Source organism: Leptopilina heterotoma, unplaced genomic scaffold, assembly GCF_015476425.1.
Source record: "Leptopilina heterotoma isolate Lh14 unplaced genomic scaffold, ASM1547642v1 Lhet_1051, whole genome shotgun sequence".
NCBI classification, from domain to species: Eukaryota; Metazoa; Arthropoda; class Insecta; order Hymenoptera; family Figitidae; genus Leptopilina; species Leptopilina heterotoma.
In genome coordinates this window covers 221,001-293,089 of record NW_025110820.1, presented here as the reverse complement: position 1 = coordinate 293,089, position 72,089 = coordinate 221,001, and the positions used below count along the sequence as shown (strand labels likewise).

The 72,089-nt window shown below is 28.5% G+C and overlaps 2 protein-coding genes across 4 annotated transcripts; both read right to left on the bottom strand.

Annotated features, from left to right (window-relative positions):
• Positions 1–34,372: 34,372 nt before the first annotated feature.
• Positions 34,373–50,362, bottom strand: LOC122501876 (protein ALP1-like). Of its 3 annotated transcripts, none has more exons than XM_043611654.1 (5): positions 46,369–47,611; positions 45,924–46,273; positions 45,401–45,620; positions 34,905–34,999; positions 34,373–34,674 (listed from the first exon to the last, which is right to left on the bottom strand). In XM_043611654.1, the coding sequence occupies exons 1-5, from the start codon at positions 46,689–46,691 to the stop codon at positions 34,466–34,468; spliced, it is 1,197 nt and encodes a 398-aa protein (XP_043467589.1). In that variant the 5' UTR covers positions 46,692–47,611; the 3' UTR covers positions 34,373–34,465. The 3 variants fall into 3 exon arrangements, with proteins under 3 accessions (XP_043467589.1, XP_043467580.1, XP_043467573.1); XM_043611645.1 differs by lacking the exons at positions 34,373–34,674; positions 34,905–34,999 and adding exons at positions 41,447–43,001; positions 49,841–50,362 and having other exon boundaries at positions 46,369–46,693; XM_043611638.1 differs by lacking the exons at positions 34,373–34,674; positions 34,905–34,999 and adding an exon at positions 41,447–43,001.
• Positions 50,363–58,655: 8,293 nt separating this feature from the next.
• LOC122501966 lies at positions 58,656–59,735 on the bottom strand. The gene is made up of 3 exons (XM_043611780.1): positions 59,486–59,735; positions 59,238–59,397; positions 58,656–59,151 (listed from the first exon to the last, which is right to left on the bottom strand). Exons 1-3 carry the CDS (start codon positions 59,733–59,735, stop codon positions 58,656–58,658), a joined length of 906 nt encoding a protein of 301 aa, XP_043467715.1.
• Positions 59,736–72,089: the final 12,354 nt, after the last annotated feature.

Sequence of the window (72,089 nt, the reverse complement as noted above, 5' to 3'; positions counted from 1 at the left end):
AAAAAATTATTTTTTTATTCTAATTTATTTTGTTGAATTATGATGATCAAGAGAAAACATATATTGCTAAAGAAATTATATTTATTTTTATATTATAATTTGAAACACAAAATAACGTGTGTTCGGTGTGTTGGTTGCAAAAAGTGAGGTTATGACGCATCTTTGACGTTTCCTGCAAAATTAGTCTGTTTTCACTACATCGAGATATTTCGAGTTCGAGTATGACGTCAGATAGCTGGAGGGAAAACAAACAGACGACACAATGCAATTCTTAGGGAGCGTTCAGATCTCCGCTTGCAAAACTTATGCATGCAGGTTGCCATATATAGCAAGGTTGCCATATGTAGCGTTCAAGAGTGAGAGAGATAGAATAATTTCCTATCTCTCTCACTCTTGAACGCTACCATGGTAACCTGCATGCATAAGTTGAACATTGAAAAGAAAATGTCAAATTTGTTTCTCCCATAAGGGTCAGGTCAGACCTCCTCATGCAAAACTTATGCATGCAGGTTACCATGGTAGCGTTAAAGAGTGAGAGAGATAGGAAATTATTCTATCTCTCTCACTCTTGTACGCTACTATGGCAACCTGCATGCATAAGTTTTGCAAGCGGAGATCTGAACGCATTGCGTCGTCTGTTTGTTTTCCCTCCAGCGAAATGTATGGTAAAACTACGTCACATCCGGCAAAGAGAACAGCATAGTGCAGGTTAGGTGTTAAAGTGTAAGAAGTGCAGGCAACGAGAACATACCTACTAGCGCAGTCGACGGCCGCAAGCAGCCGTCTCCTTTGCCGTTCTCTGCCATTTCTTAATTCAGTTTCCTGCCTAATTTTTAATTACACTGAATCCCCACTTATTTAAAGTCTCGTTTACTTAAAGTCGCGTTTATTTGAACCCGTTTTTGCTATATTTCGTCACCAACGTAGGATATGTCGACCAAAATACAAATAAACGCGACACTTCGTGTCGAATTGCGTGGGCCATGTTCAAATAAGTGGGGTTTCAGTGTAATTACAATTTTTATTTTTCCTTTGTGTATTTTATATACAATTAAACTTACACAAACATATAAACGTAAGATATACGAAACTGGCAAATGCTAAGCATTAAATAGAAAATTGTCTTTAACTGTTCTACGCCATTTCTAAATTTACTTTGCTACCAAATTTTGAATTAATTCTAATAAGGGAGCGTTCACATTGATGTCACGCAATTTTTCGGGATTTTAGACCCCCCTCCCCCCTGTCACGCAATTTCATGCAATTTCACATGTAAAAATACATTGCGTCACAGGTAGGGGATTCCCCCCCCCTTCCCCCAAAAACGTGACATCATTTGTAAACGCTCCCTAACTTTAATTTCTTTACATTTAAATTAGATTTAAACTTCTGCTATATTATAATTATACTCTTTGTTATTATTATTATTAATAATTACTTATTATTTTTAATAATATTGGTTTCTAAATTTATTTATTCTAATTGATTTTTTAATAAACATAAATTCAAATTAAATGTTTTTTCTCTCTCACTCTCATTGCGCCTGCCTGCGCAGGCAGGAAGTAGAGGTGAGAGTGTACCTTTATAAGTATGCCTTTAGGCCAACGCAGAATATTAGACGTCACGTGAGTCGGAGAAAATATTCTTATTTCCGAAGCGTCCTGTTTGAAATATTTTGTGTTCGCGGTTTCCATTTTCAGCCAATAGAATTCACTTTCTTATGTAACGACAAATCAGGTAAGATCTTCATTCTCCCTCCTTTTTCTTTTCCTGTCAAACTATATTAAAAGTTGTGTGGCAGTCAAGTGTATTACCTCGTGGTGCTTTCCAGCTTTACCTTTTGGACCTTTTGGATTACATTCAAGATTTAACATCTTTTACTAAACTGTGTAAGTGAGTTCTATTAAAATATTGAAATATTTAATTGCAAATTTTGTTTTATATATATATTCTAAGTGGTACTATTTTTAAAAAGGTTAGAAGTAATCTAAAATGTTTAAGTTTAATAATACTGTGAATTGTTTTGCTTTATTATTTTTCAACGTTTCTTTACTAAGGTATTGTTTGCTCATTTATCTTCCAATGAACATTACTTTTTTATTTTATGCATGTTGCCTTAAAATTAAAAATTTTAAGATTTCTCTTAGGTAAAAGTCCTCCTTTCCTATTGTATGTACCGCATCTTGTGCATTTTTTTTAATATTTTATAATTTTTTTGTATTAAATTCTAGCTGTCGTATTTCCTTTCGACTTGTATATTATTAAGATTTTTTATATTCTTCGAAATTTATATCTGCATCTAACTATACGTGTTTTTGCGAATTAAATTATTCTCTGATAAATTTATATTTATTACATTGCCAATTTCAATAAAATGTGTAAAATCCTACTTCTCTAATTCTATGAGGAATTGTTAATTTACAAAAATATTGCTAGTAAATTTGTTTACAGATTTATCTGCTTCTTTATAACCTTAAAATATAGTTTGATTCTTTATTTAACAATTAAAAATGTTAAACGTCTTAATAAGCTTATTAGATTACAAAGCTAACTTGAAGAAATTAAATCTGTAAGCGAATTAATTTGTCTACAATGAGAAAAATATCCTCGTTTGACAGTCTTAATTGAATTTTTTTGCTCTAAGTTTTTGACTTATTTTAAATGTAATTTTACGTCTAATTAGATACTAATTTAATCTAAGAAATTTGATAAATTCTCGTGATTAGTTTTAAATACTTAATTTTTTCCTTGCAACAATTTAAACATCTGTTACGCATTTAAAAACTAATCAAATTTTTTAACAAATAACATATTTTTCCTGTACAAATTGATATTTCTTTGAGTAGAGTGAAAGAAGAACATTACTTGGATTATTTTAAAAACTATATTAATTTTAGCCAGAAAAGTTAACAGTGAAAAGTAAAAAAAACATAAATATGATTGTTATATTTTTATATTTAAACAATATTTAACAGAAAAATAAATTTTTAATTTTTAAAAAATAAAAAATATGGTTTTGGCTTAAAAATTTAGGTTTATTATTTATTTATAAATTGTATTGTGTTTATCGGTTGCGTATTTATCTCAATAAGTTGGCTATGCGTCAATCTGTAAAAAAGTAAAAAAAATTGAATTTTAAAAAATTTGTGAAACCATATCTTTTGTACAGCTGAATATTTTTTAAATTAAATATGGCAATCATTTTAAATTGTAATACCTAAAGGTATGTCAAGTTTCGTTTACAGTCCTTCAATTTTAATCGATTTTTAGTAATTTTTATGAAATAATGATAATTTAGTTTAGAAGTAATTTGTTAAGTAAATTTAAAATAAAAAATTTCAATAATTTTTTAAAATTGTATACAAAATTGTTTCAATTTTTTTAAGAAATTATAAACAATTTCCTAGCTCGTAATGGAAATTTCATCTGTTTTCTTTTTTTCAGAAAATATAATCCCAAAAAAATTTTTTAATTAAAAAAGCGTTCACTACACAGAACTCTGATAAAAAGTGATACATTAATTTATTTTTACAGACAATGGCATTTTTTTATTATAAAGGATATCGATACAAAAAAGATATCAGATGCACAAAAACTGAGATATACAGGTTAATTAATAAGTTATCTTTTGCATGTCTTACTTTTAAAACTGTCGCTTTATAAAGAAAAATATAAATCTCTATAAAATATTTTTACTTGCTTAGCTCCCAAACGTGAATTTCACAGGGCGAGCGATTGAAGTACTACGATTGAAGTTAACTACGCTTGACATATCCATCTTTAAAACGATATATTGTCGAAAGTAATTGATATTTTTAACTTCTGACTTTTGCATTTAAAAAAGCAACATAGAATCTGTCGATTACCATAAAAACTCAAATTGATTTTTTGACCTAAGCCGTGTTTTATCGTGGACAGTCAACGATTGAGGTTAACTACGCTTAACATACCCATCTTTAAAACGATATATTGTCGAAAGTAATTGATATTTTTAACTTTTGACTTTTGCATTTGAAAAAGCAACATAAAATCTGTCGATTACCATAAAAAAATCAAAATTGATTTTTTGGACCTAAGCCTTGTTTTCTCGTGGACAGTCACAAATGTAATTTTCAAAGACGTTCGTCGATCGTAAGTTTTATATATATATATTACAAGTTATGAAAACAAATTCTACCGCAATGTATAAAAATAACTTTGTCATTGTCATAATATTTTTTATATAGTAAGTTTTTAAAATCTATTAATTAATGAAATTTGTTACATTCTTTTTTAATTTTTGGGCAGTTTCATTTTGACCTAAATTTAAAAATTTCGAATGTTTATTGTTCTAATAGCTAAAAATTTAACTATTGGAACTTATAGAAATCAAAGAAATACAGGGTTGCCACAAAAATTTAATTTTGTTTTTCCCTGACTTTTCGCTAATTTTTAGACAAAATTTTTACTTTTTACCTTACCCTGAAGAATATTCTGATTCACTCCAAAAATGATTAGATACTCAAAAAAAATGTTCTATTATATTTATTTACGAATTTCTTTAATTGTAAAATTATTCGAAAACATTAATAACTTCTTTTTTAAGTAAATAATTAATCATTATTATTTTTCTATGGAAATTAAGATATTCAAATTCAAACCTTTTGAAATTCAATAACTTATAATAAATTTAATATGAGAAAAAAGTTGAATTCTTGCAACAAATTCTATTAAAAACTTTTTTAAAGAATTGGATTTTTCAGAATTTTTTAAAAACTTTTTGAAAATAATTAAATAGAATTGAGAATTTTCATTAAAAAAATAAAAATAATTGAAATCTGACAAAGAATTAAAAAAATTTTTTTTATTAATTGAACTCCTTTTAAAATGTTTATTTTTAAAAAGAATTGAATTCTTGGAAAGAATTTGATTAATATTTCTTAAATAATTAATTTGGTTCGCAGAATTTTATTTTTTACGAAAATAATTAAATTGTTTCGAAGATTTTTATAAACATTTCTGACAATAATTGTATTCCTAGGAAGAATGTTATATTTTACGATAATAATTTTATTCTATTATCACTTTTATTTTAATTTTTCAAATTTATATAAAACATTTTATCAAAACTTTTAAAAATACATGATTTCTTGAGAAAAATTTTATTATTTATGAAAATAATTGATTTCTTGCAAAGAACTTGTATTTCAATTTTTTAAAATAATTAAATTCTTAAGAAGAGTTGTATTACAAATAATTGAATTGTATTGGAAAATCATATTAAAATTGCAATTTTATTAACTAAATCTTTTCAAGAATTTTGTTACCATTTCTTTGAATGATAGTATTTTTAAAAGAATTTTCATTAAATTTGTCGAAATAATTGAATTTCTCTGAACTATTTTTCTCAATTCTCTGAATAGGTATATTTGAATTATTTTGAGAAACTTTATTAAAAACTCAAAAATAATTGAATTGGTTCGAAGAAATTTATAAAAAATTAGAAAGTATGTAATTAAATTCCTGTGAAATTTTTATTAAAATTTTGTTAAAATAATTGAATTCTTTTGGAAAATTATATTAAAATAATAGATATTAAAAATAATTAAAATGAGGAATCTTTTTGAAAATAATTGAAACTTTAACAAGAATTTTATTAAATTTTGTGAAAATAATTGAATTTTGCAGAAGAATTTTATCATTTATAAAGATAATTGATATTTTGACTAGAATTTTTTTAAAATTTTTTAACATAATTGAATTTATGCGAAGAAGTTTATTACTTTTGAAAATAATTAAATTTCTGGAATCAGTTGTTCTTAAAATTTCAAATTGAAACCTTTAAAGTTCAGTTATTTATGAAGATTGTAAACATAACTCTTTTGAAATCCAATTAATTTTGAAATTTTTAAGTACAATTATTTATTAAATAATTTATGAATAATAATTTTATGATATTTTTTCAGGAATTAAGTTATTTAATATTTAATTAAGTTATTTAAAAAGAAATTATTATAGAAATAGAAAAAAAATTGAAGTTTTTATATTGTGATTCTTGGTAATTTCATAGTTTGCGAAGCAAACAAAAAAAATCCAAAATTCAGAATTTTCTTATAAATTCTATAAGTTTAATTTTTTCCAGTACTTTTAATATAAATCCATGACTTTTCCTGAATTCCCTGCCCTGTAGCAACCCTGAAATAATTATTCAAATTTTTAAAATTTAAGCCACAATCAGGAAATATTAGTTTTTGAAATTTATTCCTCAAAATCGAAAATTGATTTTATCGAGGAAAAAGTAATTTTGTTTTTAAAGTAAAAAAATATGTGATTAAAAGTTTTTTTTATAAAAATTTACTTTTATGTCAATTATAAAATTTTTTGCTAACAAATTGATATTTTCAAATTAAATATTAAAATATTGTTTATTAATATTGTATTATAGATTTTTTAAAAAAGGGAGGCCTATAAATTTAACATGGAATTCTATGAAACAAGTTATGCATAGAGAGCGGTTAAAAAATGGTTACAAGTAACCTTCAAATTTAAAGAAATTAATGAAATTAATAAAAAAGAATAAAAATTTGAAACATTTAGTGCAAGGATATGTTGAAATAAAAGGAGATAGCGCATTAATTTTAGGGAGCACATCCCTAATAGATCAATTAAATTTTTAAAAAGAACTTTATATGGATGGCACTTTTAAAGTAAATACGAAAATAATTAATTTTAAGGGTTCATACCACTTTACACGCTTGAAAATGAAGCTATTTTCTAGAATTTTTTTACGATTCCTATGGATTATATTAATCTGCATTTTTTTAGTTCAATAAATACACTCTTTAACTTTATAAAAAACCTTATTTTATTAAAAAAATATTATTTGTTTATTTAAAATTTAACAATAATTTTAGACTTGCTAAAAATACCGATGCCAGCTGCGGGATTGATTTCTCAGGTTAGGCAAATCTAAAACTCAAAATTCAAGCTGATTTATCTTCAGTAGGACTGTGCTTATCGCCCAAACTAGAATTTTTCATTTTTATGCAAAAATAACAAAATGGCGACAATTTAAAAAAAAATTTCGAAAATCAAGGTTTTTTTTGTCAGTTTTTCGGTTTCAAAAAATAGTAAAAATTAATATTTTTAAACAATTCTACCGGCGATACCCATACATGTGACGACGATGTTCGTAAAAAAAATTTGAGAATCGGTCCAGTAGTTTCCGAAAAAAACATCCCGCAGCATGGAAAAATGTCGTTTCGAGAAAAATGCGTTTAAAGTTTGTGTTGTATACTTACATTGCCGTTTACGCGTTCAAATAGCACTGAAAAAAATATATTTTGAGTAGTGGGATCTTTCTAAAAATTTTACACCACATTTTTGACATATTTTACTTTCGAAATCCGTAATAAAAATTTTATTGCTTTTTTGAAAATGACAAAGTGTTATGAACCCTTAATGCTATATGCTTTAATATACAAAGATTATATGTAATGTCTAAAGTGTATTTTTTTATTTAAAATTTTTTTGCTTTCACTGTGATATATAAATAAAAATATTTAATTTGTTCCTTAGGTTCCCCCGAAAGTAGCAAAAGTTGCACAGTTGTATACAGTTCTTATGCGTATTGGTGATAAAGTATATAAAATTTATAAATTTATCTTTTTCTTTAATATATACATATATAATGTAAATAATATATTATTATTATTATACAATATATATTCATATCATATTCAATTTAATTGTTTTAAATTGTAGAGTATTACAGCTGCATTTGTCTTAATGACAAGACGTACTCAAAAATTGTACACTGCAGTTTTCCTTAAATTACAAGAACTTTGTCCCAGATTGAAGTATATACTAAAGCAAGTAATGATGGACTTTGAGACCGCAGTGCAAAATAGCATTTTGAATTTATTTCCATATTGTAAAATCTATGCCTGTTGGTTCCATTTTATTAAGGTAAAAAAAAATAATATTTTCAATAGGGTAAGTGTGCTATTTACTGCGATAAGTAACTTTCGTTCTGGAAAAATTAAATTAATAATAGTTTAAATCTGTTTATTTACGTACAATTTTATATTCAGTAAGGTCGAAAATAATTTTTTCAAAAATTTTTCAAATATATTATTCTATAGTAGTTAATAATAGTATTTTTCGAAGAATCACAGTAATTGGAGAAATTGTAGTAATTGGTGCATTTGCTCTAGATTTTATTTGGAGTTTTTGGATTGCAAAAATAAAAAAATATTTTATAGTGTCTCCAAAAACATTGGGAAAATTTACATCTAAAAATGGCCGATAATGCTCTTCTGAAAATGGCATTTTCCCTTGCATTGGCACCTCCAGAGCGTTTCAATGAAGGTTTAAAAATTCTGAAGAAAAAAGTATTAGAATATCCGAATCATTGGCATCCAAGTTTAAATAAATTTGTACAATATTTACGATACTGGGGAAATAAAACTAGTATTATTTGTGTTGGTCATTTGCCACATCGCACAAATAATTTTTGTGAGTCATTCAACAGCAAATTATATCGTACAATGGGGAAGAATCCTGGAGTTTGGAAGTTTTTGTGTATGTATATATTATACACATAACAAATTTAATTAAGGGATATGTAAAGTCAAATAACTGCAAAAAATTAATTGTTGGACGCCTTTTTGTGAACCGTAGCATTTTTATCACTATTTTATTAGTTTGTGAATAATATGAACAAAGTTGTCAGAAACAAATGTGTCACGCTCCGAAGAAAGGTACCTAAGAAGCAAAAAATTGGAGGTTATGTTTTTAATTTTTTGAGTAAAAATACAGAAAGAAAATCAATTATTAATTAGAAATTATTTATCTTCAAGTCTTCATTATATTCAAACAGGGTGGCCACATGTCAGTACAGTCAGGGAAATGTCAGGGAAACAAATTTTTTGTCAGTCAGGAAAATGTTAGGAAAAAAAATTTTGTCAGGGAAATTAAGAAAATTGAGAATCTTCTCGACTTATTTTAAAAAATTCCGACTTTTTCGACTTTTCTTCCAAACATTGCAATAATATACAACAATTTTTAGTATTTATGAAAGTGCAACTTATTTTGATTTTTATAATGCGAAAAATAACTATAAACAAATCTTTCAAAAATTGTTTGTCAATCATTTTTTAATATAATTAAATTTTTCAAATATTTCTATAATAAAAACCTTTTTGAGTAGTTGAAATTTTGTAAAATGTAATTTATTTCAAATATTTATTTACATTTTTGAAGAATTTTAATTGCAAATTTTGAAAAAAATAAGTAATTGAAATATAAAAAATTTTAATGAAAAATCTTTGAAGGTAAATTTAAAAGTGAAAATTATTGAAAATTAGCTAGGCCGGTCTGACAGACCGCTAAAAAATTTTCTTTGCTTATTACTTTTTTTCAAAGTATAATAAGAACTTGAGCTTTTCAGTAGCTTCATATTTTATGAAAATCTGTTAGTTGACAAGTTTTTCAAATTTTTTTTTAAATCGTTAAATTTTGTATTGTAACATATGTAAAAATAAAAGAAATTGAATCAAAATAATATAAAAATGACTTTTTTTATGTTAAAAAGTAAAAAATATTTACGTTAGTTGTCTTAAGAAAATAATAAATTACTAAAAAATCGTAAAAAGATAATAACGGTCTGACAGATCGGGGGTAGCACTGAGCGTGATTTTTCAGCACGTAGCAGTATAAAGGTTATGATAGAAATGTCATGATTTTCAAACAGGATGTGCAAACCGGAAAAAAAGTATTTAAGCAGTCACCTGTGTATAAAGTTAAATAATTTTTCCATTTCAATATGTTTAGATGCTGCAATAAATGTCTTTAGCATTTAAAATTTAATATTTTATTAACTTATTTTAAACTAGAAATGACAAAAGCTTAAAAATTAATTTTTAATTACGAACATTTTATTTTTTTAATATAATAATTTTCAAATAATGTCTTTTTTTATTTAAAAAATAAGAACAATTTTTCAAATATTTTTGTCTGAATTTGATTTAAAAATATTTGCTGTAACAGTTTTGCTAAAAGATGTCATTATTGACGAGAAAATTAACTGCGCTGAAATTCAAAAAGGAAAACTTATAGGTGAAAGAATGCGTTTACGAGATAAGAAGCGATATGTTATAATTCACAACGCTTTGGAGGAACTTCGACATGGAGGGTAAAAAATTCATTTTTATAAAATGTTAAAACCATTTAATAATAATTTAATCTTAAACCTGGAATTTCAGAATAAAATCAGTACACACTGATTTTGTAACTTGAACATTTCTCTTACATTTTCTACAGTTGTGGAAATTCTGCTTCACTGTGAATATTGGTATTTTTAGTTTGATTTTAATTATTAATTGTCGTGATAGCATCTAGATATTCAGAATATCCTATAGCGGTCCATATAATTTCTGGATACTATGATATCTAAAGGATGTCATAGGGACGTTAAAATATATTTTGAAAGTATCCTACGGATATCCTAATTTCCTGACAAGCTTTGGACGTCTATAAGATATCCTGAGATATGATTTGTTAGAATAATTATCATGTTATTAAATTTGAAATTTTTGAAAATTTCATTTTGAGAAAAAATTTATTATATATATGAAATATATTTATAATAACAAATCAATTTCATTTATATTTAATCTAAAAATTAAATTTTGAACCTCTGCTTACTCAGTTAACTATAAATGTCCGTATGCATTATGAGACAGTTTTTATTGAATCTTTTAATTCTTCCTTTTCCCAGGTAAATACTGTTGCGGATATTAGCGTTATTTTTTCTGCTTATCGTAAGAAACTGCTAAATTCCCTCAACTCTGAAAAGTCTTAAACCGTTTGTATACAGTTTCTTACTTTAGGCTTCATCTAGAAATTACGTAACACATTTTAAGGGGAGGGGGTTTAATAAATTGTTACTAATTGTGACATAGGGGGGAAGGGGGCAGTGTCTTATCCAGGGGGAGGGTCATAGTGGTCATAACCCTCACTGGGGCGAAAAATTTACATAATTATTTAATTAATAAAAAGAAGCATTAAAATCTATTAATGTTTGTGTATTTAGGTACATATAAAAATACATATCTTAAAGTCTGTAAAAAAATATTTAAATGTAATGAAAAAATGTTTTAATATATTTTTAAATACTTTCAGATATGTATTTTTATATGTAAATACCCAAACATTAATAAATTATTTATATCTTTTCTCACAAAAAATGACAGAAAATTTACTTCATACATGGTAGTATTACCCCTTAATTACTTAAGTTACTTTATTTATGTAAGATTAAAGCTATTAAAACAAAAATTATTTTGCAAAAAATAATTAGGGGGTATGCAAATTGTTACGTAATTTAAAATGAGGGGGTTTATTATTCTATTGATACTTCCTGTTAGAAGGGGGAGGGAGGAAGTCCAAATTGGGCTAAAAACCTGTTACGTAATTTGTTGACGAAACCTTATCGTAGGCAGTGTATAGTAATTAAAATTGAATTAAATACATATAATTAAATACATATAAATTAAAATAAAATACATATAAAATATAATATAATAATAATAATATAATATAATATTAAATACATATAATTAAATATATATATATATATATATATATATATATATATATATATATATATATATATATATATATATATATATTCCACTAAGTATGATTATTGATTTTGCTGAAGACTATCGAAAGATTGTTGTAAATGCAAAACATGGACTTATTTTAACAAGATCTCGTACTGATCTTAATGCTGTAGTAAACATTGGAGCAGCTGAGCGTGAAGAATTTAAAATTTTAATTAATAAAGTTGAATGGTTGATTCCATATTTAATGGTAAATGATCGCCAAAAAATTGAATTATTGAAATTCATTAAAAAAGACTCACTTACAACAATGAGTTTTAGATCATGGGATTTGTATGAGTATCCTATGACTCCTGCCACTTAAAAGCACGTGTGGACTGTAAAAACTTCAACACAAGTTGAAAAACCTCGATAAAAAAAAAACCTTGGTTTTCAAACAAATCGAAAAGGAGATCAAGGAAGGTATGCAAATTTATTTGATACCTGTAATCTTCTCAATGTTAAACTTTTCTTAAACTCACAGTACTATCCTTATGGAGATTTAAATTTTACTCAAAACAAATTTTCCATACTATATGAAATGTATTGTAATTTTCAACCATCCTACTATGGAAAAGAATCTGAACCTTTATTAACTAGAAATAACTTTAAAGATTATGCACCATTGGCTGTTATTGACTGCTCAAAACAAAATGAATTTCTGAAGCAAGCATCTGTAGATGTGCGATTGGAATTTGAAGCAAGTGTAAATTTTCCAGCCAATACAGCTGCATATTGCCTTATAATTCACGACCGCATTATACAGTATACACCAATCAGCGGCGTTGTTAAAAAAAGTAACGTGATTGGTGGAAATAATGACCAATCATAGACGACATTGGTAGTGGGGGTATTTGGAGTGGTGGGGGAAAGGCTATAAAGAGAGCGTCTCTCTAAGGCTTGAGTCATTATTCTATTTCAGATACCATGGCGTACGTCGTAGATATTCAGTGCTTCAAGAGACCATACAACGAGTTTGTCATTAAAGAGTTGGCGATTCTACCACTTCAACAAGATGCTCATCAATATGCCATATGCCTGGAGTCGATTGCCTGCAAGATACAAATGTGAGAATCGATGGCTTAAAAATAATTATCATGGTATCGATTGGGCTGCTGGTGACGTATCTTATGAAGAATTACAACCTATAATAAAAAAAGTACTAATAGGTACACCTACCGTTTATGTAAAAGGTTTAGAAAAACAAAAATGGTTAGAAAAATCTTATCTTATATTCTTATATTATATTAAAATGCTTCCTTCGTCCACCAAAAATTTTTCGTTCAACGTTTTCAGCAATATATGAATACTAAAAAAAAAAATATATTATATATATATATATATATATATTATATATATTATATATATTATATATATATATATTGTAATAATATGTGAATTTTTATATTTTTTCAGAAAGGCAAAGACAGTTTATTAAATGAAGATGAAGCATCTGCTTTAGACTCGCTTTTGAAAAGAATGTAATTAAAAATATAGCGAGTATACCGGATAGAGAGTGTTTATTTAATGTTATTTTAAATATACTTTATTATTATTATTATAAAAAAGATTTTATAAATATAAAAAGAAACCATTTTTTAAATAAAAAAATATTATTTTGAAAGTAAAATTAATTGTTATTTTTATTTCTTTTCAATTCACAGGCATCACAGTTGGTCCCAAAAATTGAAATAAATTAAAAAATAATAATATTTTAGAATTATTTTTTACATTTTTGGAGAAAACAATCATGTTCAAAATATTTAATTGAAATTTATCAAAAAAAATTAATTAGTTTTTGTAAATTATACAAAAATTCTTTTTAGAAATTAAATTATTTTCGAAAAATTAAATTAAAATATTTTTAAAAACTTATTATTACAATTGTTTTATAATAATTTTTTAATATTCACTTATTTTCAAACAATGTAAATAAAAATTTATGAAAATTTACTTTTTGGACTTATTAAAATTTTATAGAAATCATGGTCCTGATTTTAATAAAAATTCTTCAAAAATTTGACGATTTTTATCAATATTTTTTAAAAATTCAATTATTTTTAAAAGATTTTACCAAATTTTAATTCTTTGGAAATTTTGCAAAATTGAAAAACTATTATCTTTTAAAAATTATTTAAAAATGTTTTTTAAAAAATTAATTGTAAGAATTTCTTTATGATTTTTTGAAAACATTATATTCTTAAGAAAAAATTATGGAGAGTTACATTTTATTATAAAAAAATTGAGTTTTTGTATTTAAATAATTGAATTCTAGAAGAACTTGTGGAAAATTATTTAAATTATTTGATTCATAGATGAAATTTAGTTGAAAAAATTGTAGAAAATAATTGAATTCAGGAAGGATTATAATTGTAATTTTTAGAAATTATTCAAATTCGAATAAATTTTACTCATTTTCCGTAAACATTCATATTTTCCTGTAAAAATAATTTCGATAGGGAAAATAATGTTAATGTCAGTAAATTGTCAGGGAAATTGATAAACTAAAACTTGTGACCACCTTGTATATTATATTAAAATTAAATCATTTTTAAAAAAAACTATTCAAGCGATATGATAAAAAATTTGAATTATATGTGCAAATTGTACAAACAAATAAATTTTTGTAGGTTTTAAATATTTTTTCTTGAAAATTAATTTTTTTTAAAAGAAACTGAATAAAAGTAAATAATTATTTTGATTATGATTATTAATATTTTTTCTTTTTAAATTTAATCATTATAATTTTTATAATTATTTTAATTAAAATATTATATACTTATTAACGTAATTAACGTAATTAAAAATAAAAAATTATATACTAAATTAACGAAAATACATGCAATGTACAAATAAGTAAAATAAGTAATTAGTATGTAGCCACTTTAAAGTCTTTTTATTAAATAAAATTAATATAATCATTTTGTTTCTTTATTATCACCGCTGAGGTCACCAAGGCGGTTGGAAGCATGGGTAAGGTGCAGTCATTGGATCGAAGAGTTACACTCGAGATCCGTGATTTGGATTGCCTTACCCAAGAAGCTGAGGTGCAACAAGTGTTGTCTGAAGCAATGGGTAAGCCAGTAAACAGGAGAGTGACGGTCTTAGGACCCAACCGCCGAGGGATGAAGCTCGCGGTTGTAGTCACCAACCTGGAAGAGGCGAACAGGATGGAGAAATTGGGACACGTAAAAATTGGTTTTATGTGTTGCCCAATCAAAAGAAGAGTAATGGTCGTCCGGTGTCATCGATGCCTGGGATACGGCCATATTGGAGCCAAATGCCAGAAGGAGTACAGATCGGCTGCGTGCTTTAAATGCGGTGAGGCCGGTCACAGGTTCTCCAACTGTAAAAACAACTCAAGTTGCTTTTTGTGCAAGGAAAAGATTGGCAATAAGGTGTTAACCACCCATATTGCAGGAAGTGGAGGATGCGGAGTCTTCAGGACGGCCCTTGAGGAGGCGAAGAAGACTCTCGCAAGAACTAAAAGCAAATAAGAAGTATTAAAAGGAGCCAAAAAGCGTGATTTAAACAGCTTTTAATTTGTTTGTTTGTTTTTTATTAATTTATTTTGTGATTTATTTGTCCTTATACATTTTTTTGTTTAATTTGTTTTGTGTTTTTTATTCGTCTTTAAACAGTTTTATCTTTTCAACATTATATACGTGTTTACTTTTTTTTTCTTTTCTTTTTTATATCCGTTTACAATTTTATCTTTTGACTTTTTACACTTCTTAAAATATTTGTTTTTTTAAAATTATTTTTGTGCTGTGAATTCCGCTTGGACTTTGTAATAGTTTTAATCATTTTTTTAACTACGGACGCAGGAGGACCGCAGAGAAAGGGAAAAGGTCGCATTAGCGACAGAGTTGGAGCGCCACCCTCGAAGGCTAAAGTCTTACGACAGTTCCGAGGGAGGGTAAAGGGCTCCAGAAGAAGGGTTACGGGTTTTAGTGGGTCGGGCTGGTAGTAGGTCGCCAGTTTATTAAATTTATTATAACATTTATGTATTTATCTTTTTTTTAATATTTTCTTTTGTTTCATTGTACCAACCCCACATAACCTTGGAGTGCGGAATCCAAGGTATCTGTAGGCAGATTTCCCAAAAGTCCCTAAGCAAAAAAAAAAAAAAATAAATAAATAAGATATATTTATTATTTATATATTATTAATATTAATATCTAATTAATTATATGTGACCTGGAATGTTAAAAGGGACCTTACGTCCAAAATTAAGTTTTCGAGAAAAACGTTCTTATAGTTGAGGGGCTCAAAGTAAAAGTGGTATAAAATAACAGTGCAAGCAAAAGTGAGTCAAGTTTTCGTAAGCGCGGAAGAACGAAACAAATGTTACGCTACGAGGAAAAACGAATTACTTTTGGCTGCGAGCAAAAGCGGGATAAGATTTCACTGCGCGCAAGAAAGGGATACAGATATATTCCCTTTTTGCCCGCACTCATTTTAAGATTCATTTTTGCCCGTTTCACTCTTCCCATATATTTTATATTATTACTACTTTAATACTTATAATGATATTATTTCAAAATTAATTAACAAATTCAATTTTTTAAAATTTTAATTTAAGAATAATATAATTATTTCAAGTTTTAGGTATTTAAATTTAGATTCAATTACTTTACAATCAGACAAGAAGATTTAATTACTTTAAATTTTAAACAAATTAAAATTAATTTTTTTTAAATAAATATATTGTATATTAAATAAAAAAATTCAATTCTTTCAAATTTTAATAAGTCTAAAATTTATGTGCCTGAAGTTGCCATCGATGCTCAGCATCGAAAATTTTTTTTCAGCAGACCATCAATTTTTTTGCATTTTCTTACTCAAGTAGGTACCCAATAAATACCTAATAAGTTTCGTCCTCACTGCAAAAAGAAGTATCTTATTTAAGATGTTTTGGTAGTCATTTCTAAGATGTTATTGTAGTCACTTTTTAGTCATTTAAAATATCTTAATTTAAGATACTAAAAGCATCTTCGTACATATTTTCAGCATATTTTTCGGGAAAAAAGTTTTGAGGTTAACTATGAGCTTATATGTAAGACATTTTATGTATCTTAGTTTTTAGTAACTTAAAATTTTTTCGCATCTTACAATTCACAAGTATCTTATCGCTAAACATCTTATTGAGACAGAAACATCTTAATTTAAGATACTTTAAAAAACTTACAGAAGTATCTTACTTTTTTAAGATAGAAGAAATATCTAAGACGTATAAAACATCTTAAAAATCAGTAAGATACTTTAGAAAACATCTTATTTTAAGATGTAAGATACCATTTTTCCATCTTACATCTTATTTTAAGATATTAAATAAGACACTTATTTTTGCAGTGCTATTATCGATAGGGGAAAGTTGTTAAATCAACCCCTAAATTTAAAAAAATAAAAAAAAAATAGGAAAAAATTGTTATTTAAAAACTAATAACGAGACCATAAATTTTATTGCATAAAATTCATTCACTCGATGCCCAATGAATACAAAAAAATTTTGACCCCCAAATCGATAGGGGAAAGTTGTCATTTTCAACCCTTAATATTTAAAAAATCGAAAAAAAATTACAAAAAACTTTATTAAAATTGCAGTTATTCTTTGACCAGCGATTTTCTTTTTGTTTATTGCTTCTACATACTCCACTAATAAGCAAAAATAATTTCAGAAAAATCGCCGCCCGGAAAACTTGATTTTTCTGCCCGAAAAATTGAAAAAAAAATTAGAAAAAAATTTGTTAAAATTACAGTTATCTTTTGACCAGGGATTTACGGGCAGAAAAATCAAGTTTTCCGGGCGGCAATTTTTCTGAAATTATTTTTACTTATTAGTGGAGTATGTAGAAGCAATAAACAAAAAGAAAATCCCTGCACGGAAAAGTTTTGGGGCGACTTTCAGCGCAGCTCGTCCAACACTGGGTGAGCAGCGTTCCCAGTAGAGAGAGAAGCTCACCCATTTACAAGGCGATATGCCTTCTCTCTTTTAGGAAACCTTCTCTACGCGCGGAGAACGCAGCTCGCCCGAAAACTTTTCCGTGTGGTCAAAAGATAATTGTAATTTTAATAAATTTTTTTGTAATTTTTTTTCGATTTTTTAAATATTAAGGGTTGAAAATGTCAACTTTCCCCTATCGACTTGCGGGTCAAAATTTTTTTGTATTCATTGGGCATCGAGTGAATGCATTTTATGCAATAAAATTTATGGTCTCGTTATTAGTTTTTAAATAACAATTTTTTCCTATTTTTTTTATTTTTTTAAATTTAGGGGTTGATTTGACAACTTTCCCCTACCGATAATAGGACGAAACTTATTAGGTATTTATTGGGTACCTACTTGAGTACGAAAATGCAAAAAAATTGATGGTCTGATGAAAAAAAAATTTCGATGCTGAGCATCGATGGCAACTTCAGGCACATTAAAATTTAATTATTTAAAATTTCAATCTAAATTCTAATGTATATTTAATAAAAATTGAATTTTAGAAAAATTAAACTACGAATATTTGTAAATTTTAATTGCTAAAAATTTGCCTTAAATTTCATACTATAATTTTTTGAAAATAATTAATTTGAAATATAATTTTTGTTAAAAAGTTTGTAAATAATAGAAATGTAGGAAATTTGAAATACAAATTTTTGTATATTTGAAATACTTACTTTTTTTACAAATTTAGGTCAGTAATTACATTTTAAGGAATTTTTAATGCGATTTTTTAAACATAATTGAATTTCTAAAAAATTGTATTACAATAATTGAAATTGACTTATGAAACTAAACTTTTATTAAAAAAATTTTAATAATTGAACTTTGGAAGAAATAGAGTTATAATGTTTAGGAATTTTGACTTGAAATTTTTTGTTAATTTCAATTATTAAAATTTGTTATTTAACAACCTTTTGAAAATAATTTTTCGAGAAAAATGTTCGAGAAAAATGAAAAAGTTTTTCAGTAAAAATTAGCATGTTAAAAACTTGAAAAATATTAGGAAATTATTTACCTACATATAAATAAATAAATAAATAAATAACATGATCATATTTTTAATGTAACTAACAAATTTTTCAACAACAACAAAATATTAAAAATAAGTTTTGGAAGAAATATTCTGTTCACTTTAAAGGAATATTCTATCAATATTCACACATTATTATTATTATTTTTATTATTTATTCTTATTTTATTATTCACACATTGAAACAATTAAATAAAAGTAAAATAAACGAAATGGAATCAAACGTAATATTAACAAAATAATAATTTATAATTATTAAATAAAAATAATATAATAAAAATATTATATATATATATATATATATATATATATATATATATATGTATAGGCTGTGCGCTGTCACCTCCGTGTAGTGTGTCCTACGTTCTCGCCTCCACTATTTCCCATGGAAATATCAAAATTTTTCTTGTATATATGTGTTAAGGGGGACCCATTAAACACGTTTTTCAAGAGAGGGGTAATGATTTTTTATTTTTTTTTTTTATACATTTTGTAAGTATAACATGAACGTTGAGACCTCCGTTGTATATTTGGAAGCGCGTTAATTTCAATACGTACTCACCTCTAGCGTTGTTGCCACAGGTATTAGGGAGGTGTGACGTATTTCTTATGCTTTATGTTGAGTTTAACACTGAGGCTATAAGATCTAGGTACTTTAGAATCACTAAGAATCTCAATTTATTTAACTTTTAAAATTTATAACTTTTTTATTTAAGATTTAATAATTTAAATTTTTTGTATTTAATTGTTAATCATTTAGGTTTTTTGATAAATTATTTTAAATTCAGTTATTTATTTAAAGAATGTTGATAAATTATTTAATTTTTTTGGTAGTTAATTAAAATTTGCTAAGAAGTTTTTGTGTTTATCAGTATTCATTTTTATAAAATATTCTGAATTGCTTTATATTATTAAATGTTTGAAAAATATATTTGATTGGAAAAGTATTTTTTATTTACTGATAAAAAATTCAAGAATTATTTTTAAAGTTTTTATTTCACTAAATACATTAATTATAATTTTTTACAAAATCGAACCTTTTGTAAATCATTTAGCATAATTTCCATTTAACGTAATAATACAATTGACTTGAATTTTATTTCATATAAAAATCACTTGACATATATTTCAATTGACATAAGTGTTATTTGACAGAAAATTAATTTGAGGTAAAATTTGTTTAACATCATACGTCATTTGACATAATATACATTTAATGAATTTTATTTTGTCCTAAAATTCATTTGCAGGCCTCGGATCGACTTTTATAGTTTTTGAAAAAAGTCGATTATAATCTTTAAAAAAGTCAAAAAAGTCGATTTTAACAGCATGTGATTGTTAGGCTTTCAATGGTAATTTTTTCGATCACTTTTCTCTTAAAATATTTAATAAATTGATCTGAAATTTTGTACAAAAGTCTAAAATACAATAAAGAAGGGCAGTGATGTGCAAAAGTTTAAATATTTTTAAAATCAATTATTACAAATTACTTTAAAATTATCAGTTGTCACAGTCACTTCTAATCAATTTCTCGTCTTTACCGATTTCAAATGTTTTATTATAATTTATTTTTTAATTATTAAAACTGTTGCACATTACTGCCCTTCTTTATTATATTTTAGACTTTCTTACAAAATTTCAGCTCAATTTATTAAATATTTAAAGAGAAATGTGGTTTAAATATTTCCAAATAAAATAACAGAACAATGTACACTACGAACATAGGGTTTATTATTGCAATTGAATAACAAAATTTTGACATAAAAAGTTATCTAATATATTATCAAAAATTTTAGAAAATAAAATGATATATATCAATTTTACGCATAAAAGTTTACAAACGAAATACATTATTATGATAATAATGTTAGAATAACAGTAATTAATAAAATCAATAATAATTTTCTTATTTAAGAAACGGTTTTTCAACAAATATTAATAATGGGTCAGAATTTCTCAAACGGATCACCTAAATCTAAAAAATTTTATTTTTGAACCAAAATATTTTTTTTACTCTTAATATGGTTAAGAAGAATCCCTGAAAATATTAAGCCAAAAAATTGAGAAAAAATTTGTTAATTTAGCAGTATTAAAAATTTTAATTGTTAAGAACTTTTACAAAGACAATTTTTTGGCTTAATATTTTCAGGGATTCTTCTTAACCATATTAAGAGTAAAAAAGAATATTTTCGTTAAAAAAGAAAATTTTTTAGTTTTAGGTGATCTGTTTGAGAAATTCTGACCCAAATATTTTTTTAAGACAAGAAAAAAAGTTGAAAAAGTCGCATTTTTTTAGAAAAAGTCGAAAAAATCGCATTTTTTAGTAAAAGTCGAAAAAAGTAATATTTTTCAAGATATTCTCATTTAACATAAATTTCATTTTACATAAAGTTTATTTGACATAAAAGACATTTAACATAATATGAAGCATTGGGTGCAAGAAGGGCGTTAGCTAAATAAACTGTTTTTGAAAAACATTATTATTTATTATTTAATTACAATTTTCCCCTTATTTTACACTTGAATTTGATAGTTCAATAGACTAATTAATTAAAAAAAAGTATATTTAATTTGCATGTACAGTTTTTGAGCTATTAAAGTTTGAAAACTTAAGGTTTTTTGTGATACGCCCTTCTTGCACCCAATGCTTCCATTCTCATTTGTTATAAAAGTCATTTGACATAAATTAAATTTGACATAAAAATCATTTATAAAATTCTCATTTGACATAAAATCATTTTACACAAATTACATTTTACATAAAAATATCGGCGCGAATTTTAAAAGTAACCAATTAGATATTATCAACAACATTGTGATTCGACAATTTTGAAATTCGCTCCTTCACTTTCATGTCAAGTGATCTTTGTAAAATGGAATCTATGACAACTGAATTTTATGTTAAATGAGAATTATGTGTAATGACTTATCCGCCAAATTGTATTTGTCACGATAAAACAATTTTGTTGATTTAAATAAAAATTTTGTTTATTTTAATAAATACGTATAATTTGTTTGGTAATTGGAAAGAAATTTTTTATTAAAAGTTGTTTGTTTTATTTAACCAAATTTGTGTTTTGAATAGAGAATATTGTTTAGTTAAATACAATTTGTTCGACACAACACACAAATTTTTTTTGATTTAACCAAATCATTTTATTTGAGTCAAACAAAAATATTTGCTTGTATCAAAAAGTACGTGTGTGAATTAAAAAATGGCGATCTCACTTGTCTACAGTCCGCGTTTGCGTCAAATTTATTAGTTAAATCGGTAAAACAAAGAAACAAAATTATAAGTGTCGGTTAAATAAATTATACATTGTGTTCATTTTAGACTTACTGCATATTTAATTTGTACCAGTGAGAAGAATATTTACAAAAATGTTTTGTGAAGTTTTCAGTTGGTTGTTTCGAATAAACTTTTCTCTGAGAACATGTATAAAAATCATATAATATGTTTAATGTAATATTTTAAATGTTTTTTTTATTATTAAGTAATTTTGCTTTTATGAAGAAATATATAATATTTTACTTAATTGTTATTTATTTTCCTCTAATACTGTTTGAGTTTCCTAATTTAATATTTTCGAGTATACATATTATTGGTTAATTTATGATTTATTATAGGTTTAATTTTAAAATATCAATGATTATATAATAAATTATAAATTAACCAATAATATGTACTAGAAAATATTAAATTAGGAAATTCAAATATTATTAGAGGAAAATAAATAACAAAATTAAGTAAACAAAAATATTTATTTAAATAAACCAAATACGTTTACTAAAAGTATTTATTTGAATCAAACAAATCTTTTCTCTTAAAATAAACAAATTTTTTAGTTATATTAAATAAAAATTTTTTGTTAAGTGTAATAACCATTTGGTTAATACAAATAAACGTATTGGAAGAAATTATTTGGTTGAATCTTACAAACGTTTGGTTGACTGTATAGCAATGCATTTATTAAGTTTTGAAACAAATTCATTTTTAATCCCTAATTAATTAAAATAAAAATTTTTATTAGAAACAGTAGTAAAATAAAGGTTAACAAGTAATTATATATAACCTATAACTGATTTATTTAAAAATAAATCAAAGTAATAATTGTTTTAAATTGATATTTCAAAATGTTAATTCATTTTTTAAATAAACCTAAACATATATTTTATATTTTAATTATATTTTATATTTATTTTTTATATTTATCTTCAAAACAACAAAGAACTTAAAGTAATTGATTTCAAATACTTCCCTAAAATCAAATATGAATTTATTCCATAGCAAGATATTCGACTTTAATTTTCATATTTTTAAATTTTTCGATTTTATACAAAAAGCATCTCAGCGTTCATAGTCTATATTCACAATAAATTAAAGAACTCTCTGAATATGAATAATTCAAAACGTAAAAACTTAAGTGTATTTACACTTGAAACAAGTGGAATTTCACTTATTTTAAGTATACATGCACTTATTTCTTATGTAGAAGAGTTTTGAAACATGAATAAGTGCATATTTACTTATTCTTTAGAGAGAATGATCAATTTTTAAGTTGATAATATAAGTACTATAATTTAAATATTTTTTTAATCAATTATTTTCAAAATACCTAAATAAATTATTTAAAATAATGAAATTTATGGAACTCAGAATTATTTTTCAAATTCTTATTGATTAAATAATAACAAAAAAATGCTGACTCCAAGATAAAAATATTAAAATTATATTATTCGAGTTTAAATAAAACTTTACTGTGCAAAGTAAAAAATAATAGGGTAGAGTGGGGTAAAGAAGCCATTTGAGTTTTATTTAAAAACTATTAAGCCGATTTATCAGCTGTTTAGAATATAAATACTATTAGGTAATACGCAACTTTTGAATCTAATTTGAATGTTGTACCTATATTAATATTGTTTTTATTGTAATTTTAATTTTTTGTTGCTTTTTTGAAAACATTTTGGTGAACTTTGCAAACATATTACAATTTGATTAAGTGAACGAATAATAAAAGTAAATGTTTATACATAAGGAGAAAAGTATACCGAAAACGTATACAATGTTAATTTTTGGAAATTGAACTGAATTAACAATTTATTTTTGCTTTTTTTAATAACTGGTCTTGGGTGTAAAAAAGCCAGGGCAAAAAATCCATTGAATATTTTGTGAAATTCACTTGTTTTCTATTTAAACTAACCTTCTTATTTTACAAAATGTCTCGTGTTTATTTAATAAAATAAATTAAACACGACGAAAAAGTAGTTCAAAGTGCATTTAAAAAATAAACAATGAATAAACGGTTGCAACGAAATATGTTATCTGAGGTAAAACTTAAAGAGAACTTCTAAAAAAGGTACGAAAAATTGGCAGTGCAAATGGAAAACAGGTAAACTTAATATAATTTTCAATTTTGCTTGCTAAAAACTCTTTCATAATTATTAGAATATTTTTCAAATAAGACTATTTGTCATATAAATAAAGGGAAACTATAAAAATACCTAAATTGATAACATGTTTTGCTAAAATCGTAGGGTGGCTTTTTCACCCCACCAGGTGGTGCAAAAAAGCCACTTACAGTGCTTTCGTAAAACTCTTATAACTTAGTCCTTTCATGAGATAAAAAATATTTCCGTCAAGAATTTTCAAGCTTGATAACTAAACTTTCAATAACAATTGGAAATTTGAGAAAAAAATTTTTAATACAGATTTTACAACATCAAAAGTAAAAATGTGGCTTTTTTACCCCACTCTACCCTAATTTTCTATATATATATAACACAAAAGTATTTAGTGTTCAGTAGTAAAATTACCTATATGATTTAAAAACTGTAATATATATATATGCAGTAGTAATAAAATTATTTTAAATTTAATAATAATGAAATTATATTATAAATTATTATAATATAAATATTATTATTACTAACCAAACAGTATAACAAATTTTGTAATATAAGTGACAGGTAAGATATTGAAAAATGGATTTATTATCCACAAGTGCATGCTTTACATTAATTTCCAAAATTCAGTTAGTGAACAGAAACTTCTAGACATGGTTAAAAGTCTTGTACAGTGTTGCCAGATTTCAGAGGCGAGAACGATACGGCTATATCAGTGTTTAATGAAATATATAACAGAGGTGACAACGTCGCGTACGTACCGCAAGGTATAGCGATACTAGCGCCGGTGATATATACTCAAACTAGGATGCCGTCACTGCAGATAAATAATTAACTTTGTCACCTCCATACGTATTTTCGGCAAATGTTTTAAAACGCTCTTATACGTCGATCTGCATTGAAAATACAGCAAAACGTTGTCACCTCCGATTTCGGAGGTGACAACGTTATATATGAGGCGACTTCGTCTATTGTATATTTATTTCGGAGGCAGCAACGTACAGTCTATACATATATATATATATATATATATATATATATATATATATATATATATATATTATTATATATATATATATATATTATTAATATATAATATATATAATTAATATATAATATATAATAAAAAAATAAAATAATAATTTATAATTATTATTACCTATTATTCACGCATTAAAACAATTAAATATAAGTAAATTAAACGAAAAGGAATAAAACGTCAAATTGTCAAAATGTAGCGACGGCTCGTATCTCGACATTACTATAGACTTCACGGTGCGAGCAAAAGCGGATCAACTTTTGACTAAGAGCAAAAATGGGATAGCCATTTAGCCCGCTTTTGCTCGCGCTCGAAAGAAATTCTGTTTTTCCTCGCAGCATTCATCTGGCCCATTCTTACCCGTCAGAAAAGTTAACTCACTTTTGCTCGCACTGTTATTTTATACCACTTTTTCTTTGAGCCCCACAGTTAACAAACCGATATTCATACTTCTGCATATGAAGTATTCGTTACTCGGTGGTTTTTGAGGTCGCTGATTACGAATCTGCTATCAGAATTCCAAAATTCAAAATAACGGATCCAATATGGCGCCAAAAAAATGTAAGAAGCAAATAGATTCGCTTGAAACAGTTTGCAAACTTATCAGATTTACTCGGTACATGTTGCTAGGAGGTTTTTGGGGTTGCTGATTACGAATGTGACATCATATTTTCAAAATTCAAAATGGCGGATCTAATATGGCGAACAAAAATTTAGAAATTTATATCTAAATTTGCCTGAAATTCATTACGTGGGGATTTTTGGGGTTGCTGATTACGAATCTGACATCAGATTTTCAAAATTCCAAATGGCGGATATAAAACGCAGATAACATAAACTTTTTTTTAAAGAATTCTTAAGGACATAATGGAAATAATTAATAGAGAATTTTTATTGAATTAATACTTCAACGTTTTTACTTTATCATGGCATTCCACCTCAATGATAAGTTGATATTCTAATTTTTTACTTTCTTTAAATCAGAAAAATATAATTTTTTAAATTTTGACTGTATGCACTTTATCTAATTTTAAGACTCGAATATCCATATATTCTTTTAAAAAGTATAATTGTTAATTCAACTTTAAACGCATCGAATAAGACTTAAAAACTCAATATTACTTTAGATATTTTTAACTAGGCAAAACAATGAATTCTTAACAAAATTTGTTAAAAGAATTTACTGAAATCAAATGTAACTTTAACTTTTAAGTATAAAAGCTTTTCATGTTAGTCTTAATGTTTTTTAAAACAAACTTTTTTAAAAATCTTTAAAAGAAATTGTTTTTTTTCAAAAAACAAAAATAATAAAACAATATTCTTCAGGTGAATTCCAATTAAAGTGAAATGTTCCTCAAGCACTAATTTCAAACGAACATTTAACTAATTTATTCACTTGTTTCTCTTTTCATCTTTCTTGACTCTTCCCTTCTTTGATTGTCGATCCATGCCTTCAATTGTTGAGGAGTGCGGTCTTTTAACACATCATAGTTATCAATAATTAGCTTTTGACATTGTGAAAGTGATGGTAGCTTTTGCAAACTTTCCAATTCTCCCATGTTTTCAATGACAACTTCCTTTTCTTCTATAGTCCAAGGAATTCTCTTAATTTTACAAACTGTCAATTCTGTAATTAAAGGAATAAAGAAATTAAATGGTAAAATATATTGAGTTTTTCCACAGATTACAGTTAATCAGAATTGAATATATTTTCGTCATTTCAGTAAGGGATCCGGGCAGCGTACATGAGATATATTCAGTCAATTTTATTTAGAAATTTAAGTTATTAAAAAACTAAAGACATAAGTAAATAAATATTGGTAAAATCATCAATAAATAAGAAAAATAATATATTATGGGATTTTAGCGCGGCGTTTTATAAAAAAAATGTGGTTAAGCCCCATAATGTACTGTCCCGCGTGGCAGGGTGCATGGAGGTCTTATTAGGAACTTATGTACCTGATTTTGTCAAATGTTTAAATCGGTCTAAAGGTAAGAAAATCAACTTAATAATTGTTTTTCAACTAGTTTTTTTGTGCAAGTTAACCAACCTTGACAATAATGCACACTTATAAAAATATATTTAGAAATCCTAAGAATAATACATTAAGGTACAATTGCATAATTATGTAACTCAGGCATATTATGGTCACTCTATGCTACCTGTTCTGGTGCATGCTAAATTCTTCCAAATAACCCAGTCAATAAAGTGTCCATTATTGCCCTAGGATAATAAGGAGTTCCTTATTGACCAGCTCACAGGTCAATAAAATACACTTTATTGTAGTCCTAGGGCAATAATGGGTACTTTATTGACTTCTGGGTTATAAGGAGAAAATTAGTATACGCCTGTACAAATTTCTTCATGTTTGAAATTGAAGTAGTTGTAAACTATTTGTTAAATAGAAACTAAGTTAAGTTAGAGTGTGAGAAAAAATGTATAATTTTCTGATTTTTTAAAATTCCATTATCCAGCTTCAAGTTTTGGCTTTCCTACGAGGTTTAAAAAATTAAAATTCACACATAATAATATTTAAAATCTTTTTTTTAAATGTGAACTAAGACGTTAAAAAAATATTAGGCGGTTTAAATGATACTGGAAATGTAAAAAAGATTTTAGAAAATAAAAAAGGCACGTTCGACTAGCGAACCATCATTCAAGCAAAACAGTCGCATTGTTAAAAGACGGGCCCGATTATTAGATTATCGAGATTCTTCATATAAGATTAAATAAATAAATACAAATAAGAATTTTGGTAAATTAAAAATAACACATTTAAAAAACATAACTCCTTAAAAATAAATATTTAAATAATATGAAAGGAATTTTTAATTAATGACTGATTTAAGGATGATACAGTAGTTTTTATTCTTTTTGATTCTACTCTAGTTTAAAAAAATCAGGCTAGTTTTTTATGAAGCGCCTATTAGGTCCTGGGTACGAGGCGTAATGCGACTTTTTTCTTAAATAATGGTTTGCTAGTCAAACGTGCAGACCTTCTTAAAATCTCCAATAACTTTCGAAATGTTTAATATTTTTTAAGCTGCTTAGTCTCCATTTAAAGAGGAGATTTTAATCTTTATCATATGTGACCTGGAAAGTAAAATGGGACCTTACGTGAGAAAACAAGTTTTCGAGAAAACAGCAGTTAAATTTTAACTTAGAAAAACCCTTGTAACTTTTTTAAATATTAATATGTTTAAATCCAGTTAGGCTTATTTTCTTCACCATGGATCACAGTATCAAAATAAAAAACATACAAGTAATAAATTTTTTTAAAATAATTGTTTATATAAATTAATAACAAACGCCCCAAACATAGGAAAAATAACACAGCACCACAAAAAAAAGTGTCGTGCGCGGCAGACCAGACTAGTCATTTCCTATGTATTTTGACGCGCTGAACACGAATCCGAAGTCCGTTTTGCTCCATCACGTCAGGATTTTTTTCTAACCTCAAAAAATCTGTCGGATTTTGAGAGGTAGGCTATTTTTTCTTAAATTAATGGATTTACTTCAAACTTGGTAACTAGGGGTTTTTTGGGTCGCTGATGACGAATTTAAAGTTAGATTTTCAAAATTCAAAATGGCGGATCCAATATGGCGGACGAATATTTTAAAAGTTAATGGATTTACTTCAAACTTGGTAACTAGGGGTTTTTTTGGGCGCTGATTACGAATCTGAAGTTAGATTTTCAAAACTCGAAATGGAAATTCTTATATACATAAGTAAGGTATTCACGTCCTTTTATGGTAGCGCATTCTTTTGTCCTCAAAGGATCTGTGTAATGGTTTTCGTTTCAAATTGGTGCCTCCAGGTACAATATCCCTTTTCAGCATCCAACAGTAGTCGGACATCATATTTACATTCCATCTTCCTTGATAACGACGCTCAAATTCTTTAAGATCTTGATGGAATCGTTCTCCTTGTTCTTCATTGTAATCTCCCAAATTTTCAGGGAATCGATCCCGATGCGAGTCTAAGTAATGCATCTTTATGCTCATTAAGCATCCCAACTTACCAAAATTTTTAATCATATCACTAACTATTTGCTCCCAATTTTCACTCTTGTGATTACCCATAAAATTTTCGACAACTGCTTTAAAACTTAGCCATGCGGCTTTCTCCTTTTTATTCATCTTGGTGATAAATTGCTCATCTTTTAACAATTTGCGAATTTGTGGTCCGTCAAAAACCCCTTCTTTTAGTTTCGCATCAGATTTTTCTGGAAACTTTTGTTCCAGGTATTTAAAACAGTTTCTTTCTTTATCTAAGGCTTTGACAAATTGTTTCATTCCTCCTAGTTTCGTGTGCAAGGATGGAATTATCACCTTTGAAGGGTCGATTAGGGGATTTTCTATAATATTTTTTGAACCTGGTTCGAAAGAATTTCTTCTTGGCCATTGTTTTTTAATGTAGTGATTTGCTCGATCTCTACTGTCTCACAAACACAGGAAACATGGTGTTTTTGTAAAACCTGATTGTTGTCCAAGTAGTATGCTTGAAATCTTAAAATCTCCACAAATTTGCCAGTTGTGTTCTCGGTATCTAATTTTATCCAAAACTAGTTTCATATATTCATAATTTTTTTTTATTTCCGTTGAATGCGCTATTGGAATTGGAGCATAAATATTAGTATTATGTAGTAGTACTACTTTTAAACTTCTTTTCGAAGAGTCAATAAATAGTCTCCAATTTTCATCTTTGTATATATTTGTTTTTAATTTATTCATGAGTCCGACAACATCTGAGCAATATACCAACGACGGATTTTCATCTTTTGTAAAATATTGTCGGAATTCTTTTTCTCTGTCTCGATAAAAGCTAGCTGTTGTGCCTTTTGATAACAAGTTTTTCTTCTTCAACACTGATGCTAGGTGTTCTGCACAATCCTTCGGCAATTTTAAATCTCTAATGAGATTGCTAAGTTCTTCTTGGTTAAACGTTTGTCGAATCTTTATCTTCTGTTCATCATACGGAAGGTAATAGTCGTCCTCATCATCGGTTCTCATGTCTTTATTTTCAAAATCTAGAACATCTTCAGTTGAACTGTCAATTTCCAAGGTTTTGGGAGAAGAAGGTGAATTGCATGAAATTTCTGGTTTTTTTACAGTGGGGACATTAGCATACAATATGTTCTTTTTATTTTTGTTATTATATCCTTGCACATTGGTGTTGCAAAAATAACAATCTTTTTGATTTAATGGTTTTTCCCACAAAATTGGCTTTATAAACTTTAGTTTATCCTCTTTTTTATGATTCCAACGAGTTAACATTGTGTAACAGGAACTGCAAATTTTGTGTGGAACACAATTTTTATCCTGATTGGTTATCTCAAGATCAAAATAATCTTTGTAGATCTGTTTGATATTTTCATTTATTGATTTACGATTTTTGGGGAAATCGAATTGTCCACATATGTAACAAAATGCATCTGCATTGCTGTCGCATAAGTGTTCCGACGTTTTTACTGCAAAATTAATTTTTGAAGCCTTTGGAGTTTTATTATTGTTTTGATTTTGAGAAGCCATGATTTATGTGAAAACCTGCACGTTAGGGATCCTGTCCCGATCGCAGGTGAGTCCGCCGTCCTAGGGGTGATAACCCTCATACCTCCCCAGGCCTAAGTATGAGAGCTTTCCGAATTTGACGAGGGCAAAGTCAACTCGTCGTCGGACACACTAAGGCATCATCCTCACACCCTAACGTCCCCCTGCAGGGCAGCGCGCCTACGCTGGCTTCGTTACTTCGATAAACAGGAAGCGAATCATTCTACACATCCCCTTTCGGGGCAGTTGTCATCGCCTACTACATTTATCGAAGCAGCAGGATTAGTATTGTGATGAAACACAATAAAAGTGCAAAGCGTACAAGGCAAACAATGTATTTTTAAGGAATAAGATAGTGAAGGATAGAGGATATTAAAGTTCCTTTTTATCTCGTTGCTTAAAAATTTATTATTTAACTTTTACATCTTATTGTCACATTATTACCTCAATGAAAAAAGTTTTGTGCATTTGCCGAATTGATCTCTATGATGTAATGAGACCCAACTGTCAGTTCTTGAGAGTAGTTCATTACAAAACAAAAAATTACAGTTCCCGCTACACAACACTCTACCAAAAAATCTTTCGGAGCAGCCACACGGAAAAAATTTCTGTGCACTGTTTATCTCTATATATGTGCACCAATGGTCCTTAATTACAGTACAAATCTTACACTTTGAAAAGGGATCATATACGGCCCTTTTTAGAGACAGCAAACGCACTTCCATCGGACAACCTCTGCATCAACTGCACTGGAAGTGAGACAAGCGGTGCACGAACATTTTTTCCGTGCAGGGGGTTCAAAATGTGAAAGTCTGACTATAGATTCGTAATCAGTGACCCAAAAAACCCCTAGATATCAACTTCGAAGTAAATCCATCAATAGTTAAAAAATTCGTCCCCCATATTGAAGCCAACATTTTAAATTTTGAAAATCTAACTTCAAATTTGTAATCAGCGACCCAAAAAACCCCTAGATACCAAGTTTGAAGCAAATCTATCAATTTTTAAAAAATTCGTCCGCCATATTGGATTTGCCATTTTGAATTTTGAAAATCTAACTTCAAATTCGTCATGAGCGACCCAAAAAACCCCTAGTTACCAAGTTTGAAGTAAATCCATTAATTTAAGAAAAAATAGCCTACCTCTCAAAATCCGACATATTTTTTGACGTTAGAAAAAAATCCTGACGTGATGGAGCAAAACGGACATCGGATTCGTGTTCAGCGCGTCAAGCTGAATCCAGATGCATGCCTAAAAGCGAAACTATCCGTTAAACGGACCCCCCACCACTACTTCTTGACGGAGGGGAAATGTCAGTGGTTCTCATCACACTCTGAAGTTTATTTACATTTAGAGTTTATGATACACAATAATGAAAAAGACAGGTTACATTTGATAAAATAAGAAAAATACACAAGTGAAATTAATTAAGTGTTTTTTCATCAGTATAAAATTGAAGATGGGAAAATATATTAATATAATCAAAGTTTTTCAGTAAAAGAGTGCTCCAGCAGTGATAGTCTGCAGATAATAACAAAGACACTCATTTTCAAGAGAGTAAATAAGATAAGTCAAATTTTTTCTATTTTAATGGTAGCTTTGTTTTTTATTGTAATATTAGTGAATTAAATTAAAAATTTACATATTATTTTCAATAAATTAGGATTTTAAACAAATTTTCAAAAGTAGATTTATCTGAGTTTATCAGCTTTCCTTTTAATTTTTAAAACGCTTTTCTTTTCCAGGGTGTCTAACAAGGATTGAGAAAAAAATTCCCTGACTTTTCCATGACTTTTCCCTGACTTTTTCCCTGACCTTTTACTAATTTTATTTTTGCTTTCTTGAGACAAAAATATGATAACTGACATATTTAACAATAAATTAATATCTAATGATAGAAAAAAACGGTAATAAAAATCTTCTAATTTTTGTTAGATTAAAAAAAATTTTTATTCACAAAAAATTTTAATTTTTGTATGCATTTTTAGAAATTTCCCTGACTTTCAATGAAATTCTCTAACATTCCCTGACTTTTCCATGACTTTTCCCTGACCAAAGAAATTCCCTGACTTTTCCCTGACTTCCCTGACCGTTAGACACCCTGTTTTCTAAAGCATGGCTGCTGCACACCATCTATTAATAAGAGAACATTTTTTCATTTTTTGTTATAGTATAAATCAATCAAAAGAATATGTCTTTTTAAGGTTAACATTTTTATACTCTAATCATCTGTGGATAATAATTTCTCTGACATGTTTAAAGAGTTGTCAGCATTTATCATTATACAACAATTTTTATGTGTTTTTTAGTGTTATGTATTTTTTATTTTTCTTCTATTGCATTTGTTCATCCTCTTATTGACTATCAACTAACGAATCTACCAACTTTTTCGATTTCTTTGAATATAAAAATTAATTGTGCTCTTTTTTAGGTAACTCTGAACCCATGAATCACGTAAATTACTTTGTCAAAGAGAGGATTTCATACTTAATTTAAAAAGGACCTAAGTAAAAGGTTTGGAGGCGCTCTCAGAAATAGAGACCTCTCGACTGAAAAAAGTGTCTCGGAATATAGACACCTTTACCTTAATGAGTATTTTTTTCATTATTCCTTATTTTATTGGATAAAATAGAAATATTTAAATAAAGTAGAAAATTTTAATGTCTTTGTTATTATAATTTTGCTTTTTTTCTTTAAATATTTAATAAATTATTATTTATTTTTTATTAATTAATTTTAATATTTACTTTCAGGGATGGTAAAGTGGATAAATTAAAAGAATAGTCTAGTATAGGAGGGAAGAAATCAGAAGATTCAAATAATATTCCAAGATGTTCCACATATATTATCTTGTAGGAAATATTTTAAATTCTAGAAGCCTGCGAGCATTGTAGGCTATATACATTACAAGGGTTGCCACAGTTCAGAAAAGATTTTGGTGTCTTTTGTTTTCCTCATAAATTATGAAACTACCATACGAATTTTAATAAAAAACATTCAAAATTTTTTTCTTTTCTGACAAGAATAAATTTTTTAATATTATTCAATTATTTTAAAAGTTTTAATGCAATTATTTTAATAAATAACAAAATTATTTTGAGGAATTTTAATAAAATTCTTTTTAAAATTCAATTATTTTCATAAACAACAATATTCATCACAAGAATTCAATTATTTTTAAAAATAATAAAATTCTTTGAAGAAATTCAATTATTTAAAAAAATTGTAACGAATATTTCGTCAAGAATTCAATCTTTATGGTCATGGAAAAAGGTCAATATTCTGCCTGGAAATCAGGAAAATACAATGTCCAATTTTTGTGGCAACCCTGATTAAAATATTTTCAATTTTTTAATGACATATTCTTCAAAGAACATTTAAATACTACTTCTTGGTTTGAATACTGCTTAGATAATTTTTTAATAATTTTAACTTTAATAATTATTTATTAGTTTTATAGCCAAGTATTTAATTATACGTTAAAAATATTATTAAAGCATTAACATAAAAAAATTGTTTACCCTACAAGTTGAATATATTGTTACAAAGAAGTTTAGGTTACATAAAAATAAAACATTATTCTTTGGTCAATTACTTTATCATTTATTTCCTGTTTACGTACACAATTTTTTTTAATTGAGCAATTATAATTTAATTTTTTATATAATAACTTTTTAAATAAACTCATTCGCAGTAAATGCAACAAAAATATAATCTAAGGTTATCGAATCGATAATAATTAAATAATTAATAAATAATTAAATATTGAACAAATCGCGATTCCTATAGTAGTGATGCGACGTTATATCTCCTCGTCCTCTTCCAACAAGTTCATCATTTTTTCAAACATATTTCGAATATTTTCTGGGCGAATTTTTCGAAATGCACTAATTATTATTTTCTCGTAGCCATTTAAAGCATATTCTCCATTATTGGACAAACGCTGTACGCATTCAGGCAATTCATCACAATTTGGTGACTCTGGGCATATTTTTTGTTCTCTTAGCAGTCCTGAAATATAAAATTGTTCATAAACATTTATGTAATATATTATTTTAAAAGGCTTATAAATATGTGTTTTGATAATATTTGTCGGGGTTACCAATAAAAAAATAATTTTTAAATTTCATATGACTTATCCAGATTTTCCAAATAAAACATATTTTAAATTTACAGAGAGTTTAAAAAATCATTTAATAATTTTAAAGTCTACTATTTTAGAAATAATTTTAAATTTTCACCGTTATTTTCATTATCTGTTTCCTCTTCTCCATTATTGACATCATCAGGATGTGCAAAAGCATTTGACGATGCAAAATTGAAATTGCTTACCGTCCTGTTACAATAGAAATTTTATTAGAAATAAACTGAATATAAGGTTCGGTATATTTTTCCATTATGAAATAGACATATATTATATAATGAGACAAGAAAATGTATTTATATTACTTTCTGTGTCTAACATGACCGTCTAGGAACATCATATCAGTATAATACTCCCAGATATTTGTTTCTTCTTGGGCCTCAGAGCCACTGGGTATATATTTATTAATTTTTTTGTGCTGCTCCATATACAATTTTCTCAAGGAAGTCCATCTGGACTTTATGCTTTCAACTTAAAATTTTTTTTTATTTATAATCATTTAAAATAAATACATTTATAACAAATTTACTTCCATAATAATAAAGAAAGGAAAGAGAGTCATTTAAAAACATTATTTTTCTAACCAATGAACTCACCACTTAGACTTTCATTACAAGTGTCTTCATAAATTTCTGCAATTTTTGACCAGGCACGACTTTTTTTAAGATTATCTTTGTAATCGCCACAGTGCTTATTGTATATACAGGGATACTTCTCTACACTACGAATAATAATTAGATTTCTGTCCATTTTCCAATTTTTATTATTATATTAATATTATTTTTTAAATCAGATAGAAAAGGGTACAATTAGCAATGAAGAAATAAAATTTGACTCTCAAAAATTTGTCAAAGATAGAACCACTTGAAGTTACTCTTTTTTATATTTTGTTTCTTCTAAAAAATTGAAACAGAATAAATGAGGAGCAATTTTCGATAAATCCGTATATTCTTATTTCGATAAATTAAAATAAAAATTAATTTTTTCATTTAATCACTACAGTTAATTTTAAAATAAAAACTTTAGAATAATTTATTTCTATAATAATTATTTTATTTCGAAAAGTTTCCAAATTAAAAATTCATAGTTAATCATTTTTTTTAATTTAACTGTTATAGGTCGATTTTTTATGTCTTTTAAAATATTAAATTTATGTTTACAGTAGAGACCTCATATTATCCGGATTTTCGATTATCTGGACAAAATTCAAATATTTTTGTTTTGTTTTTATTTTAAAGTTTATAAGCATTTGATATACCATAATTTTAGAAATTTCTAAGTAAACATTTTTTAATGTTGACTTTAAGAGTTTTATTTCGTTTCAGTCTTATTTAAATACATATATGCGAATAAATACTGATTGACGAACGATTTTTTCAAAAAATTATCGATTTGTTTGTATCAGTGAGCGGTTCAAGGCTTGTCACTGCTATACCCTTTGGGACCACAGTTGGTCTGATGGTTTGTCAAACTCTGCATGTCATGGTTGGCTTTCAAAATCAGGCCGACTTAGGGTACTGGTACTTGCCAAAAATATAAGCAAATTTTGGCAACCGAAACTTTCCATGCCAAAGTTAAGTCAACTTTCAAGCACTGGTGGCAACTTGAATTTGCACACCTGTGTCGTAAATCATAAAAGAGTAATAATGATTACTATTATTATTATTAGAAATATAATGTCTGCTGGAATTTTTTCTTTTAATTTTCTACCACTTTTTCGTATGAATTTTGTACGAATCATTTTACCTGGAAAGTAAATAAATAAAATAATAATAATGATTAGTGATGTTATTCTCGATATTATAATAAGTTAGGTAGTTCAAGTTTGGGTAAAAAAATCTAATATGGCTGTTTTGCTGGAGGACAATCAATGCATTAATCAATGGAACGAAATCAGTTATTCTACAATAACTTTTTAAAAACACATTTTTTAACCAAAGTGTAATGGCAAATAATTTTTCTTTAATTATCGAAAGCTATTTTTTAAATTAATAAAATAAAAAAAATTAATTTTTATTGTTTTAAAAAATAGCTTTCGATAAGTTAAGAATAATTTGCCATTACACTTTGGTTAAAAAATGTGTTTTTAAAAAGTTATTGTAGAATAACTGATTTCGTTCCATTGATTAATGCATTGATTGTCGTAAAACATATTTATCTCATCTAACTTGAAGTGCCTAATAGATTCTCTAGTGTATTCATATCCAATCTGCGAAATGTCAAAACATTCAAAATCATAACCAACTTCAGTAGTTACTGAAAATTTTTCACTAAACTTTAATTGCAATATTTTTTTATTTAACTAAAATGGGAAGACATAATAACGAAAGAAATGACAAGGATTTAACGCTAATAATAGCTGTGAAAAGTCATCCATGTTTATATAGAAGAAATGATAAAAATAATCAAGAAAGAAATTCATCCTGGAAAAGTATCGTTAAGATGATGCATCAGAAAGGATATGGAGACAATCGTAAGACTTTAAAACATATTTTTCAGTTGCTTTAAATTAATTTTGGTTTTATTAAAGGTATAGGTTAATTTTTCAAGATAATTTTTTTCAATTTAGAAGATAATACCCATGTAGAATTTTCCCTACGTGTCCCTACCAAATCTTGAATTCTGATTAGAATCGCGCTAGAAAATCTAGTTTGGAAAAATCTGACTAGAACCTGTTTAGATTCTTGAGAGGAAATTCGGACTAGAAATATCTAGCTAGATTACGCATAAAATGATAAAATAAAAAAAATGATTAAACTCTCTTTCTTTATTGTGAAAAGTTCTGAACAAAACTAAATTTTCAAATTCCTATCATTTTTCATTATATATAATTTTTCGAATGAAATAACACAAAAACAACTATTGTAAGTATTACTAAAATCTTCACTACAACTAAAATAATTAAGAAAAATTAAATTAAGTTTAACAAAATTAAACCTTTCTTTGGAGTGCATCACAAAATTTCTGATCTGTCTATATGAAGTTCATCTGTAAAAAAGGAAATTTTTATAAAATATATATTTAAATTAATTCTTAGATTTCTTTAATAAATTTTCACATTTAGTTAAAACTATTTATTAATTTATTTGTTCCATATTCTATGTGAGGGTTAAAAATAAATTAATTATTAGCAAAATCGTGGTGGCTTTTTTGCTCCAGCAATTAGAAAAAAATAAAAAATTAATAATTATTAGTAAATAAATAATAACTAAAAAAATAGTCAAATTTTACTAATTAAATAAGTAACAAAAAATTTCAATTATTTTAACTTGACCTAAAAGTAAATTTAACTAATATATTTATTATTAAATAGCTCATTTGTAAAATATTCCTATTTGAATCAATGACTGCGGCTTCTTACTATCAAATTATTTATTTATAACTATTCAAATTTGGGGTCGTCATGTCATCATAGGTTTAATATAATAAAGCGTTAGGTTTGACGAAGTTTTAAATAGGGCTCCCCTGTGAGAAAAGTTGACCTGAAGGAGTCTTGATTATATGATTTCTGGATCTAATGATATAGGCTAACAAGAGGTTCAACTAGTATCAAATGAGTCTATAGTAGGTCTTAAATTATGACTCCGTACGCTTCAAGTACTTAATTTTTGTAGAAAACACATTTTTGAAGCGATGGACGTATTTGAGAGACTCTTTTGTCAGATTCCATAAGAAGAAACTGAAAGAACCACAGAAGAAGATAACTTTTAAATACTATGACGACTTATTATTCCTTTCGGATAATATTGTTCACTCTAATGAACAAAATGAAAGTGAGGTGCCCCAATTGGCAGAAATAAATTCTCTTACTGGTAATAACAATGATATGGAAGAAACAAATAACGGTATAATTTTTTGACAATAAAATGAAACGCGTTACAAAAATTAAGTACAATCAAAAAATTTGTATAATGTATTCTCTTTTTAGGAGTCGATTCTGTTACCTTTGATGGCATCGAAGAAACGAGTGATGGTATAATTTTTTTGTTAATAATATTAAAATGTTAAAAAATTAAATTTAAGTAAAAAGAGTATAATAATAATAAAGTAAAATAAAAAATTAATATAAGCAGGTCCTGTTACTAATCATCATTTACCAGCAGTTGTAGAAAGTGAGATAAATGACAGTAACATTTCAACAAATTTAGAAAACATTGAAATCGTCTTCGTCAAAAATGATTTCTTCAAGAATTTGAAAGATTCGAAGAATATTGATAAAGGCAATAATTTCATAAATTTTCATAGTCAAATAATAAATATATAATTTCTCAAAATTATTTTTATTTGAATTTTAGATATTGTAAATGAAATGTCATTCAATACTATGGGATCATTAACTCAAGTTATCGGACATGAAGCAAAAGAGAATATTTCTACGGATCATTTACTTGAAGAATGTGTGAATAGTAAAACTTCGAGAATGCTGGAAAATAATACTTTTAATAATTTACATGATTTGAAGAAAATTGGTGAAGGTAATAATCACAAAAATTGACTTATAGGTATAGAGAAAAGAAGTATCCAATCTTGATACCCTCACAGCAATGGATATAATGACGATATCCACTGACATCCTGGATACATTCTGTAAATATCGTTATTTCCGTTAGCCAACAGATATTCCTAAGACGTCTGTTGGATATCCTAAAATATCACGAGACTGTGATGGTGCATATATTTCTTAAAAATTATTTATATACAATTAATTAAGGTGTGGATACTGCATTCAATTTCAATAATGTGCGTTTAATCACCCAAGTTGCTGAAAATCAAGCCAATAAGAAAGCTTTTGAAGATAACTTAATTAAGGAATGTTTCATTGATGACAATTTGTTACAACTTGGGAATGATATTGAGAAGCGTAATCAAGGTAATAATTAAAAAATATTTCACAAGTAATAAAATAGTGTAATCTTATTAATGATCTGACATGAAAGGTTGACGCAAGCTTTGCTGTGAATTTCTAATTCGCGCAGATTATCAATTTCCACGCATAATATTTGTATAGTAAGCTAGTCAAAATCATGAGTATTTGTTAATGACAAAAAAATGACCGTTACTTTGCAGATTTTTCTGCACAGAAAAATACAGAAGGAAAGTTAAAATTGCACGAACGCGAAGATGAGTTACCATGTACATCAGCAACATCAACTAAGAGAATAGCAGACAATTACATGGTCAAATATTGGAGGGATAAAATGCAAGAAAGGGAAACATTAAATCAAAACTATAAATGGCGACTATGTTTCTTAAAAAAGATAAATAAACCGAAGGAACTTGAAGTAAAAGCACAATTTGATAAACTTGAAACAATTTTAAACGAAGAAGTTGATTTCTCTGAAAATGATGTTAGAACAAGCGAGGATATAAGTACTAATAATCAAGACAAAAATCAATTTAAATTCAACTTTAGAATTGAAAATGACGAAATAAATAATCAAAGTATGTGTGAAAAGATTTATGATGAAAATGAAGAAAATAGAAATTATAATGAAAATGAATATGACGAAATTGAATATGATGAAATTGGAAATAATAGAAATAGATATAATGGCGAAATAAGTAATCTCCATACAAATAAAAAATTGCGTATAGTGAGTGATGTAAAATTGAACAATAAGATTATATATAATAGAATTCCTTCATCTCTTGCGAATGTTCCTATAAAGAAAGTAAATAATCGAGATAATTCAGAAGAGTTTACACAGAAAGTAATACAGAATTCACAAAAGAGAAAGCAATTCTCTGCAAATAAAGGTAAGAAGTTCACATAGAAAATTGGATATTCAAAATTAAATTCAAGAAAAAACTTAATGGGTCATCTTGTATGATAGGTTATCGCATTCCTTCACTTTTATCTTTACTCAATTTTGCCAATTCATCCATTTATCCTTCAAGATACATCTCATTTTCCACCATTTATTCCTTCCTTTTAAATGCACATATCCTACACTTTACTCGCAATGTATTTTTTAAAAATGGATCTTCCAACATTCTTTCGTCACTTTACTACATTTTCCATGTTCCAGCTTTTCCTTCATCCCCTATTGTAAAAAAATTGTTAGTCTACTGTTTATTTATTGCCTTTTTGAAATTAATGAACGTGCTTAACAATATTTAATAGTGGATTTGATGTAAATTCTTTAAGTATAAAAAGTGTGGTGCAAGACGCCCCACCTGTGGGTCGTCTTGCATCAATAGCGACTTTTTTCAATGTTGTTGCCATGATCGAATCATTTTATAACGAGACATATATATACTTTTAAATCATAAATGAGTGATTGCTCTTTTAATTTATCATATATAACCTATTAAATAATTGATATTATAAAAGTCATTACATAAAAAAGTGGTGCAACTAGCCCCACTCTCCCCTACATAACGAGCAAAATTAATTTTTTCATGAAGCGACTTTCTAATGTATATTTATTTAAATTTATAGAAATTGTTCCGCCATTCGATAACTACACAAAAAGATATAAAAATGATTTGGAAGCAACCGAAAAATCGTTTGAAGAGACATTATCCTTATTCAAAAATTTTACGGAAGTTGCATCTCAATATTATTTGACAAAAACTAATTTCTATTCACAAAATAAAAATACAGTAAGAGCGAAAAATACTGTACACAACGTGGATTTAACAGAAATTGAAGACAATTATTTTCAAGCAAATGATCCATACGAAGAAATTTTACTCGAGACATTTAGGAAAGTTTCTCCAAATGAGAAGAGAAGAACATTTCATTTGATAATGGACACAATTGAAAATAATTATCTGGGAAATAAAGATTGAAACTTTAACCGTGCTTAGCAGTTACTCCAGATATTGGATTACAGTATCTACTTAACAGAGAAAATATGGAATTTTTTACTTTAATCGTACATTTTCAATAAAATAAATGTGTGTCGGGGTAGGCACCATATTATTCACTGCTCTCACAAATTCTTCATTTGAATAAGATTTTTGCATATGACGCATGTTGACATGATTATTATTAGTTTCATTAGTATTATTTTAACTATTATTATTAATGTATTTAAGAGTGTAATCCGTTAAATTAAAATAAATTAAAATTATTGTTATTTATTCTCGATGTGCATAAGTTGAACAGTTGTTGAATCTGTCTATCTTCTGTATTATGTACTCGCTTGCTGGGAAAAATCAATAGATTCTACACATTAACGTAGAAACAAATAAAAAATTTACGTTTATTTTGAATATCTCACTTTATATAAAAAATAGATTTAAAAAATTGGCAATATATCATCTTTGATGTATTGTTCTTTGAGATTTTGTAGTAAAAATTTGTTTATCAAAATTAATACTATTTTCCAAGACAAAAATTTCTTCTCATCCATTTTATAGGTTTTCTCTATAAAAAATTGTCTGATTTGTTATTGTAAAATTAGTAATTAAAAAAAATTCCCAGGGATGCATAAAGAATTATGTGGAGTAATGTACCAAATTTCAGAACGATTGGTCCAGTAAAATTATGGCGTACATGGACTTCAAAAACAATTTGCAGAAAAACGCTTCAACAATTGAGGATCAGATGCACAATACTTGAAGTTTTGCATTATTTTTAAACGTTAAATTGCAATTTAAAAAATTTAGCAGTAGATATTTGTAACCTTAGTTAAGCTTCTATAAAATAATCTTAAAATTGATTTGCAGCTATTGAACTATTGATAATAGATATTAAAAAGATAGTTTTATTTCAAACTTTATTCTAAATAACAAAAACAATAATATTTGATATTAAGGAATTTAAAAATACAAGTTCAATAACTTTTTTAATAAAAAGCAAAACATGACTAGTTTTTGAAACGTTTCGAGACATTGACGAAAAAATGTACATTATTTTTTTCTATTCTCTAAGTATGATGTTAAAATATCTCTGATTTTCCATCCATCTGAATCACAAGTTTCATTTTCTTTATTTTCCTCATTTCTCGAATCTTCCATATTTCGATTTTTTGAAATATTTTTCAAAATCTCTTTGTTTAAATACTTTTTTCTTTCTTCTGCGTCATTTAACTCGCTTGTTATTAAACAATTGTGTAAGCACACTGCAGCTTTGACAATATTGACAGATGTTGATAAATTAAAACCTAAAGCTTTATGAAATACACGCCACTTTCCAACAAGAACTCCAAGTGAGTCTTCAATTCTCATCCGTGTACTTGAGAGACTATAAAAATAATTGTATTACGTAAGGTAAAGATACTATAATACTTGGACACTTAAAATAGTAGCAAATTTGGCAACGATTTTTACAGGATATTATATACTGGTTTACTTGACGATATTTTTATACTTCGTTCGAATTATGATTAAAGGATTCAAATTAATTCGAAATTAATCAAAATTTTTATTTTAGTTAGATTTAAATGTGGAAATAAATAATTGCTTCTTGACCGTAATAGTTGGACATGCCATTTTTGCGGGTCCAGTAGTTGGACATGATAAGGACCAAAAGTTGGAATTAATGTTGGCTTAATGCCTGTAAAGTTTTTGTCCAACTACTGGTGCTCAATGTTAAAAAGCAGAAGAAACACTCGATTTCGATAGAAAGATAAAGGACGTAAAATTATATTCACAAACAACAGATTATATTAATTGTAATTTTAAACACCATTCATTAACATATGTGGACGTCCACATGAAAAGAGCCCATTTTGGCACTATTGGAGTTATTTATATGGGCGTATTCCTGGCAAAATTTGGAAAATTTTGAGTGGTCTTAGAACTTTTTTGGTTAAAAATTCGCTGATTTACGAAATTTCAAAGTTTAAAACGCCAAAAACCTCATTTCGAGAAAAACTGAATTAAAGATTGCGATACCAACTAATTGTTTTATCTCTGGTTCTTGTTGGAAGTTATTCAGATAAGAATTGTTTCTAGTTCAAGGCACCTTAAAGATAAAAAACTAACAGGTTTTAAATTTTTTAAATCATCCCCCCCTCTTAATTTTGAAAATACGAAAAATCGACAATGTGGGCCCTTTTCTAAAAAGGACAGTTTTTCTATTAAAAAACCATTGTTTACAAGATTTATGATGAGGTACAATTTTATTGTGTCGTTTGAAGAAAAAGAATAGATATTAAACTTTTTTAAAAATTGTTGACAGTCTCTATTATGAAAAAATTGACGCAATATCCAAATTTTCATTTCGACAGTTACGAAAAAAATACTCTAACATCAATATCTCTGGTTCTTCTGAGAAGTTATTCCAGGGTGGCCACAAGTTTCAGTTTATCAATTTCCCTGACAATTTACTGACATTAAAATTACTTTCCCTGACAAAATTCTTTTTACAGGAAAATATGAATGTTTACGAAAAATGGGTAAAATTTATTAATTTGAATAATTTCTAAAAATTACAATTATAACCCTTCCTGAATTCAATTATTTTTTACAATTTTCAACTAAACTTCATCTCTGAATCAATTAATTCAAATAATTTCCCAAAAGTTCTTCTAGAATTAAATTATTTAAATAAAAAAATTTCATTTTTTATAATAATTGTAATTATATAAATATAATAGTTTTTCAATTTTGAATAATTTACATACAATTAAAATTTGGTAAAATCTTTTAAAAATAATTGAATTTTTGAAAAATATAAATAAAAATCATCAAATTTTTTAAGAATTTTAATTTTAAACAGGACCATGATTTCTCAAAAATTTTAATAACTCCAAAAAGTAAATTTTCAGAAACTTTCATTCACATTGTTCGAAGATAATTAAATCTTAAAAAATTATTTTAAAACAATTTTAATAATTAGTTTTTAAAAATATTTTAATGTAATTTTTCGAAAATAATTGAATTTCTTAAAAAAACTTTGGTATAATTTAAAAAACTAATTAATTTTTCTTTAAATTTTAATGAAAAATTTTGAGCTTGATTGTATTCTTCAAAGTGTTAAAAATAATTCTAAAATATTATTATTTTTATATTTATTTGAATTTTTGGAAATATGTAATTGAAAATACTGATGACATTGAATTTTTAACAATTAGAAGCTAATATTTCAATTATTTTCAAAATTTGCAATTAAAAATCTTCAAAAATTGATTTTTAAAAATTGTAAATAAATACTTGAAATGTTTGGAAGAAAAGTCGAAAAAGTCGCAATTTTTTTAAATAAGTCGAAAAAATTCTCAATTTTCTTAATTTCCCTGACAAAAATTTTTTTCCTGACATTTCCCTGACTTTACTGACATGTGGTATTTTTTTTTATTCTTATCTGAATAATTCAGATAAGAATTATTTACAGTCCAGGACACCTTCAAGATGAAAAATCAAGAGGTTTTAAATTTTTTCATATCTCCATTTTTAAAATACGGATTACTTTTGCGAATGACAGACAAAATGGGGCTTTTTCATTTTTTTAAAGAACCAATGAAATCAAACAGTTGAATTATCGATAAATTAATGAAAACCGCATGATTCGACTTGTCAAAACATGTAGATTGATAATAAAAAATAAAAAAAAAGATTTTGCCCCAATTGCGATTATCTTGAAAACTAGAACCGACAATATGGGCCCTTTTCATGTGGACGTCCTCATATAAACAAGTTTACCAATAATTAAACAGTTCTTCTCTAGATGTTGTGACCAATCTTCTCGGGTATGGACGCATCATGTAAGGACGTAATTTAAATGCCTCATCTCCAATCAGAAAGTATGGAATTGATGATTGGGTCCCTGGCAAACATTCAGGTTCAGGAAGAGGAAGCCTTTTCTCTTCTAATTCTTGTGCCAATCCAGTAGCACCAAAAACACTGGCATCGTTCAAGGAGCCTAAGCAATATTATAAATAAAATTTTTTATAAGTGCTAGATTAAAACCCTATTAAAAATAATCAGAAGTTTTTATATTTGGTCATGTAAATATGAGGAAAGAATATTACAAGTGTACAAACTTTTCCTCGTGTATCTAAAAAATACACTTTTCCTCGTGAAAATATCTGGATGCTATAAAGTGTTACGCGCCATGTTAAGTAAATGTCGCGTAACACCTTATAGCATCCAGGCCCTTATTATGGTTTCGAGAAGGACAAATGATTCTCTACAATAATTGTAATAATGTCTTTAACTAACTTACCATAATCGCCAACATCAATCCACGTAAAGCGATAATGGGCATCACATATGGCCATGAGTACGAAACTGTAGTACTTTTTGTAATTGAAAAAGGCACTTCCTGAATTTGGAGGCTTGGTAATTCTGATGTGTTTACCATCTATTGATCCTAAGCAATGAGGAAAATTACACTTTTTCTCATAATCGATCGCAATTTCTTTCCAATCATCAACACTTTTTTCCGGAAGATATACAGGAGAAAGTATGTCCCAAATATCTTGGCAAACATCGCTTAAAATACCATAGACGGTTGACTTTCCGATGTAATAAAGTTTACACAAAGTTTCGATGCTATCGCCGTGTGCCAGAAAGCTGTAAATGAGATATGTTTATATTTTCTAGTGGAAATAAAAATACGATAATTACAATATTAGTCAAGTAAGCGAAATCATGAAGCTGAAACTTACTGTAAAGTTATTGCAAATCTCAATTGTGGTGGTAAAGGCTCTCTAACTGCAGAAGATCTTTCTAGTTTGGTTTTCAAAATTTCATATAGTTTATCAAATTGGGGGACACTCATCCTATACAATTTGTAAAACTCTTCATGGTCATGCATTTTAAAATAACAGAATAGAGTCGAAAATGCTCCGTAATCGTTTCTAATACATGTCTGAATGTGCGGTTTTACCCACCACCTTCGAAAATGCTTTTTTTTGTAGTTTATGTCATGCCGCAGTTTCAAAAGTCTTAAAAAAGACAATCCCACTTCAAAAAATGCTACGGCATCCATGCCTGAAAAATCTTTTTGTGATGTCACGAAAAACAAGATAATCAAACGCGCACTCAAAAATTACAAAACAATGTAAAAAAATACGAAATGGAACACAAAATACGAAAAAGAAAAGAATGAAAACAATTTCTGTTCTTGCGTAATGAGTTAAAATTTTCGGTTTCACATACTAAACAATCTCAAATTAATATATGCATATAAACAATCATTATAATTGTTTAGAGTGAATGTTACTCTTCTTTTGAAAGCATATCATTTGTTTTTTATATAATTTAAAACTGATGATTAAAACTGCCTATTAAAAAATAAGTAAATTAGAAGCGGAATTTAGTAATAAGCTTTAAAATTATTACTTCAGAACTACTTTTACTTAGTTTGGTTTTAAAAAAATAAATAATTTACTTTTCAAACTGTATCAAAATTTTCAACCCCCTCCCCATTGTGTACATTTTCAAATAAAATTTGCCCCCACACAATTACTATTACAACCCCGATCAAAAGCTCATCCTATTCTAGCAAAATGATCACATAGACAGACATGAAAAGATATCATCTTCGAAACACATTCTTTTGTGCACAAGTTTTTTAAAAAGTTTAGATGGAAATGACCTTAAAAAATTAGTCTGCAACTATTTCACTTTGGGTTTAAAAATTCTCAAAATTCAATTTTTAACAACTATGAGAGTAGCTTATGCTAAGCAAATCATACTGTTAACACTATCCATTTACTTTTTACTTAAAAATTTATAGAAATTTATATCACTTTACTATTCTTAAACAACAATTTTAAATTTATCTCTAAAGGGCTATTCAATCTTTCCTTGTTGTCCTCCTTCATAATTAATAGCATCAATACATTCCTGATTCCACCAAAAAGGTTCTATAATACGAATATTGTTTACAAAAGTCATCTAATGTTATATAGGAAAATGTATAGTGTTTTTAGGATATAATCAATGAATAATTTTTTATTAACATTAGAATATCAAGAAATAAATTAAGAATTCATTAACCCTCCGTCACACACCTAGGGAGGGATTCCCTCCGCGGTTTCAGTATTTTTTAAATAACTTTTGTCTTCCTTATTGCAAAATAAAATCAGTTTCTATACCTTTCGACGGTTCCCTCCTCAACACATTTCTAAAAAAACAATTAGTTTAAACATAATTAATCTTCATTTATGAGACTTCAAAGCTAATAAATCTCGAAAAAGTGAGGAAATTTTAAGTAAAATTCAAATTTTCAAAACATTTTTTGCTTTACTGTTGGTCGATGAAAAAATTAGATTATAAATACAATTAAAATGAATTATTTGATGATTTTTTTGCTTATTTGTTAATGTTACATTATTTTTACATGTAAAGTGGAATTCCTTCGAAGATGTGCTTCGTGTAATTAATTTTTATTTTTGAGACCGAAAATTAATTTCATTAATTTTATGATTTTGGAATAATTTACTACATATTTGTAAGTTTGTATGAAATCAAAAAAGAAAATTGTTTACTCAGGGGTTTTTTGAGGTACTTAAATACAATTTCGATGACAGATTTTCAAAAGTTTTCAAGTTTAAATTATATATTCAGGGTGTCTACCAGTCCTAGAATTTTTAGAAATGTCCTGGATCTTCAACTTTGGTTCTTGAATTTTCCATATTCTGCTTTTAAAAATTCAATAATTCAAAAGTTTGCTCAAACTTAAAAAAATGTTTTTGATCTATCGAACAATAATTATAATTTGTCAGCAAATATTTAAAAAAATGTTATTGGATTAAATGATGCATAAACTATCGAAGAATATGTATATACTATTTTGTCAGAGAAAACAATAAACTACTTTTAACAAGATAATTTCAAATTTTAAACGTATTATAGTTTATTGATAATTATTGGGGATCGAATTTTGATTGTCAGATTCAAGACAGATATTTTTGACTGTGGTAACCCCTTCTATGTGAGCGCTTCCAAACCTTTCAGATCCTTTTTGATTTGAGTCTAAGATCCTCTCTTCTACAAAGTAATTATTCTATTTTCAGATTTACCTAAAAAAAGAGCACAATTAATTCTTATATTAAAAAAATCGAAAAAGATCGAAATACGTTGGTTGACAAATCAATAGGAGGATGAATGAATGCAATAGAAGAAATTTTATTACAATAGTAGATATTGAAAATAATTGAAATTAAAAAAAATGTTGAAAATAATTAAAATTAGGACAAGAATTTTTTTACATAAAATAATTGAACTTTGGAGAAAAATTTTGTTATTTATAAAGATAATTGGGATTTTTACGAGAATTTTTTACAAATTTTGAACATAGTTGAATTTTATTTTTTTTAAATAATTGAATTTCTGCAATTATTTGTAATTTCTCTAAAATTGTATTTTTTAAGTGTTTTCAAAAAAATTTAAATTAGAAATTTTTAAATTCTATTATTTTTAAAATTGTTAATTTTATTTAAAAAAGGCAGTAAGAAGTTAGTTGCCCGCTTTAGCGCGCGACTTGTTGGTAGTTTAATTAAAATAATTGAAATTTTGCAATAAGATTTATCATTTATGAAAATAATTGAAATTCCTGAAAATAATTTTATTATTTATGAAAATAACTGGAATTCTTATAAAGAATTTTATTATTTATAAAAATATTTGAAATTCCTGAAAATAATTTTATTATTTATGAAAATAACTTGAATTCTTATAAACATTTTTATTATTTATGAAAATAATTGAAATTTTTGAAAATAATTTTATTATTTATGAAAACAACTGGAATTCTCATAAAGAATTTTACTATTTATGAAAATAATTTAAATTTTATGAAGAAATTTAAAATTTTTGTATAAAAATTGAAATAACCTCAAAAAGACATATTCTAAAAGAGTTGAAAATAAATTAAATTTAGCTCATTTTATTTAATAATTAATAATTTTTAAAATTTTGAAATAAAAAAATAAATAATATTTACTACATCAAAAAATTTCAACAACTGAACAGAAGTGAAAATAAAGATGAAAAAATAACCAAAATAGGTGTAGCAAGTGTCAAATTTAGAATTATATAATACTAAGAAAATATTAAAAGTGTAAGAATAAAAAGTTATTATTGGAAATATAGAACATAAAAGAAACGAGATAGTTTAAGTAAAATTCTCACCTTCTTCTATTGTATCTTATATATATCCAACTATATTTTTGGTTATGGCCAACGTCAATCTTTTACATCTTTTACACCTTTTACACTCTGTAATTTAATTCACTAATATAATATTACAATAATAAACAAAATTGCCATTATAATAGAAAAACACTTAACTTAACTTATTTAGTCTCTTGAAAATGAGTGTCACCATTCCTTTTTAATAATATACATATAATATGATGAAACTATCACTGGAGCACTCTTTCATTTGAAACATTGGATTATGTTAATATATTTTCACATTTTCAATTTTGTACTAATGAAAAAGACACTTAATTAATTTCACTTGTGTATTTTTCTTATTCTATCAAATGTAACCTGTCTTTTTCATTATTGTGTATCATAAACTCTAAATGTAAATAAACTTCAGAGTGTGATGAGAACCAGACATTTCCCCTCCGTCAAGAAGTAGTGGTGGGGGGTCCGTTTAACGGATAGTTTCGCTTTTAGGCATGCATCTGGATTCAGCTTCAAAATACATAGGAAATGACTAGTCTGGTCTGCCGCGCACGACACTTTTTTTTGTGGGGCTGTGTAATCTAAGTTTTCTAAATAGCAACAATAAGTATAAATAAGTGACACATGTTTGTAAGGGTTTTCGAGGCCACTGCTTACGAATATGATGTTAAATTGACAACTTGACAGTTGACAGCTGTCAACTTCTCTAAAAAGTGACCGTTTTTTATAAAAAAATTATATTTCTTATATAATATTTCTTTTGACTTTAAAAATTTTTATGAAATTTCTATTCAACTTATGACTTTTTGGTTTTCACCATCTTAAAGAGCGTTTCAAACTCTATCCGAATCAACAAAAAAGTAAAAAATGATTTTATGACACGTAATGTCCCTTTTCATAGACCAGCTCACATATGTAAATTTGGATTTTTTTCTAACCTCATTTAAAGTAAGCCAGAACTTGAAGTTGGAATATGGGGTTTTCAAAAATCAGAAAATTAGACGTTTTTCTCACATTCTAACTCAGTTACTATTTAACGAATATTTTTGAACTGTAGCTCACTTTGCGCTGAATTTATTGAGCGATTTTGACCAAAAGATTAACTGTGAAAAGCTAATTTATACTTAAGAAAATATTAAAAAGAAATTTACGATTTTAGTGAGACATTCTATGAAGTTCAGGAAGAAAATATTGTTAAGATCCGTAATGTACTGCCCAGCATGGCAGGATGCACGGAGGTCTATTTAGGAACATGTACTATTCTGTTTTTTTCAGGTTTTTAAATCTTGTGAAATAAAGTTTGTGTTACTTACTTACTTTACTTTTTAGATTAAGTTGTATATTTATGTAATTTTTAATTATTAATGCAAATCGAAATCTACTTACTGGTGGAATTATACATTCTCTCTTCATTTTCGCTGAGACCTGGTTCATACTCGGTGTCGCTTCGTTCTTTTGCCAAATATGACACACCTGGCTGTGTTTCGGAATTTGATGTGTCGTAGCTTGTGTTAATCCCAATTGCAGCCTCTAACAATTGGGAGACTTCTGTGACTTCTCTCAAAGGCATTGGAACTCTGTAAACTTCTTTATGGATTTTTTGGTCGTGACCCATGAAGTTTGCCAGGTCTTGTGTTTCATTGTCGTTGATTCCGATCATTGCACTATATGTTGCTAGATGCTTTCGAAGGAAAGTACCTCGTAGAGATTCCGGTAATTCAGCTCCGCACTCTTCGGAGAATTTCCTCATAAGAGAACAAGCTCTTAAATAGTTATTAAAGTCCTCGATTAAATTTCTCTCTATCTCTCCTGCTCTTTTCCGATTAAATATTTAAAGAAGAATCAAACAGCATTCCGATAGTTGTTTCCAGGCTTCAAATCCAAAGGATTTATTTAATGTTTCTAAGGCTTCCCTACAATTGTTCTGGAGATGAGAGTATAGTGCACCCAGTGGCGGATTAAGACAATTCGCCGCCCTAGGCAGTTATAAAATTGCCGCCCTTTTCTCACTTACTTTAAATAATTTAGGTTTTAACTTATATAGATATAATATACATGCAAAATTAAGAAGTAAGATAACATTAATCGAATCAATAAAATTTATTATATAAAACAATATCATTTATAATTTAAATCTTTTTTGGCGTTGTTTTCATACTAGATTGATAGTTCCTTATGAAGATGCTATTACACAATAGTTGAGAAAATAACTTTTAAATGTGCTTGCTCCGTGATTTTTGAAGTGCAAAAGTCTGGATTATTTTATCACAATCTATTGAACGTAAAATGTCTGCTTCTATAGTCAACATTGACAAAGAATTCAAACGAGTCTGTCCAATGGTCGATCTCAAATAATTTTTAACGCGCTTTAAACAAGAAAACGATCTCTCACTACTACAATTGGTAACAGCCATACAGAGAAATATTCTATATGCAATGTCAACATTAGGAAATACTTGATCAAGATCATTTTGTTTTAAGCATTTGAGAATTTCAATTGGCGTCAAGCGTTTCGAATTTTGTTGATCACATTCAAGGTAAGCTTTGAAATGGATCAGTTCATCATCCAATGAATTTTCTAAGTCTTTATCAAAAGCCTCCCTTAAAATCTTTGCTTTTTCCCGAAAATCAGCATTATTCAAGTTTTCAAAGTCAATGAGAATCGAGAACTTTTCATAGATTATTTCATATTTTTGACATCTTTCTTGCAAATCAGTCAACAAATTATCAAAAATGACATTGAATGTGTTTATTCTAAAGTTCTCCTTCCCGATTAACGTCACTTCTTCTGCTCTTGTTTCATCGTCATAGATTTTCCTATGTCTTACTCTGCGCACGAGTGTTTTGTACTCTTGGTTGACTGACAAATCCAGTGCTTTTTTTCAAAATAATCAAAATCTTCGCGAGCATCACCCACAGTTTTAATGAGACTTTTAAACAATTGAACCACTTCATTCAGATTAGTTTGCGTTGATTGCACTTTTTTGCTAACTGCATTGAATCTTGAAAGTAAAAAACTCCATAAACACTGCATAAAAGATGTTTCTAGTAATTCGAAACGACATCGAATCCCTTTTGCTTGACATCGTGTTACAGCTTTTTGCGAATTATCGTTTTCTATCTCGTACAAAGCTTTAAGTATCTTAGTATAATATTGCTCAAGTGTGCGAACAGCGTCATTACGAGCTGACCAACGTGTTACCGAAAGGGACTTCAAAGATATTCTCTTAGAATTTTCACAGCGAGATTGAAGAACATCCCAACGACTCGTAGATGTATATTAGCAACAACATAAAATTACATCAATGAAATTATTTAAGTAAATTATATAAAAATGCAATATAGGTGTATGTATTGTGGAGAAAAAGTTAATTCAAATCGATTTTTAATAAAGTAAGTATACAAAAGCAATAAAATTATTAAATTGCGTATATTTTTATATACTATTTACATGTTTTTTAATTTGAAGGTTATGTGGTGTTTTTTTAAATTCTTAACTAATTCTTGTTGAAGTTTACTATTAATTAAATTTACTAAATTTTGTGAAATTATTTTCAGTTTTAAATTTACGTTTTTTCTTTTTATCATTGCAGGTTTCCTTTAACTAATGACACTCTATTAAAGTCATGGTATAAAAATTTAGGTTTAGATTGTGACTATCCACCACATAAATCTTGGAGACTATGTTCTGACCATTTTACAAAAGATGGTATTAAATTGGATAACAAAAAATTAATTTCAGAAAGCATTCCAAATTTATTCAACAAAAGAATATGGAAATATTGCGCTTGTTGTGGCGTACATCAGTATCAAGCAAACTGTCCATCATTTAACACGTAAGTTTCAAAATTAAAACTCTTTTTTATTTTCAGCAATATTCGTTTATAATAAATAATATTTATCTTTCAATTATCGGAATAAAAATTTTATCTTATTACAATACTGAAAGAAAATATTATTAAATAAATAAAATATATAGGTTTCCTGAAAACGATGCGGTTCTTTTGAAAATGTGGTTAAAATCAACACGATCGAAAGAGATAATCCCATCGCAGACAAGCTTGATTTGTTCGAATCATTTTGAAAATGATTGTTATCGGAATCACGAGCGTCGAAAGGGATATTTAAAAAAAAGTGCAGTACCAACAGTTTTTGGAGAAATATCATCAAACGGTAAATAAAAGTAATTAAATTATTTTTAGAATAAGTTTCTTATTAACAAAAAAATTAATTTTTATGAGGCTCAAGTCAGCAGAGTTTTTAAAAACGAAAAAAGTAATGCAACGATTTACTTTACTTTTAATTCAAATTCATATTATTTTTGAGAAATTTTTTTTTAATAATTTTAATATAGTCTATTTATATTATATTATTGTATCATATTGTAACAATTATTATATTCTTATACAATTTCATTAATATTTGTTCACATGAAAATTAGAAATGAATGTAACATACAAAAATTTTTTTTTTTTATTTTTTGTTTTAAAGTAAAAATTAAATTATGAAAATTTATTTTAACACAATTGTAAATTTATTTTCCGGAAAATAAAAAAATGGTAAAACTGTAGGAGGGTTAAAAACGTTGCCGACTTTAGCCTCATATACTTTTTTCAGACTTACACCAAGAGAGTGAAAGACTGACACCTGACTTAGAGAATCCAATTGTGCCCGAGACGATACCTATTGCTTATGACGATGAACAGACATCTGTTCAAGAAGAAATGATGGTTGTTGAAGATGCACCTTCAATAGACTGCAATGATAATAATAATTCAAGTTGCAGAGAAGAACAGATAACAGTACAATCTACTTCTGCAGATCATAATTATGCCACTTCACCAGGGAAATTAAAAAGAAAGTTATTAGAGGTACAAGAAAGCAACAAGAGATTGAAAACTGCTCTTCGAAATAATAATCAAAAAATTGTTCGAATGAAAAAAAAAATATCCAGCTTAAAAGACATAGTAAGTGAATTAAAAAAAACTAAACCAATGTGTGAAACTGGCTTTGCATGCTTAGAATCAATAGCTAATAATGACAGTAGCAATGATGTGAGTCAATTTTTAGAACGTTATTGTAAAAATGCACCTAAAAACAGTAACAGTAGTCGTAAAACTTCCTTTAAAAGTCGACAGGGTTTGAATTCTAAAATTAAAATTTCTCGTGAGCAGTATCCTCCTTCACTTCGTTCATTCGCAATGACGCTTCATTTTTATTCCCCAAAAGCGTATAGTTTTATTCGTCGAAAATTCTGTTTTGCTTTGCCTCATCCTAGTTCTTTAAGAGCATGGTACTCAACAATCAATGGTGAACCAGGGTTCACTGTGGAAAGTTTCGATGCTCTTAAGCATAAGGTTGAGCAAGCTAGAAGTCAAGGAAAAGAAGTTTTAGTATCTCTGATGTCAGATGAAATGGGTATTAAAAAAAGTCTTCAATATTTACCAAATGGATCTGTAAGAGGTTACGTTAATGTAGGTACTGACATTCAATCAGATGACACTCTTCCTTTGGCGAAAAATGCTCTTGTGCTTCTGGTAGTTTGTCTTCATGAATCGTGGAAAATACCAATAGGGTATTTTCTAGTTAATGGAGTAACTTCTAAAACTCATTCTTCGTTAATCACTGAGGCCCTTATTAAATTACATGAAATTGGTGTTAAAGTAACTTCTATAACTTTAGACGGCCCTCAGGAACATTTTTCTACTATGAAATTACTTGGTGCTAATTTTAATATGCCTGATCCAAAACCTTTCTTTAATCATCCCATCTCTGGAGAAAAAGTGCACGTTATTTTAGATCCATGCCACATGCTGAAACTCATGAGAAATTGTTTAGGTGACATGAAAGTTTTAAAAGATAAGGACGGAAATTTAATTTGTTGGAAGTTTATAGAAGAATTAGCTAAACTACAAGAAGATGAAGGCTTAAGGGCTGCAAATAAAGTTAGAATGGCGCATATTTTGTACTTTAAAAGTAAAATGAAAGTGAATCTTGCTGCCCAAACACTTAGTAGTAGCACTGCAGATGCTATAGATTTTTGTTTTCGTGTTTTAGAAATTAAATCATTTGAAGGATCAGAAGCAACTGTAAAATTCATCAGGGTTGTTGATAGATTGTTCGATTTTTTAAACTCTCGCAGTCCTTACGGGCGTGGATTTAAAGCTCCTTTGCGGAAAAGCAATGAAACATTTTGGCGTCAATCGATTCTCGAAGACATAGAGTATCTAAAGGGTATTACGAATTTGGAAGGTACACCAATGTATAAAACCCGTAGGTACGTACCATTTGTTGGTTTCATAACAGCTGTTGAATCTGTGATATCTCTTTTTGATACTCTTGTTTCACAACCTCAATCTCAGTTATCATATTTACTCACATATAAATTCAGTCAGGACCACTTGGAGCTCTTTTTTTGTGCAATACGAAAATGTGGCGGTTGGTGCCCAAATCCAACTGCCTCGCAATTTGTGTCTGCGTATAAGAGACTCTTAGTACGCCAAGAAATTGAAGCAACCAATGGAAATGTGATCGCAATGGATTCCACAAAAGTACTTTCTGTATCTTCTAGTCGCGCTAATAAAAATGTTGACCGTTTCGATCCTGACATTTATGATGCTATGCAAAATATGAGGGTATGTAGAAAGTACGGTTTGCAGGCTATGGAAAGCCTTGATGATGACAACTTTATGAATGAGTTTGAATACAGTATTCCTACAACTTTATCAAGTTTTTCAGAAACTACGATAGGTTATATTGCTGGATGGGTGATAAGAAAACTTATTTATCAGAAACAATCAGTGATATGGTGTGAGTCTTGTCGTCAAGCTCTTCTTCAATCAGAATCTCAAAGATTGTCTGATAATAGGTTGATCGAAGCAAAAAGTAAGGGAGGGTTAATATTTCCAAGTCAGTCGGTGGTCAAAATTTGTAAGGTTACGGAAATATTTTTTCGAAATTCCCTTGCAAAATTCGATGGAATGATTGCTTCAGAAAAAAACTTTCCGGCATTGCTTTGCTCTTCTGTTTTGCAAAATGTTTTACAAACTCCATGCACATTATTTACCTCATTAAATGATCACATGTTCGACAACTCTATAGAAGAGGTCAATCATATTTATTTGCTATCGAAACAAGTTTGTAAAACGTACATTTAGTTACGTATGTTTGCAGCTACAAAGTCAGCTACGTATAAACTGACAGGAGTTAGTCGTCGACATCATATGAATCGACAAATTATTTGGGCCGGCCAATAATTGACACTGTCACGTAGAAAATTGTGATATTAGATGATTCAAAACTAACTTTAATTTGTTTAAAAAGTCACATTTTTATTACTGTTTTTGTATTATTATTTATAAATCCAAAAGTACTAGTAGAACACAAGAAAACTATTATTTTTGTTGCTTATTAATATAAAAGGTGTTAGTAGAACCAAAGAAAAATCATATATATGTCGACTACAAGTCTAAAAAGTATTAGTAGTACAATAGAAACATAATATTTATGTATGCTGTCCATAAGTCTGAAATTTATTGGAAGAAAAATTATTTAATTTAATACAGGGAAAAATTATTTTCGTTGACTAATAGTCCAAATTTTATTCGTATAAAAAATATTATGTTTTAAAGAAAAAAAATTATTTATTTATTTGAAAAAATAATTTTTTTAAAATTAGTTATAGAAAAAATATTATTTTTCAATCAGTTCTCTTTATTTTTAGCTTTTTTTAAAATGTTTGTGAAGTTTCATTATCTTTCGACATGCATGTTTGGGATTTTTGGAATAATTCTTTTCCTACACTGTAAAATTATTACTATTACTCAATCAATTAAACAAAAATTCTTTTTCACAATCAATGCTTTTCTTTCATTTTACCTAAAACATTCATTATTTGTCAAACCCATCATATATGTTTCCATTTACCTTAAACTATTTCACTGCATTATGTAATTTATAACTTTGTTTCCAGATAATAAATACTTTTTAATTTCACAGCGCAAAATATTTTTAGTCAGAAGTAACATAAAATTGCCATGAGGAATTTCTACAAAAGTACTTCCTTCTTAATTATCTCTTGATATTCTACAGTTTATTACTGTCTAAAAGGAAGTTCCTTTTTATTACGTAAGTAAATAGTTTTAGTGATAGATATACAAATGAAACAATCAATTTTTGGCATTTATTGCCACTTGTTTTATTGAAAGTATATTTACATACTTTTTTAATTATGTACTATTTTTTTAAACTATATTATATTTTATATTATTAAATATGTGTTCTAATTATCTTACTTAATTTAATTTAAATTTTAGTCAAAAGTTTAAAATATATATCACATTATATCATGTTATATGTATACCATTATAATTTTAAAACTTAGATTGATTTTTGTAAATTAGATTCTTTTCCTAAATAAAACATTTTCACAAGCGTTTAAATATATTACTAACCTTTTTCCCAAAAATTATTGTCGCAAATATGGATTATTATTATTATGAGATATATTCTTTTACAATATATTTGTTTGTATACTGCTTTTCTTAAAGGAAATTTCATAAAATCGTTAAATTTTACAAACAGAATATATTATTGTTTTGAATATTCGCGCGAAAAAATCACGAAGATTGCCAAATGTATACGAGTCACACTCGGGGGGAAAAAAAATGGCGTTCTATTGGTCGCAGAAACTAGCTCCAACTTTACATGGCATACGCCATCCAGTTAGTATATAGATCAGTGGTTAATCCACGTGGGAAATGTCGGGTGTCGAATCTACAATAATAAAGTAGTATTTCGCATCCTTGACTTCTTAAATCATTGTATTTAATACCTTGGCAGACAAAATTTGTATTAATTCTTCACAAATCGTTTTCGACAAATAACTGGTATTACCAGTACCTTTATTTCCAAATCTTGAAATGTGATCAGCTAAAAATGGATCGAATTCTGCTATCAATTCTAATAACATTAAATAATTCCCATTGTGAAGAGAACCAAACTTGACATCATGTCCTCTAAAAGCCAATCCACGTGAAGCTAAACTTTTGATAACAGCGACAACTCGTTTCAAAACATTTTGCCAGTAGACTACTTCTTTATTATAATCTTTCATTCGAGTTTTATCAATTCTACCGAAAGCATTAGCTCTATCGTTCAGAGATTTTAAGCAACTTACATGCTTTTCTGAATTTTCGTGATCACTTATTCTATTAACCGCATTTTTCCAATCACTAAATCCATCTTTGTCAGCAAACGAAGAATCGCCGCCAAAAAGAAGACATGGAACACAGTATAAAGCTCCTTTACTTTGAGAATATATTAGCCAAACACGCAGAGATTTTTCACCATTTAAGAGTTTTCTTTCAAACAACGATAAATTCAAATATCTGACGTTATCGTTAGAACTCTTTTTGACTGTGAAAAATCGACATCCTTATTTTGTTTGTAGCCATGTTGAGCGAAATGATCACGTAATGTGTCGGATATGATCCACTTTGCCGGGTCATCGCTGAGATTTGAATTTTCAAAAAACATTTTATCACCAAACACATCTACATAATACAAATTTTATTTATTACATTTTTTTAATTGTTACGTTTGTTGACAAAATCATTAACGGATTAAAAATGTAATTGTTACCTTGCGTTGAAAACAAATTGGTACTGTTTGGTTTTTCTAATTCGTCATCGTTAATTTTTCTCTCATTATCAATGTCATCTGAGAGCTCGTTTTTTTCTGTAGTGTTTAAAACATTTACTTCAAGATGCTTAGTGATAAAATAGGAGGAAAGTTTTCGAGTTTTTGCCATAACCTCGTCATCTTTCAATTTCCTTTTGAAAGCTTGTTTTCGATATTCACAACCACTTAATCGATTTCGACCGTCACTCATTTTAATTTGAGAGAAATTTATAGAACTTTTCTTTATTTTTTAATTTCGTTTTTAATTTGTATTTGTAAAAACGAAACAAACATAACATATGTATAAGTAAATATCTACAATGTTGACATGAAATGCGCGTGGAGAAGGAAAAGAGGGAATTCACATTAATAGAACAGACCTAAAGATGTTTTTACACTTCCAAATTTTTTGGCGAGAACTAAATCACGGTCGTGAAACTTCACGTCACTAAATATGATTGGCAATACAAAAAGCTGCGTGAAAATGAACTTTTGTCAGAGCCAATCATATTTAGTAACGTGACACTGCAGATACCCCGGAGGAGCTACAAAACGATGTAATGAAAGGTTAGAATTCAAGCGGGGAATTTTGAATTGCATATATGTAGAAATACTAAGAAGTACGTTTATAAAAGACTTGGAATTATTAAAAGTGATAAATATAAATACATAGTGATATTAAGAATAAAAAATTCTATTTTACATCATCCGAGCACCGACATATCTAGTCTAAACCTTTAAAATTTGCCGCCCTAGGCAGCTGCCTACCTTGCCTATCTAGTTAATTCGCCACTGAGTGCACCAATATCACTTTTTGAAGGCAATACCATTTTTTTACTGCGCTTTATTTTAATTTGGTTTTTAATTACCTTTTTATTCACTGCAGTGGGAAAGTCATCTTCGTAAAGCAACATAAATTCCTTCGTTTTTTCCTTCCTTTCGTCATAACCTTTTTTTATGCATTCAGATATCCATACAAGTGAGAATTGTTTTACTAAAGTACCTATGGCTGATGCAGTCGAAGGAGCTGTAAAGAAGTGTGTTTTCTTATCATAGCCGGCGCATTCTCTGACTGATTGAATAAATATGTCATAATTACTTGGATGAAAGAGTAAATATAATTCACTCAGCTCTTTATTTCGCTTTAACAACGCTAGTTTGAGACGTCCAAGTAATCTCAACTGCGACCGAGTTAAATCATGTTGATAATCATCAGTGTATTGCTGACACATTTTATTACCCACTAAAATCGCCAATAAGTCATAACGAATTATGCGAACAACATCATCATCGTTTAAAACTGGGAAAACGTTATTGCGTAAAAGATAACTTGCTCTTTCATAAATGTAACCTTCCTTACGTCGACCAGCAACTTTTAAACATTTTTCTCCCTTTTTGTATTTTGGATCGCAGGTTTTACTATGAATATGTATTGTCTTCTTTGAAAAAGCTCCTAAACAGGTTGGGCAATGGATGTAATTATCGGCGTTATTCATAATTTTTTCTTGACATCTACAAGAAGTAAGTAGTATTCTAGTGTTATAATCTCGATTTGTATTGTGTTCATAGCTTCCTAATTTTCTTATTTTGTCAATTAATTTTATCCTTTCTTTTGATTTTTTCGACAAATTTGTTAACTTCTTGACATCATCCTCCTCTCGGTGATTATTCTCTAAATGCCTCGGTAATTTTGCTACTAGAGTTTTGCAATATCGACAAAAATATTTTTTTGTGGAAAATATGCCATTGATTTTTGAAGTCGGCACTGAAATTCCACGAACATCAACTGGAACTCCAGGAAGTATAATTGTATCACATGTCTCTAAAGTTTCTTATGTGTTTACAAGTTTATTCATAGATTGCGTATCAGAACTATCGGGTTCATAATTTACATCACTTTCAGTACTATCTGTCTGCGATGTGTGACTCATGTCACGACAAGATTCAGAAACATTTGTACTATTTTCAACTTGAACTTGACCATTTGGAGCTAAATTAATAACAGGAACAATAATTTCTTTAATTAAATATTTACCATCGTTAAGTAATTTGTTTTCAGGACCGAGCAACTCTGGAAAATCAGTATCAGTTTGACTATTTTCCTGACTAAATTTGTTATCATTTTTTTAAAGCCATTTCGAAGAACTTGATCAGATGCTTCAAGAGAAGTAGTTGAACTTTCTAATTTTGTTATATTGAATGAAAGATTTTTGTTTTCAGAATTTATAACCGATAACTGCAAATCTGTAAACTGTAGATCATTTGATTGAGAAAGCTGCTTATTAGGTGTGGAGTGCAATATTTTTATTTCGTTTTTCACGAAAGAACGGAAGAATTAAAAAAGCTTTTCCATTTTAATTTAGAAAATAATGTGAAAAGAATTATTTTTTATCTCTTAATTAGAGCATTGTAAAAAAACAATCAATTTATTTTAAATATTACCTCTCTTCAACCATGGGTTTTCCTTTAAAACAGACGGTCGTAACTCTCCATAATCCCACAAGAGATCAGTATCAGGTTCAATATCCTGCGTTGCTTTGAAAAAAATTCGAGGTTTATTCTTAATTACCAAAAGAAACGGTTTCATATTGCCGTTGCTTGAGTGGTTAATCAGCCTCCCCTTGTAAATACTTTATGACGACTTTTTATTTAATAATTATTCAGAAGCTATGAAATATTTTATAATTTATCTTCCCTTGTCTGTCATAAATTTGATTCTTTACCAACATGATAGTTAGACGCCAGTCAATTTTCTTTTATAAAAATTAACAAAAATTATTATTCAAGTTTATATTCAAAAATAACATCACTTCTATGATCTCTCTCTCTCTCTCTCAAAAGGGATATTCCATTGAGAAATATAAATTAATAAGGGAAAAACTTAACTTTTGAAACACGACAAATTTTAGAATAGAATTTTACTTACAATATTTTACTCAGTATGACTAGTCCAATAAATCCAATAATACAGGTATAGTTTCGAATAATCAGCTATCCAATTATTTTCACAGGTGTTTTATTAGTAAATTGAACAAAGTTATTTCACAACTAATTCGTATTCAACTCATATATATTTCACTTACAAAAGAAACAATTATTCTATATTCTCGCTCAACGACATACCTCATAGAACTACTTCTCTATTATTCTTTAAAAAAACGTGTTTTTGTCGTCTGCTACATATTTCTATATGACAACCCTAGTCATAAAAGAGAATTCTCATCCCATTTTCAATCGCATTGATGAAAATAGCGCGTAATTTAAATTCAACCAAATCAGAAATAATAAACAAACAAAAATATAATAGCATTAATAACGAAAGATAAAAAAAAATAAATGATAATTCTGTGACAAATTCGTAATGTCACAATACCCCCTCATTAAGGCTAGACCTACTACTGTAGGTCGTTATTTGACAAAAGAAAAACATAATAAACATAATTAAATGAATCTTTTAAAAAAAATAATAAAAAAAATATTACTCTTTTTTCCTTTACGAATCACTTAACATATTTTCTCTCTGTCTCATACTGACGTTCCTTAATTAACTGCTGAACAGCCATGTTGATGGTTTCCGTTGGTAAACCTTCCATTGCCATGGTTAGATTTTGAATTGCTGTTATCAATGGTAAAGTTGATTCTATGGATTCGTAATGTTGTTCATATGGGGGTGGCGATCCGTTCTCGTCCTTATCGAAGCTTTCTACTTCCTCGTTGCTTATCTTAGGTTTCTTAGGACTATCTGTCTCCTCCTCAGCGTAGGTAACATCCTCTTCCTTATTTTGTTTTGTTTTCGTAAATAAAATTGGTCGTCTTGTAACCGGTGGTGAGGGCGTGTTAGATAATCCCCAGGCTCTCTCACTGAAACCATATCCGTCAACATTTATCCCTAGATTAACATCCTTTTTCCAGATGTCCGGTAGTAAAGGATTGTCCTGTCGGCGCTGTTGTCTAGGTCGTCTCTCCTCTTCCTCATCGGACATTGACGGAAACGTTTCATTTTGCCTGTCGGTACTCTTTCCTTTCAACAAGTATCGTCTATATCCCTGTGCACAACGGGGGCATGTAGCCATTGTCTCGAATTTACGCCCACAATTCTCACAATATGAATGCTTAATCGGATTAGGACATTGAGCACAATTATGTCCCTTCCTCCAACAGTTCAAACATACACGTGGAGGTGGGTCTATGGTTGGATCTGTCCGTATTGAGATCATATCGTTAAAGAACCTTCCTGTAGTTTTTCTGGGCAGCGCTTCCTTAATTTCTTCAATTAGGGACCTTTGGTCAATCGCATTACCTTTAGTTATAATAGGTTCCATATTAGGCTTATTTAGTGGACCTGGTGGTGTGATTGAACGGGGTCTCTCGATGTCATCTCCATCACATGGGCGTACTACGTCTTCTTTCTGGAAGATTCTTTTTCTAACGTTAATTTCATCAGTTTGTTTTTATTTTAATTCCTTAATATAAACAATATCCTCAATATAAACAGTTCTTGGTTCTTGAGGAATCTGTCTAATTCATCTACCGCTAGGCGACAACCGAATGCTTCCCAACTCTCTCCATCTTGTTGTTTTATTTTCCTATTGTCAATTTGTGCTTTAGGTAGATTTAAAGGGTTTATTATTCCCAATTCGGCGATTTTTACGTCATTCTTCTTTCCCAAGTCAAATTTAGCTGAACTAGGTCCCGTACATAAGGATTTATTATTGTCCATATCCGTTATTGGAAAGTCGAGTAGGGATGGTGTTGTTGAGTAGTCAGAAGGTGGCTTGAATCCCTCAGTTGGACGATGTCTAGACAATGGTTCTCCGCGTGATAATCCTCTTCGTGGCATAATTATATTCTTTGATATCACTTCTTTTCCCAAATAAAAATTCATCAAAACCTAAAATCAAACAATTGGTTAATACAAATTATATTCCATTTAATTAGATAGGTATTTCTTCAGGTCAGTGACATGGATTTTTGGATTTCTACGACTGTCTTGGGTACGTAATACAAAGACTGAAGGAGATAATTGTTTAATAATTTCAAATGGGCCTTCAAATTTTGGAGCTAATTTTGTCGCAAATTTTTGGACTCCACTCGATAATTTATTAGATTTTCTAAGTACTAAATCACCAACTTTAAAATCAACTTCATGTCGGTTTTTATTATAATACTCAGTCTGTCTGTTTTTCTCCTTTTCAATAAATTTTGTTACTAAGTCACGTAATGCGTCAAGTCTTTTAACCCTGTCAATCCATATTTCAGGTGAAATTTTGCGTACTTTGTCACTATATTCATCCTCTCGTCTCAAACTTTTCACTGGTCGAGGATGTCGACCAAAATTTAAAAATGCTGGAGATGTTTTCGTAGCCAATTGGGTTGCAGTGTTGACTGCATGTCGAAATTCGTGGTCATGTAAATCTCAGTCACGATGGTCATTTCCTATAAACGTCGATATCATTGTCTTTAAAGTCCGATTAATCCTTTCTACCGGATTTGCATGAGGATGGTAGGGTGGGGTTGTAATATGTTTCACCCCATATTCTTCAAGCGTTTCTTTAAGGGTTTTGTTGTCAAATTCCTTCCCATTGTCCGTCAAAAGAAAGTCTGGAGTTTCCCATCTAAAAAGGATTAACTCTTCAAAGGCCTTGGTCACAGACTTCCCGTCTGCAGATCTTAAGGGCTTTAATTCGACCCATCTTGAAAACAAGTCTTGGAAGACAACAAGATATCTACATTTATTTTTACTTGGTGGAAACTCCATTGTGTCCGCTGCAACTACTGCCCATGGTCTCTCTACTATTCTCTATCCCATCATTCCTACATGTCCAGCTTGGGATACTTTGTGTAATTGACATTTTACACAATGAGTCACAAATTTGTGTACATCATTCCAGATTCCTGGCCAATAGTATTCTCTCGCAACCCTGTCATATGTTTTCATTACACCTAAATGTCCCATAGATGGAATAGAATGGGCATCTTCTAATACTCTTAGTCTATGTTCATTTGGTACCACAAATTTCCATCCATCTTCATCACCAATAATAGGGAGGAGCAAAGGGTTACTGCGATGACGGTACAAAAGGTCATTTTCAATTCTCCAACCAGGAAATCGGCTTGGAAATTTTCTGATCATTTCCCGTCGTCTGATGTACCACTGATCCTCAATAATCTCGAAAGCATCAATTAATTCGTCATCTTCGGTCATTCTCGACAATGCATCTGGAACTTGGTTTAATGCACCTTTCCTGTGAATAATTTCAAAGTCCCAGTTCTGCATCTCCAAAGCCCACCTTGCGAGTCGTCCAGTCGGATCTTTTAAATTCTTCAGCCACTTCAAAGCTGAATGGTCAGTAATGGCCTTGAATTTATATCCTTCGATATAAGGTCTAAACTTTTTTATAGACCAAAGTAGTGCTAGGCACTCCTTTTCAGTCACAGAATAGTTCCTTTCAGCCCCGGTCAACACACGGCTGATATACATCACTGGATGTTCTCCATCATCAAATTCCTGAGTCAGAACGGTGCCAAGGGCATAACTACTTGCATCAAATTGGATTGTGAATTGGATTGTGAATGGCAAATTAAAGTCAGGGCGAGCGAGTACTGGTGCTGTCGTCAATTTTATTTTTAAAGTGTCGAAGGCTTCCTGTTGTTCGTCTCCCCATTCCCATGGTCGTCCTTTATGCAGCATCTTAAAAAGTGTCAGTCTGATCTCACTGTCATTTTTGATGAATCTTGAATACCATCCAACCATTCCTAGAAATCTCCTTAGTTGCTTGACATTCGTATTGTGACGAATGGACATCACATGTCCTTTATTGTGACCTTATTAACGTCTCTGAAGTCGAAAGTCACCATTCCCTCTAGGCGTCAAAACTGGAGCTGTCCTCCAATTGCTGCATGATGTCTCGATTACTTTTTTCTTATACAGTTCTGCTGTATTTTTCTGTGACCAAGTAATCATTATTGGCGACATACGTCTTTGTCTGTGTTGGACAGGGGTTTTGTCAGTTACCCTGATGTGATGTTCAGTCAAGTTGGTCATTGGTAGTTCTTCCGATGGCGGTAGTACTAATCTTCTCACCAGGTCTTGAATAATATCCTTTTGGTGGTCCGTCAACGCAAAGATACCAGCACATTCAGCATAAATTTCTTCCTCACCCTCGATAACATCTTGGACACAGAATACATGTTAATCACTATCAAATACTCTCCAGAGACCAGGTCCGAGTTGAACTTCCATATTCAAAGCTTTATAAAAGTCGATGCCCAGAATGATGCCTTGTGTAACTGAACTAAGAACTTTAACATCAAACTGTTTTGAATGTCCGTCAACTGTTATATTCAGTTTTAACAACCCTGCTGTCTCTCTCTTGCCACCAATTGCACTCCTTATTGAGGTATTGCATGGCTGTAGTCGGTTCCTATAAGGCTCTGCCACTCTGTCGCTGATCACAGATATCATTGCTCCAGGGTCAAAAAGTGCCTCATATGAATTGTTGCCGATGTGCATTCGAAAGAACTATCGATTTTCCAGTCGGCTTCCGTCTACATCCTTGTCAATATTAAGGTATGGGTCAGTTGTGCCCATTACAACCCATCCCCTCCCTTGGAACATTGATACTGACCCTTTATCAGTATCATTCATCCCCTCAATTAAACTCCGCTTATAGAGTGGATCACTATCCCCACTCTTGACCTCAAAATCCCTAAATAAAAAATTAAATGAGTCTTTCTCATTCTTACTCTCTCCTTCATCCCATGTCAATAGTTTGAATGAGTTTTTCTCATTTAATTCTTCAGTCCCTATTCTATCCTCTTTCCAAATGAGTGGTATCTCCCCACTCTTGTTGTCTACTATCTCGTCACCCATGTCCCAACTGCATGTTGCACCTTCATTAATAGGGAATGAATTTAAACCTTTAATTTTGTCTAATTTATCCGTATTTTTCCCAATTACTGTAACTTTCTCTTTGTCAACAGAAAAAGTAATTATTGGGTCTGAGGGGGGTTGGTGGGGGGTACAGGCAGTGACTGCGCCCCCCATGGGCCGTTTCCCAGAGCGTTTCTCACGTTAACACAATTTGGGCAAGTCAAGAAATTTACCCCAGGAGTTTTGCAAACTAGACAAATTTCTGTCTGCTTTATTCTGTTGGGGCAATGTGTTGCAATATGCCCTGGCTGTTGGCACACATAACATATTTTTAAAGGACATTCTGACACCCTATGCCCCACTGACTGACAAGAGAAACATGCACCATAAAAAGGGGTTGGTGCACTTGCATTATTTGCCGGACCAGTTTAACCTGCAGCAGGATTAACAGTGTTGTTATGTTGCTGCTTCTTCTTCCATTTCCCTGCCATCATAGCCGCGTACAACATGGCTGGATTTGGAGTTGGTGTTGGTGTTGCATTGGTGGTAGGGGTTGTCTGGTTGAGAGCGTCAACTTTTTCGTCGGTTTTCTCAACTTTCTTCTCCCCTTTTGTCTTCTTATCCTTCTTCTTCTTTTCGCTCTTCTTCTTATTTTTCTTCTCTCCCTCACTTGTCTCGACAACTCCCTCGTCTTCTATAGCTGCTACTTTCTTTTCATTTTTGTTGGTCCCATGCGTCTTATCGTCCTTCTTGGTACCATGGAATGCAGCGGCTGGAAAACGCATTTTGTCTTTCGATGGTGGGGGAACATATCTGTCGTCCAAGTCTTTAACTTTTTCGTATTGTCGTAGATTTTTTTCTAGTTTAGTCAGTGATTCTAAACTTGATAAGTCAACTTGTCTGCGGTATGTAGGCGTAAGGCCTTTATAAGCAATTTTAACCTGTTGCTTGACTGGTAATCGTCTCTTTAGATGTCCCATTATTAGTCTTAAACTTGTCAAATATGAAGAAATCTTTTTTTCTTTTGCTTGTGTTCTAGCCCTTAGTTCGTCAATTACCTCGTCATCGTCAACTGTTGTTAAAAATTCACGTCGAAAAGCTCTCTTGAACATCTTCCATGTGTCAATTTCTCGTCTGATAGTTCTATACCAACGACTTGCTTGACCTTTTAGAATACTGGGAATTGAATATACAAAGTCATCGTCGTCGATTACCATGCAAGTTTTGCAATCTTCTAATCTGTTAAGGAAATCTTCAGGGTCAGCATTGTCATCTCCCGAAAATTTAACATCCCAATTAATCAATGTTTTAATTGTTTTTGACTTATTAATTGCTATACTTTTGTCTGATTTTAATGACGATTCACTAGAAATGTCCGAGTCAGAGTCACTTGATGAATCAGTAAATAATGTCCTTCGTACATTTTTTTCTTTGTATTTTTTATTAGTTCGTCGTTTGTACTTGTCCTTGTTTTGAGAAATCTTTTTTCCCCTAGTCGAAGATTTGTCGGATTTGTCAGAGTCATTTTTAATGTCACTATCATCATTTGATATTCCTCCCTTGGACAGAATTTTTTTATTTGTCTGTACTGGTTGAGGAATATTTCTGTCACGCTTATTTTCTCTAGTCTCATTTTTATTTTGAATGGATTGAGAAACATCTGCCTTGTCATTTTGTTCAAAATTCTGATTTTGATAATAATGTTGGACTTTTTCTCTTTTTAAATGAGGGTTTATTTCATTTGGTGGGCATTCAAAATTATTTTCTAACCCATTATAGTCATTATGTTCACCGATAATGAAAAGAGTATTAGTCATTTGTTTATTTAATTTAATAAACTGTCTAATCTCGGGACTAATACTGAGTCTTGAAACCGATTGTTGTAAACTAATGACATTTGGTGCCATTGTAGCCGAAATAATTGGCTGAGGTGTAGTCATGACCGTTGTAGTAATTGGTAAAGGAAGTGTATGGGAAGTCGTTATCAAAATCGAGGTAGTAGGGACACTAGCTGTAGTCATTACTGGTGTATGACTCATGCTTGAGGGACTTTGTCTATTGGACATTAAACTATTCTCCCCCTTTTCTACTAACGTTTCTTGATTTTTGTCAATTTCCCCCAAATTACCTAAGTCTCTGATTTTAGGGCTGTCAATTTCCTCACCACCATCACTTGTCCCTCCTGTATCCCTTATCTGGCAAACATTGGGAATTTCTTCCTTTTTGGGTGGTGTATATGCTTCAAGAAGAAAAATTTTACTTGAATTCCCACAGTCATATTCTTGACAAAAAGGAATATCTAATTCATCTGTAAAAATTGTTCTTAATTCAATTCGGAACAATCTTTCTCGTAGAACTTCTAATGTTCCTGCAATTGATAGTTGTTTTGCAAGTAACATTGTCACTATTTGTCCTACTGGCATGGCAATAATAGATGTCCAAATATCTCTAATTTCGGGACTATCTAAAAGTATTGCCATTCTTTCTTTATAATCTATCATCTTCTCTATTGCGTGAGCCATTTCAATAAAAAAATTTAAACAAATTCAAATGTCAAAAAAAAAATTTTATTACACTAGTCAATATTAACTTAGGATAATTTTGAATTTTCACGCTTTGTCAAAACTCTGAATAATTTAATTTCAATTTAATTTAGAAAAATTTTGAAAAATTTTCAATCATTAAAAATAAAAATTAATTTTTAGGGCCCAATACACACCATATACGGTCCTGATACTATTTAATAATTTATTTAATTAATTCTATTCTTTACCAAACTCAAAAAGGATAAAAATTTTGAAAATTTGTTAATTACTAACAAAAAGGGGCACGTCTCCCATTTAATACGGCCCTGGTTCTTTTAAAATTTTCACTGTCTCGCGGCAGAAATTTTCATCTCCTTTCCCAAGTCAAACTTCTCATGTCAATTTCTGCATGAGTCATATTTTCGAGTCTACGTGACTAATTTCTGTCATGCGCAATAATTTCTCTAGTCGAAATTTTCCACTGACCGCCAATTTCTATGAACGAAACTGAATTTGAAAAATGATGCGAAAAATTATCACTATGCGCATGCGCTATTTGTCACGTGACTATTATAATTTTATTCAACACCAAGCACGTGTTGGCTAATTATTTAAATAACAATGACAAAAATTATTTATCACTCGCGAAAAATCAAGAAAAGTTCACTGACTCTAACAAAATTAAAATTACTGAAATCGCCCAGGCATTACACGAAATATTCAACTTCAAAAAAAATGTCTAAATTGAGGTTATGGCGTCTCTCGCCATGCCGTCAACAAAAATTCTCAAGTGTACAAATTTTCTATTTTACACAATTATCTCCTCCTCTCCAAAGTCACATATAATAAAGAAAACAATTTACATGTAAATCTCCTTTTCTCCCAAGTCAAATCAAAAATACATGTCAAAAAATTAATTTTTAGGTTAAAAATCTTCAACAAATCGATTCACAATTAATATTTTGTCGTGTCTAAAAAATTTCCCAACAATTGCCCCACGTTGGGCGCCATCTTTTATGACGACTTTTTATTTAATAATTAATCAGAAGCTATGAAATATTTTATAATTTATCTTCCCTTGTCTGTCATAAATTTGATTCTTTACCAACGTGATAGTAAGACGCCAGTCAATTTTCTTTTATAAAAATTAACAAAAGTTATTATTCAAGTTTATATTCAAAAATAACATCACTTCTATGATCTCTCTCTCTCTCTCAAAAGGGAGATTCCATTGAGAAATAAAAATTAATAAGGGAAAAACTTAACTTTTGAAACACGACAAATTTTAGAATAGAATTGTACTTACAATATTTTACTCAGTATGACTAGTCCAATAAATCCAATAATACAGGTATAGTTTCGAATAATCAGCTTTCCAATTATTTTCACAGGTGTTTTATTAGTAAATTGAACAAAGTTATTTCACAACTAATTCGTATTCAACTCATATATATTTCACTTACAAAAGAAACAATTATTCTATATTCTCGCCCAACGACATACCTCATAGAACTACTTCTCTATTACTCTTAAAAAAACGTGTTTTTGTCGTCTGCTACATATTCCTATATGACAACCCTAGTCATAAAAGAGAATTCTCATCCCATTTTCAATCGCATTAATGAAAATAGCGCGTAATTTAAATTTAACCAAATCAGAAATAATAAACAAACAAAAATATAATATCATTAATAACGAAAGATAAAAAAAAATAAATAATAATTCTGTGACAAATTCGTAATGTCACAACTTTCATTAGTTGCGTCAATAAACATAAATTTTTCTTTATACTGGAAGTCAAGAACGTAACTCGAAAACCACTGAGTAGTCGCTTTCTAAATAACACAACATGACTTAAACTTGAGCATCATATTGCCTTTAAGACCGAAAATGATAGGTTTGGGTGCGTGTGAGAACGTTATGCTGCTGCAATAGTATTTTTTGGCAAAATAATAATGATCCGCCTGATGCTGATCTAGAGAATCGTGAACAAGCAGATGCTCCTCCTTCACCTTAAATTAAAGACATTTTTTATTTAAAATTTGAATTTTAAAAACAAAAATAAAGAATCTGATTTAGGAGAGATGTCTGAAGGCTTAATATAAAAAATAAATTAGTTCCAGGTTTTTTAAAATCGGTTAAAAAGATTTTGCGTTTCGCTTTTCGT

What these genes read in the sequence shown, in the direction of transcription:
- LOC122501966 (XM_043611780.1), bottom strand. Translation starts at nt 59,735, where the DNA reads ATGAGTGACGGTCGAAATCGATTAAGTGGTTGTGAATATCGAAAACAA. An exon ending in CAATTTGTTTTCAACGCAAG is followed by an intron (nt 59,398 to 59,485) that starts GTAACAATTACA and finishes TGTATTATGTAG; the next exon opens with ATGTGTTTGGTGATAAAATG. An exon ending in AAAAGAGTTCTAACGATAAC is followed by an intron (nt 59,152 to 59,237) that starts GTCAGATATTTG and finishes ATATTCTCAAAG; the next exon opens with TAAAGGAGCTTTATACTGTG.
- LOC122501876 (XM_043611645.1), bottom strand. Translation starts at nt 46,691, where the DNA reads ATGGATGCCGTAGCATTTTTTGAAGTGGGATTGTCTTTTTTAAGACTT. An exon ending in AGATTTGCAATAACTTTACA is followed by an intron (nt 46,274 to 46,368) that starts GTAAGTTTCAGC and finishes TCTCATTTACAG; the next exon opens with CTTTCTGGCACACGGCGATA. An exon ending in GATTGATGTTGGCGATTATG is followed by an intron (nt 45,621 to 45,923) that starts GTAAGTTAGTTA and finishes AATATTGCTTAG; the next exon opens with GCTCCTTGAACGATGCCAGT.